This window comes from Thalia democratica, chromosome 9 (assembly GCF_965202585.1).
Source record: "Thalia democratica chromosome 9, ktThaDemo2.hap1.1, whole genome shotgun sequence".
Classification (NCBI taxonomy): domain Eukaryota; kingdom Metazoa; phylum Chordata; class Thaliacea; order Salpida; family Salpidae; genus Thalia; species Thalia democratica.
The window spans coordinates 16,568,990-16,641,078 of record NC_139173.1 but is presented as its reverse complement, the minus strand read 5'-3'; the positions used below and the strand labels follow the sequence as shown (position 1 = coordinate 16,641,078).

The 72,089-nt window shown below is 25.0% G+C and overlaps 4 protein-coding genes across 13 annotated transcripts in view; 1 reads left to right on the top strand and 3 right to left on the bottom strand.

Annotated features, from left to right (window-relative positions):
- LOC145843968 (NADPH oxidase 2-like) overlaps positions 1 to 12,821 on the bottom strand; it is a 20,389-nt gene extending 7,568 nt beyond the window's left edge. For 2 of the 4 annotated variants that reach the window (XM_082951263.1, XM_082951264.1), the window contains exons 1-9: positions 12,733 to 12,821; positions 11,877 to 12,086; positions 10,533 to 10,617; positions 10,215 to 10,333; positions 6,423 to 6,622; positions 5,836 to 5,947; positions 5,012 to 5,104; positions 2,354 to 2,488; positions 1,462 to 1,545 (exon numbers count right to left, since the gene is read on the bottom strand). In XM_082951263.1, coding sequence (XP_082807389.1) covers positions 1,462 to 1,545; positions 2,354 to 2,488; positions 5,012 to 5,104; positions 5,836 to 5,947; positions 6,423 to 6,622; positions 10,215 to 10,333; positions 10,533 to 10,617; positions 11,877 to 12,086; positions 12,733 to 12,789 — 1,095 coding nt within the window. In that variant the 5' untranslated portion in view covers positions 12,790 to 12,821. The remainder of the gene's footprint in view (positions 1 to 1,461; positions 1,546 to 2,353; positions 2,489 to 5,011; positions 5,105 to 5,835; positions 5,948 to 6,422; positions 6,623 to 10,214; positions 10,334 to 10,532; positions 10,618 to 11,876; positions 12,087 to 12,732) is intronic. The other 2 variants (XM_082951265.1, XM_082951266.1) reach the window with 1 other exon arrangement.
- A 30,075-nt stretch (positions 12,822 to 42,896) lies between these two features.
- On the top strand, positions 42,897 to 53,137 carry LOC145844022 (cyclin-A2-like). 7 transcript variants are annotated; one of them, XM_082951336.1, is made up of 10 exons: positions 42,897 to 43,118; positions 44,017 to 44,076; positions 44,629 to 44,685; positions 46,490 to 46,580; positions 47,255 to 47,397; positions 47,460 to 47,594; positions 47,652 to 47,683; positions 47,858 to 48,074; positions 51,365 to 51,475; positions 51,942 to 53,137. In XM_082951336.1, the coding sequence occupies exons 1-10, from the start codon at positions 42,930 to 42,932 to the stop codon at positions 52,149 to 52,151; spliced, it is 1,245 nt and encodes a 414-aa protein (XP_082807462.1). In that variant the 5' UTR covers positions 42,897 to 42,929; the 3' UTR covers positions 52,152 to 53,137. The 7 variants fall into 7 exon arrangements, with proteins under 7 accessions (XP_082807462.1, XP_082807460.1, XP_082807459.1 ...); XM_082951334.1 differs by having other exon boundaries at positions 47,258 to 47,397; positions 47,460 to 47,683; XM_082951333.1 differs by having other exon boundaries at positions 47,460 to 47,683.
- A 5,643-nt stretch (positions 53,138 to 58,780) lies between these two features.
- Positions 58,781 to 61,495, bottom strand: LOC145844482 (tubulin polymerization-promoting protein family member 2-like). The gene is made up of 5 exons (XM_082951883.1): positions 61,388 to 61,495; positions 60,569 to 60,642; positions 60,342 to 60,474; positions 59,221 to 59,317; positions 58,781 to 58,976 (listed from the first exon to the last, which is right to left on the bottom strand). The coding sequence occupies exons 1-5, from the start codon at positions 61,484 to 61,486 to the stop codon at positions 58,894 to 58,896; spliced, it is 486 nt and encodes a 161-aa protein (XP_082808009.1). The 5' UTR covers positions 61,487 to 61,495; the 3' UTR covers positions 58,781 to 58,893.
- Positions 61,496 to 71,872: 10,377 nt separating this feature from the next.
- The window catches only part of LOC145844852 (ferroportin-like), a 1,557-nt gene continuing 1,340 nt past the window's right edge, over positions 71,873 to 72,089 (bottom strand). The window contains exon 1 of the mRNA XM_082952273.1: positions 71,873 to 72,089. This exon is cut by the window's right edge and continues 1,340 nt beyond it. Coding sequence (XP_082808399.1) covers positions 71,873 to 72,089 — 217 coding nt within the window.

Sequence of the window (72,089 nt, the reverse complement as noted above, 5' to 3'; positions counted from 1 at the left end):
ATTAAGTAGAACAGCTAGCCACAAGGTTTACAAACTTAGGTGTTATTTACAATTAAAAATCTAAAATGAAGTTCTTGAACAAAATACACTAGAAAATTACCAAATATTGAAAACTGGATCAGCTCAAACTCATTCAAAATTTAAAAGAAAACTAGCCTGAGTTTTTATAAACAACTAAACTAGCCTGAGGCAGTACAAGATTTTCTAAAATTCCCAAAAATTTTCAAACTAGCAGGGTTGCCACTGTTTAAGTCAATAAAACTAGCTAGAGTGAGTATAAACAAGCCTTAGTCAGAATGAGGTTTTTAAAAACTGAAAAATTACTTTAATCTAATAATCAGTAGAACAGCTAGCAATGGTTGACAATTTGGTAGTAAAGTTGTGGACTGATTGTAGTACACTTAACTTATTAGTACTACCCATCATATTTAAATCCTACCTTATTTAATGAATATCTAACAAATACTGAATTCTAACTGAGACTACTTTCTATAATCAGACACGACAGTTTTGAGTGATGAATCTTTTATATAAAACACAACAAGAAATACTAGCATATACAAAATTATTAATTACTTTGGTAACACTTTAAAAACTAGAAGCTATTTAAATCTATATCAAAAGACTTAAAACAATAAACTAAAAATTAAATAAAACTTTTAGTAAACAAGAAACTGTAATATTTATAATAAACCATTAAACTATAAACCTGGCTTAAATATTTAAATAATCAAACACCAGTTGAAATATTCACTTTTAAAACAAAACACTACTTACAATAAACATTCACAAAAAAGTTCAAGATACTTTCTTGCTTTTAAGCTGCTCACCAAACTAACTAACTGCTTACATATAAACTGCCTGTCATGTTCTGATGTTTTGTTGCATCAGTATTTAGTTTGAAACATTTCGTCATATGATTCTCATTGGCTCGTACATTCAACCGTATCAACACTAAATATTCTCTGAGCTCAACTTTAAACAATAAATAATGCAAGTATTCATTCCAAAGTTTTCAATTTTACAACATATGTAAAGAGTTGCATTTCTGAAATGTTTATTTCATAGTTTAAATGTAAACAAATGTAAATTAGTCACGTGTACAAAATGAGAGAATCACGGTAGGTGTTTTATTTTAACTGACGAAAATAAATCTTATTAATTTACACAGGGTTTGTTTTTAACAAAAAGAACTTTTCAGTATGCTCTTTTTTACTAACTAGATCCGGGTCCGGCCGGATCTCTGTTAGGATCCGGCCGGACCCGGACCCGGACTTTTTATTCAAATTAGAATCCGGCCGGAACCGGATCCGGACTTTTTTTTCAAATCAGAATCCGGCCGGAACCGGATCCGGACTTTTTTTTCAAATTAGAGTCCGGCCGGATCCGGATATCAGACAAAAATGGTAATATCCGGCCGGACCCGGACCCGGATAGTGAGTCCGGTACATCACTACTCACGTCAGAGGTTACAAGTTTGCTCAAAGCAGTTGTCCAATCACCAACTACCCTACAGTGCACACTGAAGTAATCTTCTTCGGGTGCCTGAGTTATAGGACACTTAAACTTTAATATTAATCAAATGAGTTTGTATTTGCTGTTAGATATGTATATATACTAGATAAACTTGTAGCATAAAAAATAAATGTGCTTTTTTTAATCACTGAATCTTTAATAAGTGTATCTATGAAACCGAAAAAGGAGAGGTACAACTTTTTTTTTTTACTAAACATAGTTTAAAAAGTAAAAACATACAAATGTAAAAGCTAACAAGCTAGAATCTTCTACACATCTACACGAACATTATGTTGTAGAATTATTATATAAGTATTAGACACTTTATCGAAACATAATAAAGATTACAAACTTGTATGTTTTGTTTAAACATTATGTTAATGAAATTTCACTTATTTAAAATAAAAATAGCGCTTTATTGTTATCTTTTGATAAACTTTATAAAACTAAACTAAATTTGAACCTAAGAAGCAAAATTTTAAAATAACTATGTATACATTAATCAACTTTTTTAAAAGATGTGAAAATAAAACTTTAAAAGTTATTCAAATCTACCTAAAAACCTGAGTGTAACCTTTTTTTCGCATAAATAGACCAAAATAAAAATAGTAATTAATAAATGTTACAACAGTATACCAGTAACTAAACCTATAATTTTTAGTGATTAAATCTGAATATATTTTATCTTATATTAGTTGTCTAAGTACGGATTAATAATATAAAAACCACAAAATTATCTTAGTAGTTTTCAAAAATATAAATAAACTTGTAGGTTAAGTGAAACAACAAATAAGCTCTTTTTTATAAAGTAATATTAATAGATAACTTAAAAAGTTACCGATGTCAGAGTAAATGGATGCCATTCTAGAAAGGAAATTTGCTGGCACTTGATAAAAACATACTGACCGACTTCAGCGAAGAAGCCTTTTTTTCGCATTTGCAGTTCAATGACACGAGATGGATGCTTGATCACCTATTTGTTTGTAATATAAACAGCTGGCGATTTTTTTAAGTTACAGGAATGCCATAGGATTTTTCTTTTTTTTTTTAGGTTTTCTGAATTTCTTTCAGGTTTCAAAAAGTTGTTTTCCATTTTTATTATAAAACTCAATTTAAGGTTATAAACGTTTTTTCATCGTATAAAAAAACTTAAAAACTACTGTAATGCTACTTTATCATTTAAAATGTTTACTACTTTAGTTCACCTTAAAAATTATTATTAAATTTTCCTAAAATTTATTATAAAAATAGGTTTAGTTTGACTATCTGAAACAAACTAAAGCTAATAAACAAATAAATTTAATCCCTTAAACGACCTTAAGGACTCATTCTAATGTAGAACATTTGTATTGTAATAAATTAAGTTACTATAAAGTTGAAAAAATATTGATTACATTATAATACATAATAAAACTTTGAAGTTTTACAAATGAGGTACAAATAAAGTTAAAAACACTTTTTTATACATATCAAATGTTAGTTTTTCAAAATACCAAACTAAGTCAGTCAAAACATTTAGTACTTATTTAGTTTAACATCTATAAATGTTTTTTAAACCTGTTTTTGGAGAAAAATGTGTTGAGTTTCTTTAAAACCGTATGAAAATATCAAACTAATTTGATATTTGTAAATATCTGCAAGCTTTATAAATATAAACTAGTTTAAGAAAGAACTAGTTTCTTTCATATAGGTGTGCTTTTAAAGGTAATTTTTTATATGTACATATTGCCTCGTTTATACTGATTTTAATTTTTTAAAGTTTTTGTAACTTTAATGGTTTATATAATTAAAGTAAAATAATCCAATTATTGATTAAAAAATAACAAAACGCTTTTAGCGTATTTAACAGAAGTACATTTTAAAAGTTAAACCAACAATACTTCTTGTTTTTAAGTAAGAAAAACTGCCAGAAACCAATACTTTTTAAGTGCAACAAAGTTATAAAATCTAAACCCAAGAATATAAGAGACTTTAAAGTGTCGAGTGTGTAAGTAAGCATTTATAATAAAACTACTGTTGTAAAGCATGTGTTTAAGTTTATTGTAAATGATATCCGAATTTTGTTTGAGATGTTCTCTAACTTTAGATAATGAGTTGTAGCAGTTTGCAAAGTTTTTAGTTAAATAAACAAAACAGTGATTTAGCACTAAAAACATTAATAAAATTATAAATATTTTGCAATTAACTGTTTAAAAGGTGTTAAGTTATAAACTCTTCTTAAAATAAGTTTCAACTAGCTAAAATAAATAATTCATATTCTGGTTCATCAATCTTAAACAATGTGAACTTAATTAATGCAATCAAATGCTCACAAAAGTTTTGCAGAGGAAGGTTCTAACAAAAGCTGTTTTTAGATCTCTTTTTCCGCTAATAATAATGTATGTCTTACTTTTTATTTAAAAGTTATAAAAAAAACTATAATTTATAAACTTTTTTTTTACTTTTTTGTAAATAATTTTTTTGTACACATTACTAGTATATATATATAGTCTTACTTGTAAAAAATAATATATATACTGACTTAATTTAATTGAAAAGTATTTATTTATATGAATTTTATCTAAAAAGTGTTTAGTAATTAAAGTTAAGTGGTAATAAATAATATAGATGCTAATAACTGTTTTTTATTAAATTTGCATGTACTGTATAGCATGTTTTCATTTCTTGAATGTAACCATAATTTGCATAAAACGTAAATACTTTAAAAGTTGCAACTTTAAGAAAATTGAAAGAGTATATACATACTATATAGTGAATTTATTCTTTCAAGAATTTATTTTATAAACTAAGTTTCGGTCAAAGACCTTGTCAGCGCTTAAATAAATCTTATTCAATATATTTGAATTAGTTGAGATCTCTTTATTTGTTTTCTTAAAATCAAAACATATAATATACTATATAGTTTTAAACTAAAAAAATAGCATTATACTCTATTTCTTTAAAGTCGAAACAAAAGCTTCAAAATTTAGTTTTTTTATGTATAAAAAACCTGGATAGGATAAACAATATTGAAAACAATGAAAAAATATTTCAATTTGTTAAAGTTTAGAATATATACAGGGTTGTCAAAAACTCAATGTTTTTTGAAAGTACAAGTTTTTAGTCAATTTTTTGTATTAAATTAGAAGGTAAAAAAAAGTCTAAAATAGTATAAAACTATCAAATAGAAACTGTAATTAAATGTGTTTTACAATAAATAAAACTCGATTGGATACAAAAAAAATTATTGTATATAATATACTTTTTGTATCTAATCAAAATTTCATTATCTTACATATAAGTATTGTTATAAACTCCAGATATCTTTTTTTTCAAAACTTCAGATTTTTCGAGGTTTTATTCTAAATTTCTTAAATTCAAGTATTTTTGTCTAGTTTGTCGAATTCCTGGTTTTCCTGGCTTGTTGGTTAACTATTTTTAAGTAAAACCATGTTTTTAATTAACTTATATTCAAACTGTTTCTAAAATATTAAAACTAAAAATGTTCATAAAAAACCTTTAAAATTTCAACATTTTGAGTATTCCTAGCAATTCTGACACATCTTTCGAAAAAATATAAACATAAAGGAGCAACGACCCATTTCCAAGTCTGAAAGTTATAATATATAAACAATTATTCTTTTACTACAAAAAGTTTTCAAGTAATTAAGATTAAACTGAACTATAATAGGATTTATAAAAATAAATATTTTATTAATCTTAGTGTAACACACAATTATTTTTATTTTACTAATTATTTTTTTTGAATGAATATTTTTTTAAGGATTTTACCGGTTGTTTACTCAAACAGTAAAAATTACTTACAATTTAAATTTAATATAAAACTTAGAGCACCAAATCAGAAACGTATGTAAAACCAGTGTTTGATTTTACCTATAAATTTTACTCTGCTTTTTTATTGAGTATGAAACCTTTTTAATAAGTTTAAACGAAACAACATGCTGCCTAGTTGGTTATTTTATACTTAACTGATTTTTTTTTACTTTTTTATAGATCATGTATAATTCGTTAAAGAAAACTGGAGACACTGAAAATATATCACAACAAACTTTTTTGATTTTATGTTAATAAAAATGCATATTTTTGTTTTTTAGATTTAATGAAAATCATTATAGACAATATAAATATAAAAGTATAAAAATTTAATTTGTAAAAATGATAAGTTATCGAATATGCTAATAAAGTTTACTTAAATTACTACTAAGTAAATACTTAATTGCTATGCTTGGTATCGTAGAATAATTTACAACAATATATGATTAGGGCAAAACTATGAACAATTCGCAAAAACCAAACAAAATAAAAGCTTTTTTAAATTACCCCTGGTGAAGCTGAAAAAGTAGGGTATGTACCACATTCACCCACCCATTTTCTGTTGTGGCATTTTTCAGGATCATGCTTATCTAAATTGTCTTGAACTTTCACTTGACCTCTTTTGGAAAATTATGAATAAGTTGTTAGTTTAAATGTTAGTAATAAAACTTAAAAGACTTTCAAAATCTATCACAGTGAAAAACAAGTAAAAACTAATAAAAACAATGTTGCCACTCTTTGAGTTAAAAAATTATTCTGAGTTATCCTGGGTTTTTAATCTTTAGTGAACTAGCTAGCCGCAAGGCTAAAACGATTTAAAATAAAGTGAGCACTTTAAAATCAATAAAAAATAAGTTCGTTAACAAAATTGGTTATATAAAATGATAATATACTGAAATAGGATCAACTAAATTTGTCATGAGATTTCTTTTAAATCTTAAAACTATCCTGATTTTTTATACAAAAAAACTATCCTGAGTCAACCTAAGTTTAAAAAACAAATTCATAATTTCCTGACTTATCTGGAGTGTCCTGAGTATTCTGACTGTGCAACAACCGTGTAGAAATCAAAAGATATTTAACGTAAGACTCACGAAAATCCATGAAAGACTAGAAAACCAAAAAAGACGACGAAAAGGTGATGAGTGAACCAGAAAACTTCGAAATAGCTTCTGCGCACAAACTCAACAGATGAGGTTACCATCAGCAGGAGTGCAACAGTTATGCACACTCCAGTCCAACCTCCTGTCAGCTGAAACACTGACCCAACAGTCCACGCTCTTCCTATCGATTTCTGTATGTTAGTTGTTTTTTCCCATTAAAAACTAAACGTTTCCACTTATTTTTAGAACTACACTTGTAGTTTGATAGTGATTTAGAGTATAATAAGATATGATAGAGTATTGATAGAGTATAAACTATAATTTTTTTTAATTTTGTTTTAAATTAGATTTGTAAACAAGACTGATTATAAAAACAAGTTTGTTTGAATACCTTAAAACAGTGCTTCTGAAATGGGGTTCCGCGACGCCTCTCAGGGGTTCCGCAAAGCCTTTCGAAATTTAAAAAAGAAATTTGAAAGAAAAAAAATATAAATCATAAAACTTCAAAAAAAATGGAACACATAAAATGGAAAACATATATAATTATAGCATCCATTGATCTGCTTAGTGTGTATTTAGGGGTAGGACTTTTAATGGGTATTCAATGGGTATTTAATGGGTAATTAATGGATAAAATTTGGCAACAAAACATCTTCCTTCTTGTTTACAAGAAGTTCTCTCAGCGTCGATTAAAACTGTTAATTTTATAAAGAATATAGACACAAAGGCCAGATGTTTTAAAGACCTATGTAAAAGTTTAGATGCTGACCATCTGCGACTTCTCTAAATGAAGTTCGCTGGCTGTCGAAGGGACGGACACTAGTTCGTCTCGATGAATTAAAGAAGCAGGTGTTCACCTTTCTTAAAGATAAAGGCTCAGAATTAGTGAAGTTCTTTGAAGATGATGTTTTTTAGGCCAGGCTAGCTTATCTCACTGATATTTTTGAAGAATTAAACGCTTTGAACTTAAGCATGCAAGGGAAGCAAAATTCCATTTTTGTCATGACAGACAAGATTGAGGCGTTTAAAAATAGAATTACATTTTGGAAGAAAAAGGTTAGCAATGATAATTTTGCGATGTTTCACCGGTTTTATGAGGCCCATGAAAAATGCATAGAATTCAAATTCTCTGACGAATTATACAACCACCTTGATCTTTTGTCTATAAAGTTTCAACATTATTTTCCTGAAGATGTTCGCATTGGAAGTTTATGGATTTTGAATCCTTTTATGTGTGATATTGCTTTAGAAGAAGTGAATCTTCCTACAGATACAGAAAACGAATTGCTGCAACTATCTGAAGATAGTAATTTAAAATTGATTTTCAAAGGTAAGGAGATTTTAGATTTTTGGATATGTGCAATTTCAGAGTATCCCGTCTTAGCAAAGCGTGCAGTAAAGTTTCTTTTACTATTCACCACCACTTATCTTTGCGAGTCCGGCTTTTCGCATGTAACAAACATTAAAACGAAGCAAAGGAACTGTATGCTGACTCCAACCTTATCTGCCTGTCTCCGTCTCAGTCTATCCAAAATCAAACCGCGCATTGACATGCATGTTGCTAAGAGACAAGTTCAAGTTTCGTACTAAATGTTTTTTTTTATTTTTCGTTAGGTATTTTACCCGTTTATTACAGTAATCTGTGAATTCGATTAGGTTCATGTTCATCTCCTTATTGTTTGTAGCTCTCATTTTATTTTTATTATGCAAGGAAAGATTTTTATGACATTGCGATTGATCATGTTTGTTTTCGTTTATTTATTACAGAATCATAAAATACCTATTGCCTCTGGCGCACTTTGAGTTTGACTCGACTTAATACTATTACAATTGGTATGATTTCTAACAATGATATAGTTTTGCTAAAAAAAATTTTTTTATTGAAATTCTTTTGTTTTTTGCAGGAAATATTATATTAAACATTTTATGTAAAATTAAACTAGGGGTTCCGCGGAAAAGTTGAACTTTTGAAAAGGGTTCCGCCACTAGAAAAAGGTTCAGAAGCACTGCCTTAAAAGATACTTAAAATATTTTTTTGATCGAAAGTTTACTAGCTTATGGTTTTCATAAATTTCTTAAAATAGTAATTAGTCAGTGGATAAAGCTCAGCATCTACAATTTATAAAATAATAACTATAAGTATATAATATAAAGTCACTTAATAAAAGGCATAAACTTTATGCAAACCATCAAGCATTAAAAATCCCCCGTCTTAATTACTTTTAAAATGTTAATTGACCTACATTGTAAAAACTTATGTTGTGAAAAGAGCTTTTAATAAAAATTCAAAGGTAAAATTTTAAGTTGCATCTCATGTGAATTTTTTAAAAGTTAGATCAATGAAAGAATGTTGATTGATTTAAAGTCATTTTATATTTTTATGACACAATAAAACAAATATAATTAAGTACCACTTGCATATAAACATCAATATATTTTTTATTTTCAAAATAACTTTTTAAACTTAAGATTTTCGAATCTTATCTTTCAAAATTCTTTTTCAAAAGTTAAATGAATTTTTAAACAGTTTTGAACATTTTTATTAAAAAAATTCAACTAATAATATTGTAGTTGTACAAAATAATATAAAACAACATGCTAGTAAAACAAAAATTAATAACAATAATTGAGTTAGTATGTTGTTAGAAGGGCTATCTTCTTAATATATTCACACAGTTAACTTCTTTATACATTAACATTATATTAACTCAATTATCGTAAAATTTTTGTTTTACTAGCATGTTTTTTTTTAATAACTTTGTACATGATTCTTATACAATTACGTCATAATAATTTTTTTAATTATATCAATTTTAAAAACTGTTTAATACTTCATTTGACTTTTGAAAAAGAATCAGATATAAGACTCGAAAAGCTTTCAGTTTTAAAAGACTCTTGAAAATTAAAAATATATTTATGTTAAGTTGCAAGTGGTACTTAAATACAACAAAATTTCTTCCGACATTAAAATAAAACAAATATAGTTTTTGCACATTAAATTTTAATAGAAATGTTTTATTCTTAATCAATCAATTTAACTTTGTATACTTGTTCAATGTTTATACTACTGGGCAGCAGTCTTTTATACTTAAGTAACTTAATAGAAAAAAACATTGCAGGATACCCTAAAATGCATACAAAAAAAATTATCAAAAGCAAAACTTCAATACAATAAATATTATTTAAGCAGAACTATTTGCTTTACATCAAATTAAAAGCACATAGAAAAGTAAAAAATCTTAATTTCGAATATTTTTAAAAGTTTTTTAACAAAAAAATACTGTGTGGACCACAGAATTCTACTTGGTGGGCTGTAGTTTGCCAACCACTGTTTTATAAAAAAGTTAATAGAATCGAAAACAAAAAAGCTAAAAACTATTTACATAAATATTAGTTGAAACACGTTAATAGGTAACAACATAAATATAATTAGAGTGTAGTTAAGCACTAACTACTTTATAAAGTTTAAATTATCCAAAACTGGCCAGATTTTAGTTTCAAAAAACAAAATATATTAGTCGTTATAACTTAATAAAAAAAACGCTTCATATGTTTACCTTCAAAAAGCTGTATACAACTATGTTTAAAGTTACTTTTACTTTTTTTTTAAACAAAATTTTAACTTAAAAAAAATAATTGATTACTCCAAAACACAATAAAGCAAATAAATACAAATAGTATTTTTCAACTAAAGCTACATTATCTAACTTCTTTGCAAACTTTTACGGTCCCTAATTGTAACTTTTCTGCAGATAACTAGGACATAAACGCAAAAAGACCTACTCTGTACAATGGATTTAAATCTTGTTGATTCAGCAAATTGATTATGTTAGAGCTGTTACCAGTATCTCGAAAAGCAGCGTACAATTCCACATTGAATGTATGCGCAAAATAATGAATCACTGAAAAAGTTTTAGTGCTTTCTTGTATAACAGTAATAGTAAAAACTAAAAATGTTCAAACTGTTCAATTTTAAAACTTTAATAAATAAGTTAATTAAAACAACGCGTTTTTTTTTAATCTTAAATATATATATATATAAACATCATTACCAAAAATAAGAAAATTCATGTTTAGTATATAATTATAAATAAAACTTACAAGTATTAAGAACAATCATGTAAGCACATATCCGGTGAAATTTAATATTTTTGTCTAATATTCTTCGAATTCTTCTCGGCATACACTATAAATGTATAACAAAATATAACATCAATCAAAGAAGCTTTAAACTTAGATTTTTATACAAACTTAAGTTTTTTATTAACTAGTTATTTAAGACAAACAAAAACTTTTTATATTACTAAAAAAAACTGTATTTCAACAAATTGTTACAACTTCAAGATAAATATACTTAAAATTTTCTTTATTGGAAGTTACTAAATATAGTTAGCACAAATAACTTTGTTGTAAATACAGTGCTAAAAATTCTATGATTTTTTAAACTTAAATCATCATGCATCGAGTTTTGACAAGTTGGTTTCAAAAATATTTAAGCTAGTAACTGCTAAGTTAAAAAAAAATTGTTTATAACAACTATGAACAAAAAATAAGTCCATATTTGGCCGTAGAACTGCTAAGAGATATTAACTATGTTACAAAGCTTGCAAATAAGTTTATGAAGAAAACTTTAAAATAAACTTAGTTTTTTAAATAAGAAAATATTTTTATACTGTTATTGTACTCAACTATAAGCTTCTTGAATTCTAAGTTTAAATCATACAAACTGATGTTTTTTATTCAAACGAGTTGCCAGTCTTTGAAGCAAAAAAGTCAGTGTAATTGCCTAAAAACTAGCCTTAGTCAGCCTGAATTTATGATATATTTGAAAAGCAGTATGAACCAAGATATTAAAAAACTACTGTTAATCAAGCTCAAGTATCTAAAAGCATCAAAATATTTACAAAAGGACTCGTGAAAAAACAATTTTTAGGAAAAAAGAAGAGTTAGAGTCATAGAGAATAGTCTAAAATTTAGGAAAATTCTTAAAATTATCCGGAGTCAGTCAGAAATTATTTTAGATTGCAAACTAGCCTAAGTTATCCTGAGTAGCCTTTGAGTGTAGCAACCCTGCTTGAATCATATAACTACTTGATTACTCTTAATCTTCCGAATAAAAATTATTTATTAATATATTATTTTTAATTGTAGGATATGAATGAATTTATTAATTTAAAAAATTTAATATCTAAACAACATCCTTTAAGTTTTCAAATCATTTACAAAAATAGGTTAAAACTAATTTGGTAAATTCCTTAAAATTAAAAACCACAAGTTTACTTGTATCGTGAAAACTGAACAAATAGAATTTTAAGAAAATTTTACAAATACATTGAAACAAAGAAAATTATCAATATTTTTTTTCGGATATACAAGTTAATTTGTATATAACTTCTAGTAATTAAGATTTCTTGAGTGTATAAAAATCAAAACAGAAGAACTAACATTACAAGCTTTTCGAAAATATGATAGAAGATTTCTACAGACAGGTAGTAAAATAAGCATACAGTTAAGGTTTAGCAATGCAGCAGGAGCTCTTGCCCAAGCTAATCCTTTTCCAATGACAAATTCACGAATGTAAAAGTATTTTGGATGAGTTTCATACGTTATATACCAAGATACAAAAAGATATACATTTAGACCCAAATAAAGCATCTGTAAAAATTCTAAACTTAGTTTTTTTTTTTAAGCAACTTGTTGACTACGGGAATATGATGTATGTAAAAAACTTCATTCAAAAGAAAAATAAAATGGTTAGATTTATTAGATGAACATATACAGAAAAGTATAAGTTTTTTTTATTTTAATTATATGTTGTTTTGTTATCATGGCTGTACATTATTATTAAGTTTAGTTTTTTAGTAAAAAATTATTCTAAAAAATATGTGCGTTTTAGTAACAGTTTTTGAAATTTAATTTAATAATAATTCATCAGTTAAAATGTTTTAATAAACTTTTAATTGAAAATTAATTACCTCTTTTTAAGTGTAATACTTAACAAATGAAAAAAAAAATTCAAAAGGCCAAATTTATTTTTCTTTATTGTAATGGATTTAGATAATGTATAATTAACAGTGTACTAAAATTAAACTTACCTATATTTTATTTTAATTTATATAAACAACATGTTAATGGTAAGTCATACTTTAAATTTATTTTTATTTTTATCTGTATTTTGATTTATAATTCGCTCTGTATTTTTGTATTTCAGCTTTTTTTTTTCGTCTGATGAAATTCTCTGCAGGGAAACGGCGTAATGCTTTAAAATTTGAATAATAAATTAGTATTAAAAAAAACTTACTAAAACTATGTACTTGGGTAGATCATTTGTTAACAGTCCAGCAATACTTCCAAACATTTTGTTTTACTTTAAAAAAAAACTTGATTCCTGTTTTATTTTTTATTTTTATTAGGAATAGTTGTTTATAAAAATATATCTATAAAGTGGAAACATTAAAAATAAACACATCTTTGTTCTAGTTCAATATTCGTTAAAACAGTAAAAAAAATAGTATTTTACTAAACAAAAGAAAACAATTCAAATAAGAATACATCTTAAAATAAGTTTTATTACTGTTTAGCAGGTTAGATGGATTTTTTTTTGTTAAACATAATTAATTACAAACTTTATTACTATTAAACATATCTTTTTTTTTCAAATTTAAAATAGTCCTTTGTTTCTAAGACACACCTTACTATAATATTTTTAAATGACAAAATTCAAAATGATAAATACTGAACTTCACCACACGAACATCATCAACAGTATCCGAGACAACCTACGACCGGTTTTGTCCTGATTAGGACTCATCAGGTAGGCATAGTCGGAGACAACGCTGGTAAGACCAAAACCAAGCGGTCTTAACTGCATATGCACTGAAGCTACCGTTTATGGGTAAAATCCGAAAAATTGACGCAGCCAAATTGTTCACAGCCCAACGTCCCAGACATTGTGAGCATATTGTGAGATTTTAGTCTACTTTCGTTTGATCTATTTTAAACGGTATTTATTATGGCCATCATCAGCAAAGTTGAGATATCGTAGCATCGATTTTTAGGACTTTAGCCACAAACGGTCGCTTCAGTGCATATTGACTTAACCCCGGTTGGTTTATACATTAACAGCATCTTCTCGTGACTATGCCTACCTGATGAGTCCTAATTAGAACGAAACCGGTCATAGGTTGTCTTGGATACTGTTGTTGACGGTCGTGTGGTAAGTTCATTATTGATGGCGCGTAGCATCTCAACTTTGTTGATGATGGCCGTAACAAATACTGATTAAAACATTTAAAAATGGAATTATGCATTGACATTTTTTTAGCGCTAAATTTTTACTAACAATGTATCACATAACTAAAGAACTTTAATAAATTGTATAAAAATATAGTTTAAAAAGTTTGATAATGAAGTCTATATTGCACGTATAAAATGATCTTGAAAATTTAGCTCAAGAAAATCTAAAATTAATGCTGTAATCAAAAACCATAAAAATCTAAAAAAATAAGAATTAAATAGTGTAAGCACTTAAGCTATAGTCAATAGATATCTTATAGCAATGGCTGGTATTTTTGTTAAAGAGTGATAAAAATTTACAAGTAGTTAAAATAAAACCTTAATTTAGAATCGTTGAAAACTAATTTACTACGATAAAAATATTACAATTAGAACAAAATGTTTGTAAACAAAAGCTTATTTTTTCAATAGTAACTTTTAAGGTAAGATTTTAATAACTTTTTTTAATTTTCTATGTGGAGCGTTGCTCAAATAAGAAAGCAAACTATTTTTAGGCTTTGTTTTTGACTACTTAGAACATTTTGAAATAACAACAAACTAGTTTTGTAATAAACAAAGTGAATTTTAAACTTTTAGCTTTTTTTTGATTAGTTGTTTCTGAATGGTGAAAAAGTTTATAGAAAAATAGAATTAATAAATTTCTAATCATGTTATAATATATTTTTGAAAAGTCTAAACAGGTTAAAAACTAATCTTATAATTATACTTGAAATTATGTAAACTTTACTGAAATACATAATTGTTAATCAACAAATAGTCAAACTACTTGGGCTGAGCTAAATTTTATTAGAAACAAAATATTATTAATTTTTTCATATGTACATCAATTTAATTTTTTGGCTGCTAGAATTAGTTATCTTGTATTTAAAACTCTTCTATTAAATTTTAAAGTGATGTGTTCTTGAAAATATTTTTTATGATTGTGAACTTAATTATTTTTGTTTGTTTATTTATTTTTTTAAATATTAGTTTATTGAACGACAAAAAATAGCTTAAAACATTTGGTCTTAGGACATAGTGCACGAAGAACCTTTCGGTTATCGATTCGTATACCACGGATACCTTTTAACGTCTTGTCCAGAACAAAATTTCACACTTTTGACAAAAAAAAAATTTAAGCATAATAAAATGCAATTCTGATTATATAAACTATTAGTCAAAAGATTATTTATTAATAAAAATTGACAAAACAACCCTTTAATCACGTAAACAAACTTTTAGATTCGTTATATTAATAATCTAATGGTAAATCCTTTAATTTTACAAAAGCTTTAAAAATCTCAAAAAAAAAATGGACAGTGTCCGGACCAGTTTAGAAAAAATATTTTAGAAAATTCTATTTCAATTTAAGAATAACAATCATAAAAAATTTTATATTTGAATAAAAAGGTATGTCTAAAAACCTTTTTAAAGTATGTTTTTGTAGCAGTGGTCAAACTAAAAATGTTTGTTAATAGTTTATACTTATTAAGTTTAAATATTCATAAGGAAATCTTTTACTTTTTTTTTAGTTACATTTTAGTTAGATGATTCAGGTAATTAAAAATCAAAATAGTTTTTATTATAAACATCAACTTTTTTTTTAATGAAAAAAACAATGCAGTTAAGTTCAGAAAAATTTATTAATCTAAGAAAAAAAGAATAAAATTAATTCCGAGTAAATACAGAAAGTGTTGTAAACATTAAACTTTCCCACAGAGAAACTTAACATTTAAAAACTGATAAAATTAATATTTTATAAAACTATTTTTTTTTATAAAAGAAATAGTTCATATATTGTATGTTTGGCTGTTTTCGCGCTTATTAACTGTTACTTTAAAAAAAATAAACAGATAAATGACCACTGATAACTATAAAAACGAAAAAAAGTATACTTTTGCTCTCAGAAATAGATTTGCAACGATATATATTAAAATAACCATTCAACTTGTTTTAGTATTTCAAGCTTTCCTATAACAACAAAAAACATTATTTTCATGACTATTTGACCATGACTGCTATCAAATTGCTTTGCTCAATTACACTAAACTCTTTTTACCTTTTTTCTCTCGTTATCTTTTTTTTTTTAGTTTCTCACTTTTGTTGATTTTAACTAAAAATTGACATGATAAATGAATGTTGAAAAGATAAATGAAGTCATCCAAAACGAAACTGGAGTAAACTTATATTAATGATAACAAGTTAGGCAAGACAATCGCTAAATTCTTAGAAAAGTAAATTTTGCAAAATGTACAAAAAAATATATAATTCTCCTAAAAATTTTTTTATTTAATTTTTACTACAGATTTTTAGTATTAACTAAAACTACAAATAAAAACTAAATCTTATAAGGCGTTTAACAAAATAAATTGAATTTTGAGATCAGCAGCGGCTCTAGACTAGTTTCCGAGACAGAGAGTATTTGGTACCACTTGAAAAAAAAAGAATAAAAAAAGGAAAGTTTATGTTGTTCATAGAGTTCGTAACTAAATAAGAAACTTAACAAATGTTGGTAGATTTGTTTGTTCTACTTTTTTTAAGTTCTGATTTTAAATCTTTGAGGAATTAAAAAGGAAACCCTTGTTTGCATAAAATTTTCAAGCGCTAATTTTATTTTTTTATTTAATTTGTGCTCAAATATGCAAAGCCTGTTTAGATTAGGTTGTGGGCAACACACTGTCTGCGGGTCGAATCTAGCTTAAGTCTTTAGTCCGTGATGTGTTTTTTAGCTTGAAAACAACTTGTGTTAAAGAAATGGAACTGAAATCTTTTATAAAAAATGCTCCTAATTTTATATTCAGTACATGTTAATCCATAATGATTTTACTATGTTAGTACTGAAGAGATTTTTTTAAGTTATGTAGCACGCGGAAAACTTTTTTAATTAATCTGGTCCGCCTACGAAAAAAAATTGTGTCATTTGAAGAAATTCGCTAACTTAATTTCACATTATATTGTTCTCATTTAATTATATGAGTGTAGTTGTCAAAACATTAGTTAAATAAAAACCAAAAAAAAAAACTTTTTTAGTTATAATTTAAAATTTGGTTTGAAATTTATAAAAAAATTTTTTAAAGGCACCACAATTTTTTAGATCCCAAACAAATTTGCTTTAGATTATATTTACTAGTAGTATTTATAATATAAAAACCTTTAACTTAATGAATAAAGAAAGAAACAATAGTGAATAAAAAAAAACAGTTTTTAGCAGTAAGAGGGTGACGCGTTGGGCTAAGAAATGGTTCAGTCGCTTCCTCTAGATAAAAAAAAGAACAATGATTACAAAAAGATTAAGCTTTGTTAATTAAAACTTTGTTTCTATGCATTTTTTATTTTAAGAATCTTAGGGATTCTACATTCAAAATTTTCAATTTTACGAGGGCCTAGCTAGAATAGAAGACGCTGTAAATGATCAGAATATAAGCTTTATTGAAGTTATTTTGTTGAACATCGGACAAAACAATGTGTGTTTTGTGAATAAACGCTTCAAAAATTTCTTTAGAATTAAACAAACTTAAAGTTAATATTTTCAATTTAAAATGAACGATAAAATTTAAAAGGATTAGCTTTAGTGAATTATAAGTTTGAACTCAGTTTAAAAGCTAAATTATTTGAACAGTCTTTTGTAGCTAACATTAAACAATAATTACTTTTTTGCTTTTTTATCCATAGTTAGGCTGCTACCTACAGACCTATGATGATTTAAAATATTTTTAAACATTTTATATACAAAATATATTATCATTTTTGTTTTTTTAACAATAGTTTTTTTCAGGGTAAAGCAAGTAATTACATTATGTGTAATTTTACCTGCCTTTTAAAGTATCAATTTTTAATTAACAATAACAAATGTATCAAAAGAAAAAAGTCCAGGTTACAAGATTATTAGTCAAAATATTTAGCTCTTACCTATAAAAAAAACTGAATGAGTTATATACTCAAGTTTTAAACTAACGAAACTACATTGACTTACAGTAAGTCATAAACCTGTAGTGTAGCAACACTAAGAAAATGACCAACTGTACTTAATTTTTCAATAAATTGTTTAACATAAGTATCTTAAATTGTTAGTAAATAAACTATATCTTTTAACTACTGTAAATTGAACAATATAAATTCACTAATAATTATGCTTTAATGAAAATAAGTATATGCTAGAGAATTGATAAAGTTCTTTTTCGTCAAAAAAAAACGCAACACTCAGATCTTAACAATACAAATGTCAAACTTAGACTTAATTATGATTTATAATGGAAGCATTAAAAACTGTCCTGTATTTTAGTTGTAGTAGTTATAAAAATTGATATATTGTTTATGAAAGCTTTTTTATTTAAAAGCTGTTATAAACCAAGAAACAAAAAGAAATTAGTCTTTACAATTTACTTTTTTTTCGAAATCTATAATACAGTTCTTTTATAAACTAACTTATTAAAGTTAAAGTATTGAAAACTGATTCTTAATACTTTGATACTCTGATATAAACCTATCTGTGTAATTGTTTTTATATTTATGTTATTATACCTTTTGAATTTCGTTTATTACTTTTTAGTATTTTTACTAATTTTTTTTTTATTCTTTTATTTGAGATTGCCCGGTTTCGCATATTAAATTGTGAACACTTTACTGTTTAACATGCGAAACCGGGCAATCTCAAATAAAAGAATTTTTTTTAAATCAGTTTTACGTTTTGATTGTTTTCACAAGTAGATTGAAAAAAGTAAAAGTCTGTCTTTTTTTCATGCCCTTAACAAGTATTAAAAGACTTATTACTTTTAAAAAATTTACAGCTCCGTATTTTTTTAATCATCACTATGCATCATGCATTAAAATTTTTTACTAAAATATCTTTAAAAAAAATTAAATATTCTCCTCTTGATATACGTAAAACTAAGTAATGATAAAATTAGGGTTCTTTTTAGGCTCATATATTTAAAATATTCTTGTTTTATAGTTTTAAACAGTAATAATAGTTTTTAATCATTTTTTAGTAGTTAGTTTTGTTATGATTTATATAATTATTTTTCTTTAATATAAAAAATACTATGTATGTACTAATAATATATATAAGTTGTGTATATTAGCTAACAGTTTTTGTGAAGCCTACGTCTGTATTATGTCCGAACGAGCATATTTAGATATCGAAATTTTAAAAAAGAGTTTTGTTCATAAGAAATGAAAGTAAATCAATGCATAAGTACTTAAACTTTTGATGTGTCTCTTTTTTAAGGCCTCAGAAAACTTAGAAATGCCAGTTTTGAAATGAATTATAAAAATCGATTTGTAAATTGTAAGTTAATTTACACTACTAATTTCTTTTTTAATTATAATAAATTTGTTTTAATATTTTGAGTAATTAATCTGAATGTTAGATGAATGGTAGATATTTTGATTGTCGTTTATATTTAGGCTAACAAAAGATTTTTAGATTTAAACTTTGTCAATTTAAAAACCCAATTTATTTTGCATATATAACGTTTTTGATTAAATTTGGACATCGATTAAGTACAAAGATAAAACGAATGAAAAATGGACGAAAACATAATCTTAAAATCCTATATAAGCACTTTTTAAATCAATGACTCTGAAAAAACTAGGACTGACCATATTTGTGCTGACAATAATTTATTAATAGCTAATATTTGATGTGATTAGGTACAATTTTTCTTAGATCTGTAAAGCACGCATTTTATGAAAGGTGCAAACTTGTGCTTGGGTTCAAAGAGCATACCTTATCAAAAATCTTACTGTTAACCGTTGTATTTTTAACTTAAGTATTTTAAATAGATTTAAGATGCAATTTTGTTTATTTATTTTTAATGTAAGATTGCTAGCTAGGTATCTTAAAATTATATTTTAATCTTATAAGCAAGTTTAATGATTACTGTGAAAGCTAGTTTTTTAACTCCAGCGACGGTAACTAAAAAAATCTATAAGTAACAAATATTTTTAAACAAATATATCATATTCTTTTATCATTAAGTAGGTCTCAATATCTTATACTTTGTTTACAGTTTACTTTTAAACAAATATTAAATGAAATCTACTTTACTTTAAATAAGTGAAGTTAGAACATGGCAACAGGCTTATGGTAATTATATGTCAATTAATCACATGTGGACATTACTTTTTCCTAATTTATTTCGTTTCTTGATAAGCTTTAAAAAAATTTGCTAACCCTCTATTATTGACATTTACGGTTAGAGAGATTTTTAGCCGTGCTTGACATAGAGTAGAAGGTGAACTAAATATCATTAAAAAAGCGATAGGAGGATTAAGATTTTCTGAGTAAGCTTGTTTTATCAAAAAGTTTTCGATTTAGAATTTAAATAAGTTTTTCAGAACACACCTGGGACAATGTCGGAATATTAGAGTCAATTTAAACAATTTATAAGTTTTAAAACTAAGTCTAAACTTTGTTAACTAAGTTCGTATAAATTAAAAATGTTTACTCAAGTTTTTTATGTTTGACATTGTTTTTTTTTTTAATACTTATTTTTATTAAATTTAGTATTTAAAAGAATACTCAGCAAAATTAAATAGACTGATGAAAGATACAAACTAGTATACATTAAATTGCGAATTAAAACTTATTTATATTTAAACGTGCTTGTCCTGGACAAGAAGTTAAAAAGTATCCAAGTGGTGTGCGACTCTATAACGAAAGGTGGTCCGTGCAACTAGTTAGACCTAGGACCAAATGTTTTAAGCGTTGTTTTTGTCGTTCAATAGACTAATAATATATTTTACAGATAGCAATAGTACTAGGTTGTAAAAGTCCTTTTATTATAGTTATTATTCAGTTAAAATCTTATTTTTAATATTTTAAGCATCAGACTTTGTTTTCGTTATCTTTACTAAATAAATAACTAACTCAATTTTTTTTTCTAATACATTTAATCAATTTTTGTCAGAGAAAATACAACTGAAACGATGTAATAAAACATTAAACATAATTATTACTTATACAAATTGATTAATAAACCAAACACAAATGTAATCAACAAAATTAAGTTTTAAAATAACACAAAATAGTTTTACTTAGATAAGGCTATATTGTAATCAAACTCTTTATTTTAACAGGTACATAAAAGACAGAAAGAGCGCAGCGGTCAAAATGCAATGACAAATTGGCCATAGCTGAACACTTTGTAAACTGATCCAGTTGAGGTAATAATTTTGAAGTTTCTGATTTTTATATTATGAGACGATTTTCAAGTATTTTAGAATTGAACACACTCGAAGCCATCTTAAAAAATTTAAATAAACCTAAATTATGTAATATAAAAAAATGATTACACTATTAGCCTTATTTATTTAAACTATATTGTGATAATTTGAAATTTACTTTTGTTGACAAAACATGAATTTAATTAATTGATTAATTTGTATAATTTTTGTAATGTACATGTTTTGTGTTTTATCGTATTGTTTCAAATTTGCTTTCCCTGACGAAAATTGATGAAGTATATTGGAAAACAAAATTTATTTACTTATTTATTCAGTAAATATAAAGTTTATTTCTCAAGACAATCTAATAATAATTGTTCCTTAAATATTTTTTATACACTTTTACTACTATAGTGTCTAATGACTTAATAAAATTTTAAATTGTTTTGCTATATATATATATTTGACAAAACGTGTAAGCTGTCAAAAAAACATACTTAAAACTATTGTAAAAAAACATCAATAAACTTGAAAGTAAAAAACAAAATGTTTTTCTTGTTTTTTTTTAAATTATTTAAAGACACTTGCTAAGCATTGCTTAAACAAATTTATGTATTAGAAATTTCATGGATATTTATTTTTAGATACTCAAATGAAAATTTATTACACTTTATAATCAAAATAACCTTTTTAAACTTTTTCGAAAGAGTTGCACAACATTTTGTTACAACTTTAGAAGCCTATAAAGTAGCTTTAATAAAGTTGTAAGGAACAACAACAAAATACTATTATTGTAATTGAAAACTTATACCGGGTTTTAATAAAATAACTTTAAAAAAAAAAATTGTACACTTTTTTCAAAACCTAGTGAGTTATCTTATCTTCTGAAAATCTAGCTTCCCTGTTTTTCGTGCTATTTTATCATTGGTAAAAAAATATTTTTTTAAGCTTTTGTTTTTAATATCTGCTTATTTACCTTTGAAAATATTTGCAAAATAATAAACTATCTAGCAATAACATATACGTTTTCTTTGTAACTATCCTAATTTATTTTTAACGATGTGCTGTAAAAAAATAGTGAATTTTGTGGTAAGAAAAACTTAACTTAAGTATTTATCCTTTCAAACTCCAGAAGTTTTTTGAAGTTTTATTTATACATCATATCAAGATAAATTAAACTTATATACTAAATAAAAAATAATTAATTTTAATTTAGGTAAAAACAAACTTAACTTATTAAAGTTTTGTATAATTAAGAAAAAAGTATTTTTTTTTTTTTGAAGTTTAGAAGAATTATTCAACTACATCTTTGTTTAGTAAACTTTAAAAAACAGCACAAAACTGTGACAAAAACTGAAATACACAACGTTATAAACAACTTAGATTTAAACTAAGCCAGTGGTAAGGATGGTATTTCAGCCAAAATCCTTGAAAATAAACAGCATAGTATCTCCTAAAATAAAAGGTATAGTTAGCCAGGATTTTCATGAAGCTAAACATCAAAACAGCTTGAACTAGCAAAAGTAATATTAGTAATTAAGACAGGATAAAAAACATTAACAGGAGACTGTAGGCTACTTTCAATTTTATCTAATCAAAAACTTATTGACAAATTCATTTATAAGTTATAACCGATTAATTATCAAGTATAACATATTAAACAAATAGCCAATTTTGATTAAGTAAGTCTTGGACATAACATTAAAAGATATCCGTGGTGTACGACTCGATAACCGAAAGGTTTTTTTTGTGCACCAGGTCCATAGACTGAACATTTAGAGCGTCTTTTTTGTTCAATAAACTCTAGAGAAGAGCTATCTATAACTTTAAATTTTTCTAAATTCATTAAATGAGTTCTGTCTACATCTGATAAACGTGAAGCACTATGTGCAGTTTTAATAGGTCTACGTAGAGCTTTTAATAGTATATTTTGATGATTTAGCTAAATAATTATCTAAAACTTATTATTTTGCTTTTTTCAATTTTTCTTTTTAAATATGAAGTATAAAGAGCAAAATAAAGTTTGATTTTCATAAAAGTTTTAAAGTTTTCAAAATTTAAGATTGCAAAAACAATGTTTCAAGATTAATAGTAGAAACCTCTTTTAAATTTTTAGATAGTTAAAAATATAAGTTATTAGATTATATCATATTACTTAAAAACTAATAATAAAATACATAAAATTGATTTTTTTGTGAAACCTGTTATATCGGTTTAAATTTCTAATAAAGAAAAAACTTAAACCATTTATAGAAATTTAGAGGTGCAAAAAAAAACCATGAATAAAGTCAATGGACACCAAGCTGATTTTACTGTAAAAACAAAAAGTGTATACCTTGTATTTAATAACCTTCTGGAAAAATAGTTGATTTAAGGAAATAAAGAACTTCGATTGAGTTTTTATGAGCTTCTGCTATTAATTATACTTAGCTTAACTACATTTATTTTTTGAATGTTTTTTATCATGAATATTTCGAGTCTTCTTACCAAAGTAGATTTAAAAAAAATATTTGTCAGCTAAAGTACTAATTTAAGTCGTAATTAAAACATTTCGGAAATTATATAAACTTAAGTAAATGTTTTAAAGAAGATTAACTAATCGAGATTTAATTACCCTCGGACTTTTTATACAAATAAAAAAGTCTTTTTAAGTTTTAGTGACTTTTTTTTGCTCTGGGACTAAGTAGGATTTTATTAATTATTTATCAAATTCAAGACGGTTAATCGACATAACATACTTTTGCGGTTTGTTACATGACATAACTGTTTTATTGGTTTACTATGATTTCTAACTCGCTACCATTTCTAACCTGATCATTTCTAACCCGATCACTTCTAACCCGATCATTTCTAACCCGATCACTTCTAACTCGATCACTTCTAACCCGATCACTTCTAACCCGATCACTTCTAACCCGATCATTTCTAACCCGATCACTTCTAACCCGATCATTTTTAACCTGATCATTTCTAACCCGATCATTTCTAATCTGATCATTTCTAACCCGATCACTTCTAACCCGATTATTTCTAACCCGATCACTTCTAACTCAATCACTTCTAACACGATCGTTTCTAACCCCATCAATTCTAACCCGATCACTTCTAACCCGATAATTTCTAACCCGATCACTTCTAACCCGATCATATCTAACCCGATCATTTCTAACCCAATCGTTTCTAACCCGGTCATATCTAACCCGATATTTATTTAGCCGATCTGTATTAATATATTAATTTATTATTCATTTAAGATAAGGATTTGTTTTATATACAAATTTATCTCAACAAAATTGTTTTATTTAGATGTTTAGTTTATTTTGTTTAAAATAAAACCTAATGTTCAGATAGCTTTTGTTAAAATTTAATTGTTGATATTAATCGGTTCGTTTATTGTTTCGACACTAAGGCTTAAAATTGGATTATTGATTAAGTGTAGTTAATTAGTTTAAAAAGAATTAGGAAAAGTATAAGTATTTTGTATTCTAAAGATTAAGTATTAAGTTTTGATAGTCGTCAATGTAAGGAATATATTGAGTATCGCAGCTGTTAAAGTCTATTCTGTACTTTCTTTTGAAATGATTCTATATGGTCAATATATATTTTTAAGTGTAGAAACCAGATTGTCAATTTGCCTCCAAATTCATGGATAGGAAGTTTCGTCGATATTTAACATTGCGATATTTGGATATACAAAGAAATATTATATAACTTTACGGAATTGAAAAGGTAATTTCTAGTCCATTTGGAATCCTGAAACTTTACAGGATTCCTCCTTAGAGGTTCTATTTTTGTGATTTGATTTTACTTTAAAACTTTGTCGAAACTTTTTATAAATAATTATAATCTAAATCTACATACTTGAACGCAATATTAACGCTAGATAGCCTAGTAAAATCTATTATATGAAGCTTTACGGAATTGAAAAGGTAACTTCTAGTCCATTTGGAATCCTGAAACCTTACAGGATTCCTCTTAAGAGGTCCTATTTTTGTGATTTATTTTTATTTTAAATTTTTATCGAAAACTTTTTTATATAATTTAAATTTAAATCTTCTTACTTGAACTCAATATTAACGCTAGCTAGCCTAGTAAAAACTATTTTATGAAGCTTTACGGAATTGAAAAGGTAACTTCTAGTCCATTTGGAATCCTGAAACTTTACAGGATTTCTCTTCAGAGGTTTTCTTTTTGTGATTTATTTTTATTCTAAGATTTTGTCGAATTTTTTTTTATATTATTATAATCTAAATCTACATACTTGAACGCAATATTAATGCTAGCTAGCCTAGTAAAAACTATTTTATGAAGCTTTACGGAATTGAACAGGTAATTTCTAGTCCATTTGTAATCCTGAAACTTTACAGAATTCCTCTTCAGAGGTTCTACTTTTTTGATTTATTTTTATTTTAATATTTTGATGAAAACTTTTTTATAAAATTATAATTTAAATCTTCTTACTTGAACGCAATATTAACGCTAGCTAGCCTAGTAAAAACTGTTTTTTGAAGCTTTACGGAATTGAAAAGGTAACTTCTAGTCCATTTGGAATCCTGAAACTTTACAGGATTCCTCTTCAGAGGTTTTATTTTTGTGATTTGATTTTATTTTAAAACTTTGTCGAGTTTTTTTTATATAATTATAATTTAAATCTACATACTTGAACGCAATATTAACGCTAGCTAGCCTAGTAAAAACTATTTTATGAAGCTTTACGGAATTGAACAGGTAATTTCTAGTCCATTTGTAATCCTGAAACTTTACAGAATTCCTCTTCGGAGGTTCTACTTTTTTGATTTATTTTTATTTTAATACTTTGATGAAAACTTTTTTATAAAATTATAATTTAAATCTTCTTACTTGAACGCAATATTAACGCTAGCTAGCCTAGTAAAAACTGTTTTTTGAAGCTTTACGGAATTGAAAAGGTAACTTCTAGTCCATTTGGAATCCTGAAACTTTACAGGATTCCTCTTCAGAGGTTTTATTTTTGTGATTTTATTTTATTTTAAAATTTTGTCGAATTTTTTTTTAAATATTTATAATTTAAATCTACATACTTGAACGCAATATTAACGCTAGCTAGCCTAATGAAAACTATTTTATGAAGCTTTACGGAATTGAAAAGGTAACTTCTAGTCCATTTGGAATCCTAAAACTTTACAGGATTCTGAAAATTGATGATTATTTAGATAAGTAAGTAAAACCAAAATAAGTTAAACAGAGACAAAGAAAAATATTTTACAGACTTACTTTGACTTAGTATTACAGTCAAAACCCTTTTAAAACTCAAAAAAGTAATAAAAAAAAATTTATTTTACTACCCTTACATATTAAGGTGCTGGCGAGTGTTTGTTTCAAAAAAAAAAGGTGAAGTTATTATTCATTTGTGCAGTGCGCACATAATGAAATCAATAACCAACAAGCTGTCAAAATTAACTACGGACGATGGTTTAAAAAACTTTTGTTCGTACGTTTTTGCCACCCTGATGAATTCAACTGATATGAGAGAAGTTGGATTAACATTTTCACATTTGTGTGATTTATTGTTGCATGAAAAATTCGGTAAGCATCAAGAGGTATTGTTTAATTTTAATATAAGTAATTAATTTTATAAAAGTATAATTGAATAATTTTTGTTTTATTTAGTATTTTTTATTAGTAAATATTTATTTTTAATTTTAGTACTTGATCAATTTATTTTAAAACTATCTTTAAAAATATTGATAAAAATTTTTACGTTTTTAGACTGCCTTAGCTTATCTTGAAAAACAAACTTGTGGTAAGAAAAGCAATGATGAGGACGACGATGTAGAAAAAACCGAGTCATTTTTACATTTCGATGAAAGGGAGGCATAGGCATGTGAAACTATGGCACAAAGGTCTTTTTTTGGAAGAAAGTTTACAGAACTTAATACGGAAAGTTTAATAAAGCGTAAACCAGACGATGACGACAAACTGAACCGTTACTATTTGGCTGAGTTTATCAGTGATCTTCTGACGTTTTACATGCCTCTTGCTCCGTTATGGACAGGAGTTGCTATTTATAACAAAGACAGTCGTAAAACTAGGTAAACTTTGTTTTATTTACTTAAAAATTTAGTATTTTAAACTTAACATCATTCCAGAGATACCAATGCTTACGCAGAAAACTGGTTCAGAACTGTAAAGTATCAAATTTTGAACAAAAAGTTAAGATTGAAGCCGAGCGATTTTTTGCAAATAATGTATCGAAACATGAAAACAAAGTAAATAAATATTATATTTTTAACTAAATATTAAAATAAAAACTTTATTAAATAACTTATTTTAACTTAGGTACAGGTTGCATGCAATAAAAAACAAATTGCCTGGAATCAGTCTAGAAAAGTGCATAGTGACAGATCCCACACTTTACTTAGAAGAAGTATGGAAGCCCAAACAAGATTCGACCGCAAAACAAGACATGAAAAAAAGTTCCAAGTATTCAACTGTGGCCGATATGCAGAAAATTACTCCAAAAGTAAATTCATTTTTTATTTATGAATTGTGTTGCTAGTTTTATACTTTTTTTTAAATCTCACAGGTAATGAAAAACAAAACAAAAGCAAAACTTCAGAAAAACAACCAATAAAAGGTGATGAAGATAATGATCAACATTCAACAATGACGGTAATAACTTATAAAAACCTATAATAAAAACTTTAAACACGTAAGAAATATTATTTTTTACAGATAAGTGAAAAACTATCCGTAAAAACATTAAAAAGAGGTTGCAAAGAACCCGAATATGAACGAAATTTTGTTAAAGATCCTGAAGGACAAGTTGTTTATTGTTTTTGGTAGTTATAATTAAAGTAAACAAAATTTTTTGAATTTAAATACTTTATAGGTTACATTTTTATGGGATAGAGAGCCAAGTATAGATAGTTACGTTTATACTATTATAACATAAGCACTAAGCAATCAAACTGGATATTGTAGAGATGTTAATCACGACGATTTATGCTCATTAAACAAAAATTGTATAGCACACAGAGGAGAACTTCTAACCAATGTTTGTGAATTGTTATTTCAACGGATTTTTATTTTTAACATACCGAGAAAATAACATAGGTATAATGTACGAAGGTGATCGATGCATTTTTCATTAATGTTTTAAACGTAATGAAAACAAATGAAGTGTATTTCCATCCATGTGACCGATTTAATACTGAAAAATTGTATAGAGGAGAAACTGTTGAGCCGAGTTTCTTAGAAAAAGTAAGTTATGTTCTAATTTTTTTTACTGTATAATGTACTCTAGTTTTGATAGGTATATATTTATTCAGATTGTTGACAGTGAAGCTTTTTTTATCTTTTGTTGTCTTGAATATAGCGTTCGACGTTATCACTACGTTGGAATTGTTAGCAATGTTTCATTTAAATTTAAAAAAATTTTTAAAGTAGTTCTATAAACTATTTTGAAGATATAATTTGTTATCTGAAATGTTACATCTGCTTTTACAAAAAGATAAAGAGTCTTATATTGCCTAAAGTAGCTTTACATTATCTTTAGATGTCATAAGATTAATGATAAAAAAGTTATAGAAAGTATTGTTTATGAAAAACTTAAAGATAGTTGATTAATATAAGATTCAAACAACTTTTTATACACATTTTCTTTTGAACAGTCATTTGGAAGATACATTATGTTTTAAGCTGTTTAAAAAGATAATAGTCAGAAAAACTAGCAAGAAAAACATAATTTAAGTCCTTCGACCAATCGTTTTAAGAATTTTTTGTTGATATGATGAAATATCAATCAGCTATTTCAATATATAAGTTAATATCAAGCTAGCATTTTTTGTGTCCAAGTTGTTAGTTTTGTTTTAATTTACTTTAAAAAAGTTTAGATATAAATTTTGTAAATAGAAACTTAAAGTTTTATCAATACATTTTTTGTCAATGTAGAAAACAACTAGAAAAAGGAAGTTTGTTAGATAAATTCAGTACATTTGAAGCAGTTGGAATAAATCACAATTCGCAGGAAGACGGAATAAGCTGTGGGATTCATGTCATTGAAGTATGAAGATAATCTGTTTGTTAATAACTTAAAAACATTTTAAAAATATGTTATTTACAACTAACTTTTAAAATATTTATTTATAATTTAGGCTGCAGAACGAATTGTACTTACATACCCGTTGCTTCCGACTAGAATTCATCTATCTACCGGAGCATCCCGAAATTGTAGCAAAAGAAGGGAAGTGGCAACTATGCTGATAAAGGAAGGAGGTAAAAAATCATTACAACGAATAACTACTAACTATATTTACTGAGTTTTATTATTATAACAAAAATTTTAGACCGTTCAATTAATATACTAATTGATGTTTACTTATAGTCATAAACGCCAACCAGTGCTACAGATGTCTTCGGTGTTACCCTAGGAAATAAAAGCAACTTAATGATGAAATTAAATGGGTTAGTATATAAGTTTTCAGTGTTTTGTAAAAATATTGTGTAACATTTGATTGACAAATATATAGTACAACTAGAGCAGCATTTCTTAAACTAAGGTAAATTTACCCATGGGGGTAAATTCCTTTCTTTTAGTGGGAAAATAATTTTTATCAGATGTTATGTAATTATTTTTTTATTATCTGTATTTGTAGTTTATTACTTAGTGTTAACAGTTATTTTTTTTAAATGAATAAATTTTATATTTGTTTTGATTTTTTATATTTAATAAGCTTTTAAAATTCAAAAAATCTATTTTTTTTACTAAAAATTAAAAGTTGTTTTATAAGACGTAAATTTGGTAATAATCTTTTAAAAAGAGGTAAAAAAAAAATAAAAAATAAGAACCGCTTATTTTGAGTATCTGTTTTAGATTCAATGTGAGAACTGCTTCAAATGGTTTCATGCCGTAAATTGTTTGAATCTATCGGAAGAGGAGTACAAGTTTTATAAACAAAAAGATAATTGTTATTATTGCACGTGCTGTGAATACATTTAACAAATTAAACATGAGTTCAAGTACTAAAAAACTTTTAATTATACCTTTGTTTTTTTTTTATTAATGTTACGTTAAACAGTCGGTTGAATTTTTTCTTGTATAAAAAACCAAAAGTTAAGATGTTAAAACAATTGTTGAGTAGTATTAATCTTGAATTATTGTTTTTGTTACATTTTTTTTTTGACAAATTTACTAGACTTTATGCTACATTACAACAGTAATATTTTGTGTACACTTAATTTTCTACTTATTATAACTGTGATCATCTTGCATCAGTAAACTATATGACTTTGAGAGCCTTCTCTTAAACGCTTTAATGAACAATGATGCAAACTCAAAACATTCCATCAAATTTAATAAGTAATCAAGTTTTGAACTTTTTTTTGTATAATTTAAAAATATAAGATTAAAATAAAAATAAGTTATAATTTTTAATTTATAAAAATAATTTGTAAGACAGTTTTTACTACGCTAGCTAGCGTTAATATTGCGTTCAAGTATGAAGATTTAAATAATAATTATAAAAATAAATTTCAATAAAATTTTAAAATAAATAAATCACATAAATAAAACATCTGAAGAGGAATCCTGTAAAGTTTCAGGATTCCAAATGGACTAGAAGTTACCTTATCAATTCCGTAAAGCTTCATAAAATAGTTTTTATTAGGCTAGCTAGCGTAATATTGCGTTCAAGTAAGAAGATTTAAATTATAATTATATAAAAAAGTTTTCAACAAAATTTTAAAATAAATCACAAAAATAGAACGTCTGAAGAGGAATCCTGTAAAGTTTCAGGATTCCAAATTAACTAGAAGTTACCTTTTCAATTCCCTAAAGCTTCATAAAATAGTTTTTACTAGGCTAGCTAGCGTTAATATTGCGTTCAAGTATGTAGATTTAAATTATAATTATTCAATAAAATCTTAAAATAAAAATAAATCACATAAATAGGACCTCTGAAGAGGAATCCTGTAAAGTTTCAGGATTCCAAATGGACTAGAAGTTACCTTTTCAATTCCGTAAAGCTTCGTAAAACAGTTTTTACTAGGCTAGCTAGCGTTAATATTGCGTTCAAGTATGTAGATTTAAATTATAATTATTCAAAAAAATTTCGATTAAATCTTAAAATAAAAATAAATCATAAAAATAAAACCTCTGAAGAGAAATCCTGTAAAGTTTCAGGATTACAAAAGGACTAGAAGTTACCTTTTCAATTCCGTAAAGCTTCATAAATTATTTTTTTACTAGGCTAGCTAGCGTTAATATTGAGTTCAAGTATGTAGATTTAAATTATAATTTTATAAAAAAGTTTTCATCAAAGTATTAAAATTTAAATAAATCTAAAAAGTAGAACCTCTGAAGAGGAATTCTGTAAAGTTTCAGGATTACAAATGGACTAGAAATTACCTGTTCAATTCCGTAAAGCTTCATAAAATAGTTTTTACTAGGCTAGCTAGCATTAATATTGCGTTCAAGTATGTAGATTTAGATTATAATAATATATAAAAAAATTCGACAAAATCTTAGAATAAAAATAAATCACAAAAAGAAAACCTCTGAAGAGGAATCCTGTAAAGTTTCAGGGTTCCAAATGGACTAGAAGTTACCTTTTCAATTCCGTAAAGCTTCATAAAACAATTTTTACTAGGCTAGCTAGCGTTAATATTGAGTTCAAGTAAGAAGATTTAAATTAAAATTATATAAAAAAGTTTTCAACAAAATTTTAAAATAAAAATAAATCACAAAAATAGGACCTCTTAAGAGGAATTCTGTCAAGTTTCAGGATTCCAAATGGACTAGAAATTACCTTTTCAATTCCGTAAAGCTTCATAAAATAGTTTTTACTAGGCTAGCTAGCATTAATATTGCGTTCAAGTATGTAGATTTAAATTATAATTATATAAAAAAGTGTTTGACAAAATTGTAAAATAAAATAAAATCACAAAAATAGAACCTCTGAAGAGGAATCCTGTAAAGCTTCAGGATTCCAAATGGACTAGAAATTACCTTTTCAATTCCGTAATGTTATATAACATTTCTTTGTATATCCAAATATCGCAATGTTAAATATCGACGAAACTTCCTATCCATTCCAAATTCAGGGAGAATTTATATGAAATACAACTTTTTTTAAATATTAATATCAGCGTTTATGAAACTTTAAATAATGCAGTTAATAAAATTTAGTAATTGTAATGGTGGTTTCATTTTAAATTAATATCATTAAATTCTAAGTTTTTTAAACGAAAGTGTATACTGTTTAATACAAAGCCAAAAGTAGAGGTAGAAGGTTTTTTAAATATTTGGATCATGTCATTAACTCGAACTTTAATTTAATTTTAATTCTTAAATCAACTGGTAAATTGTATATAAAAATTAACTGTAATTAAGTTTAATTAATTATAATAAACTTAACTATGAAAGTTTAGTGTCGAAAACTTATTATTACGCATTTTTTCGTTTTCTTTTGAAATAAAACTTATGTAGGGCAAAATAAATTTACATTTTTCATAAAAAGTTAAAATTGCAAAAACACGATTATTCTCACGATTAATAATAGATATTTTTAAAATAACTTTCTTGATATCTTTTGAAAGTTATTGTTTTACAGTTTTTCAAAAACACAAAAACTTTAGATTACATAGCGATCATTAAATATGAAATGTAAATATTAATTATTAGATAAACTATATAACTTAAAAACTTATGACAAAATAATAAAACCAGTTTGTATTGTGAAACCTATTATATAGGTTTAAACTTTTAATAAAGAAAAAACTCTTCATATTTATATAAATTTAGAGGTGCAAAAAACCACCGAGAATAAAGTTAACAGACTGCAAGCTGGCTTTACTGTAATGAATAAAAAATTAATATGTTTGTGTAATAATCGTCTGGAAAAATATTTGATTAAAAGAAACAAAGAAATTAACGGAGTTTTTATAAATTTCTGCTCCTAATTATACTTAATTTAACTATAACTAATTTATTGTTTTATTTAAAAATGTTTTATTTTTAATACTTATTTTGTTTTTACTTACGTTATTTCAACTGCTCATAATAAAGTAATTTTAAAGAAATGTTTGTCAATTAAAGTACTAATTTAAGTCGCAATTAAAACATAGGCGAGATTTAATTACCCTCGAACTTGTTATACAAATAAATTTGTCTGTTTAACTATTAGTATTAAACATTTTTTGTGTTCTAAAACTAAGTAGGAATTTATTAATGATGTGAAATCAAGACGGTCAATCGACATAACAACTTTTGCAGTTTAATTATATAAAATAAGTGTTTTAATAGCTAGTTTCTATTAAAAACCATGCTTTTCCACTTAATATAACAAAAGTTTTTAACTTCTCCTAATGTTTTTTTGAATTCCATTATCTTAATAGGCCTATGCAAGTTGCATAACAATTTGTATAAGTTATTAAAATGAAACTTAAAACTACCCTACTATAAAAGGTTAATACATTAGTAAGCAATAATAAAAAATTTACGTCAGACTTTCAATGTAGTTTTTAAACCGTAACATAAAAGTTTTTGTATCTGGATATTACAATTGTAAAATTTACTTTTAAAATTTGCTTATGTTAAAATTATTGTAGTCACGTTAATTAAAATAAGATCCAACTAAAATATAATTATCACTGCTTTTTTTTAATTCCTACAAAGAAGAGTTCAAAAAAGTAAACAATTTAGTAAATTGTATATGATTAACGAAAAACGTCTCTTAAAGTGTATTGAAAAAACAAAAAAATAATAATAATAGAAAAAAACTAAAATTATGTATAGGATAAAAAATCAAAAAATGAGGTAATAAAAATATATTAAGATTATGTTAAGTTAATACTAAAATTGAAATTTATATTTAAAATAATTTTATGTAACACATTAAAATCATTATGTTTTAAAGTAACTTAAAGTTTAATTTTTTATCATTATTTTAATAACTTCATTAAGACTAGTTTGTTTTTGCATAAAATCCAGATTAAAAAATAAAAACGTAACATAAATAAAATGGGTTAGAAACGATCGGGTTAGAAATGATCGGGTTTAATTGGGTTAGAAGTAATTGGGTTAGAAATGATCTTGTAAGAAATGATCGGGTTAGAAGTGTTCGGGTTAGAAATGATCAGATTAGAAATGATCGAGTTAGAAGTGATCGGGTTAGAAATGATCGGGTTAGAAGTGATCGGGTTAGAAGTGATCGGGTTAGAAATGATCGGGTTAGAAGAGATCGGGTTAGAAGTGATCGGGTTTGAAGTGATCGGGTTAGAAGTGATTGGGTTAGAAATGATCGGGTTAGAAGTGATCGGGTTAGAACTTAATCGGGTTAGAAGTGATCGGGTTAGAAGTGATCGGGTTAGAAGTGATCTGGTTAGAAATGATAGCGGGTTAGAAATTATCGGCTCCCGTTTTATTAGCTAGGTTATATCTAAAGATTATGCTTTTCTACTTTGTTTAACAAAACTATTTAATTTTTCCTATTGTTTGTTTAAATTACATTATCATAATAGGCCTATGGAAGTTAAAAAACAATTTATATAAGTTTTTAAGATGTAACCAAAAACTAACCGACTAACAGTTAAAAGTTAGTCAACATTAATACAACGTTTACGCCAGACTTACAATGTAGTTTATAGACCGTAATATAAAAATATTAAATCTCAATATTACATTTGTAAACTTTTATTCTTTAAAATTTACTTTTATTAAAATTGTTAAAGCTATATAAGTTACAAAATGATTCAAATTTAAATGAATTATAACTGCTTAGTGCTTACTTAATAATCCTACAAAAAAGAGTTCAAAATATTGTCAAACGTAAATTGTATGTAGTAGAGGAAAAATGTCTATTAAAATAGATTGAAAGTACACAAAAATATAAAATAATAAGAATTAATTAAAATTATTTTAAGTAAATAATTGTTAGTGCTAAAATAATATTTTAGGTAACACAGTTAAATCATTATGTTTTAAGGTATAAAATAAAAAAATACTTAGTTGTATTAACAACATTATAAGACTGGATTGTTTTCGAATTAAATCGAGATAAAAAAAAGTAAACAAATTTTTACTGATTAGGTTAGAAACGATTGGGTTAGATATGATCGGGTTAGAAGTGATCGAGTAAGAAATGATTAAGTTAATTCGGGTTAGAAATGATACGGTTAGAAATGATCGGGGTAGAAATGATCGGGTTATAAATAATAGAGTTATAAATGATCGGGTTATAAATGATAGAGTTAGAAGTGATTGGGTTAGAAATGATCTTGTTAGAAATGATCGAGTTAAAATGATCGGGTTATATATGATCAGGTTAGAAATGATCGGGTTATAAATGGTCGGAGTAGAAATGATAGGGTAAAAAATGATAGAGTTAGAAGTGATCGGGTTAGAAATTATCTGGTTAGAAATGATCGGGTTAGAAATGATCGGGTTAGAAAAGATCGGGTTAGAAATAATCGGGTTAGAAATGATCGAGCTAGAAATGATAGCGAGTTAGAAATGATCGGCTACCCTGCTAAACAGTTCAAACTTTAATTTTGAGCGTTAAATGATTTTAACTGGTTTATTGCGAACTGACTTAAATTAAATGTTAATAAAATTAAGTGCACACTCTTTCGTCAGTAGAAAGAAAAAAAAAAAACTAAAATAATGGATGAAAAACTAAATAGTTATAAACATTTGGATGTTAAACTAGATCAGGGTTTCAAAAAATTTTTTCATTAGGCACCCCTTTGCAAATAATTATAAAAAAATTGTCCCTTTCAATAAAATATTTCAAAGAACTTATCTTAAACACCCTATCAATTTCAGAATATCTAGTGTAAGTTTCTGATTTTATGGCCTTACGGCCCTTCTTTGACCCCTTTACTAATCACACCCCCCCTTTGCAGCTTATGACCCTCTAAATTTCTGAAATAGATCCCAAGGGGGCCATATGGCACATTGTATAACCACTCGGTTTGCAACTTTTTGAATAAAAAAAAAAGCTAAATATTTCATTCAAATTATTTTACTTGTCTTAGCGTATCTACGAGTTTTTTTATATTCTATAGAACGTTCCTTGCCTTGACTTTAACAATAATTTCCATTGTATTAGATTTGATGAAAATGCCATGCTTTTTAAATTTCTATAAATTTAACAATATTATTAAATGTTTTAAACTTTATTTCTGTATATATCTTTTGTTTTTGGTAAAGTCTTAAAAGTAAAACATTTTTATCTACTAAAAGCAATAAATTTTGCAAATAATTTTTGAATTGTAAAAAATGTAGTTCTACAGTCCACACCCCTTATAATTTCTTATGTGTTGCCTTGTTCTGTAATATCATAAAAACTTTCATTCAAAATAAGTATAAGAAAATCACAATTTAACTCAAAAATAATCTTACATAAATCAAACTTATTTTTGATTTAAATTGTTATTTTCATATACTTATTTTGAATGAAAGTTTTTATGAGTTTTCAGTAGTGGCAACATACAATCATACGGGATGTAGGGCAACATAAATTTCCTTGTATACAGTTAATACTCATGCTTCAACATTATTTTTGAAGTTTTAACATAACTGCATATTTTAACATCAAATACAATAACATTAGAAGATGTTTAAATTACTCTACTCCGCTATGACGTCATAAGGCATCATACTTAATGCTTTAATTTTTTGCAGATTCGTAACTTTTTCGAACTAACTACATCCCTGCCCCCTGGTATGTAGTGAACAAACAAATTCATTTTTATTAGATACACTTACTACAAATATACAGCATATACTTTCTTTCGATTTCTTTTGATGTACGTTATTATCTTTACACAGCACAGACTCCGTAGAGCTTTCCATTTTTTAGAGATAGCAAATTTTTTTATTTAAACAAATTATTTACTTAAGAAAGGAAATCTTTAAAAAAGTATTGAAATACATTTGTACTCTTGTGTTAATTGTATTTAAACCTCACTACGTTTTTTATTGTTTAGTTACTATTAAAACTTTGGAGACAAAAAACTTTCTTCATTTTTTTTTAACAACACGATAGCCCTTGCAAAATACTTTAAAAATAAAACTATATTGTAAAATGTTTTTTCAAATGAGCTGCTTCGTTTTTATTAAAATTTTCTGAATTTTGGTATATAAGCATTGAGCATAGTAGGTATACTATCAAAATCCACCCGATTTTTTTATATTTTGTTTATTTGTTAATTTATTTTATAATTTTTTTGATACTTTTTTAACTTATTTTTTATTTATTTTTCACTATCACTGTTACCCCTAACCCTTACCCTCGATCGGTAAGCGGTTCTCGAATTTGACTGGATGGATTTTAATCGGGTGGAGTTTGAACGCGGGTGGGTTTTGAACATGTCCCAGCAAAGTAATACCAAAGATATTGTCAATATGATAACCTTATTAGACCATTTTATACAAATTGGTAAACAAGAGATTGATGACAAAATGGCGCAAATTTTATATTTAAATATTAGTAAGCTTTTGGCTATCATTCAGTCAACTACCTTCATGGCAGAAGGAAGATAAAGCAGATTTCCTGTAAATAATTCTATATGTGGGGTAAGCTGTTGTTTTTTAAACCAAGAAAATTAAGCTTTTGTTAATGTTATAAAGTTAAATTAAACATGAATATATCTATTTATATGCCTATAATTAATTCTATCAAAAATATTATCACTTATATGTCTTTGTAAATAAATATATAGTATCTATATTAAGAATATGGTTGTAGAGGAAGAGTAAGTCTGATGTATTTCTACCATTGAAAAAAAAAATTAAGTAATGGTAATCTAATTTATAAAATTAGCTGTCTTGATTTTATCTCAACAAATTTTTAGTATTAAAAAAAAATAAATAATGAGAACGCATATAGTCTAGGGTTTGTGCGTATCAGGCTAAGTCAAGCTAAATCAGTTTTTTTATTTAAAAACTGGAGAATCTCCGTTTTTCTCAGTTTAAATGCTTGAAAATTTTTGATAAAAAAATTGAGAAATTTTTTCAAAATAAAATTAAAATGTCATTTTATTTTTAAATGAAGATTTAGTAATTAAATTCAAAATCAGTCGGTATTTGTAAAAATAAATGCTTAAAACCTTTTGTTGAATCTCTGAAAATTTTTTTTATTAACATTCAATATTTTGTTTTGAGTAGATTATATACATCATAATTATAAAATTTCATAAAATAACTAAGTTTAAATATTACAGTTTAGTTCAAAAACTTTGCTGTTTTTTTGAATTTGTTTACATCGGCTATGTTTTTCAGAGCTTTGTTAGTTCAACTGTCTTAATTTTTAGTTTAAAGGCTTTATACCAAAAACTTTTTAGATTGAAACTCTTAACAGTTTATTCATATATTTTACTATTTGTTTAAAGTTATTAGAGATTCACAACTCTGAAAATTAGTTTTAAGATATAAGTACTAAGTTTTGTGGGAGAATAAATTTTAGGTACTTTTTATTTTTCTATTTAAAAATATAATTTTAAGGTTTATTTTTTAATTTAAGTGTAAGCTTTATAAATATGATATAATCTTCAACAATCACTGTATTTATTTAGAGTTTAGGATTAATAATTATGTATCAATTTTAAGTACTAGCCAAAATATTATAATAAATATTTTTTTACTCATTTTAATACTCTTGTAAGCATTTCATTTTAAATTTTAATAAAACACGACAATGCATTTTGTTTTATTATAAATCTTCTGTTTATAAAGTTTTTATCAGGGTTGCCACTTTACCTGGAATCTTGGAAAAACCTGGAATTTGACAATTTAGGCAAAAAAAAAAAACTGGAAAAACCTGGAATTTAAGAAATCTTGAAAAATCCTATAAAAACCTGGAATTTTGAACAAAAAACCTAAAAAAAACCTGGAATTTTCAAGAATTTAACATGTTCAGTAGTAAAATTTCGGTTTGACTAATAAAATTTTTCATATAGATAAAATATTGTTGTCATCACCAAAAAATTTTTTAATACACATTTTAAGTAGCTTTACAGTATTTTTTCAATTTTTTTAAATATTTAACACAGTTTCTTACCTTAAATTTAACTTTAAACTAAAAATAGACCAAAAATGTGTACTTTTGAAAACCTGGAACAAATTTGAAAAATCAGGAAAAGTTTTGAAAAAACGAGTAGCAACCCTGTTTTACTTAATGCTTTAATTAAATTGAACAATTGTATTTTGTAATATATATTAAATTTTATATTAGTAATAGATTAGATTTAACACGTATTTTAAAACTTATCACTGAATTTGTTATGTTAATGGCATAGGGGAGGGGGGGCAATCACTTTTTTCACAATTTAGTCTTATTTTATTTAGTTGTAACTAAGCTATGAGTTGCTTTTTGCAGATTTTTAAAGCTCAAAATATTTTTAAGATAATGCTGCTTGAAGTCTGAGACTACAATAGTACTAATCAAGACCCCCAACACCTAAAATAATTTCTGAAGGGGATTTTCCTTACTTTGAAAAAATATCTGGCTAAATCGGTCTCAGTCAGGCTAAATGAAAAAAAAATTGTGCAGGAACCCTGTATAATTGAAAAAAATTAAAATTGTCAATTCAATTCATTTAAATACCCCCAATACCTAAAATAATTTCTGAAGGGGATTTTCCTTACTTTGAAAAAATATCTGGCTAAACTGGTTTCAGTCAGGCTAAATGAAAAACATTTTGTGCACGAACCTTGTATAATTGAAAAATAATTAAAATTGTCAATTCAATTCATTTAAAAACTGGTCAGAAATTTTTCAAAAAATTTGGGCTTATTTAACAAAACTAATGTCAAATTTGGAAATTTAAAGTTTAAAACAATATTTATTTTAGTTAATCCAAATAATACCTGTATCAACCTTAAATTTTCCAATTAATCAGAGTTGGTATAAATAAAAGTACTGACAAAAGATTAAAGGACTTAAATTCCAAAATACTTATTTTTATTACATTAAAATTATTTAGTCTAAGAACTGGGTAAAAAAAAAAGTTTAAGCAGAGTTCTAACCAGCTTGAGTTTTAACCTTAGTTCTAACCAACCTGAGTTTTAACCTTAGTTCTAACCAACCTGAGTTTTAACCTTAGTTCTAACCAACCTGAGTTTTAACCTTAAATATAACCAACTATTATCTCATATCTCAAAGATTTTTTTTTTTAATTTTAAGTTTTGTATGGAAGCTTAAGTTACGTTCAAAGTTTTTTTTTTACTGCAGTCAAATACCTAATTAGTTCATATTTTACAATATATTAAAAATCAGTCTCACTCTTCCTTTTAAAAACACATTTTAAAATAAATTATAAGATAAAACTATTTTTATAAAGATCTTCTGATACAAATGTTTAAACTAAAGTTTTTTCTTTGTCAATTTTTTTAAAAGTTTATAAATATATAAAATTTATCAATCTAAATTTTCTTTTCAGCCAGGGACTTTAAATTTTGTGAAACAGATCTAAAAATATTTAAAGTGTTAAAACTAAAAAAAAGATTATTTCATAATAAAGTGATTTTGAAAAAATATTTTTTTTGATTAGTAGTTTTTTGTGTTATATAAATTTTTTCATTTTATACACTTGATATTTAACTGTCCAATTTTTATCTTGTATCTAAAAAGTCTGAAAATTTTTAAGTGCAGAGTTGTCAAAAAACCTGGAAACCTAGTGTTTTGACAATAAAAACTAAACAAAAGCAGGAATTTAAACTAATTTTACATGTCAACAGGATTGCTAAAAAAACCTGCAATCCTGGAAAAACCTGGAACTGGACATTTTAAACTAATTAAACCTAAAAACCTGGAATTTGAGAATTTTTGAAAATAATTTGAATTTTTGAAAATAATTTGAATTTTTGAAAATAATTTGAATTTTTGAAAATAATTTGAATTTTGAACAACGTTTACATATTAAGCAGCAAAATTTTTATTTGATGCAAAAAATCTATCATATAGATATAAACTTGCAAACATCAAATTTTCTTTAAACATATTTTAAGAAGCTGTAACATATCTTTTCAATGTTGTTACACCATAAACACAGTTTTATACTTTTAACTTAGATTTAAACTAGAAATAGACCCTAAATGTCTATTTTTTAAAACCCAGAAGAAATTTTGAAAACCTAAAAAAAAATTGTTAACAACATTAAGCAACTCTGATCTTAAGTAATAAAATTTTAATTCAATACAAAAGTACTATCATATAGATTAAATATCTTTTGTGTTATAAATTAATAGTAATTTTACAATATCTTATTAATATTTTTAATACTTGAAGTCAGTATTTTTAAATTTAATTTACTTTAAAAAAAAGATCAAACTTAATCTTAAAAAAATCTGTAAGAAAATTAAAGTCCTGGAAATTTTTTCAAAAAACCTTTAGCAATCCTGAAGTGTATAAAACTGCTGGAGTGCAAACATCTGATAAACCTAAGAATATGATTGGTTTCTTAAAAGGTAGGTTGACTCCCTGTTGCCTTATAAACTGTTAAATTTGATATAGCATACTTATATTGAAAACAAAGGTAAGTAAAATTTTATTTTTACATTCATTTAAAAAGAAATATAGGTTACACATAGTTCATACTAAAATATCAGCTACACAGTAGCATAAATGAGTAATATTGAAAAAAAAATGTAATGTATATCATAAAAAAACAACTATTTGAGTTGAAAAAAAAAGTAAATGAGTTCTTATAAATCTTATAATGTTTTCCTGTGCACGTTTTGAGAAGTTCAAGTTCTAAAAAACGCTTATTTAAATTTAAATTTTCCAAATAGTCATCTCCTTTCTACAATTTTAAATTGTAATATTTTTAGTGTGTCAACTTCCCTGCATTTTCCTGTTTTTCAGATGAGTGCAACCTGATAAAAAAGACAATTTCCTAATTTTTATTTTAATAAGTATTTGCTTAACCAATATTTAGTTACAAACACAGTTTTTTATGATGATTTTATATAAATCATTTTGTAATTGAAAAAAAAAAAGTCTTTTCCATTTCAAAAAATACAAACTTTGTCAAAAAAAGCAAGTCCAAACTTTTATTGAAAAAATTTGCTTGTAGGTCTAAAAAAAAAACAATCCATTTTTTTATCCAAAATTTTAATTATTTTTTGGTTAATTTTGATTATCTCAAAAATAATTGAAAATAAAAGAAAATAAAACATAGCTTGTAGATTTTATTAATACCTATACAAATATAGGTATTAATAAAATCTACAAGCTATGTTTTATTTTCTTTTATTTTCAATTATTTTTGAGATAATCAAAATTAACCAAAAAATAATTAAAATTTTGGATAAAAAAATACATAACTTTTTTAGTTGTGGCCCTTGAATTTTTTCAAAGATATTGAGCTGTCTGAACTTAAATATTCTTGTAATCAATAAATTTTTATGTTGACAGTATCATAAATATTCTATCAAAAGGTCCTAATAATAGCACTAACAATTAAAAGTTGCTTTCAAAATCATGTTCTAAAATGGATGTCTTCAAAAAGAGTACACTAAAAAATAAATATTATCTAAAATAAATAATTTTAAATTAAATTTATTTCATAAAAAAACTGTTTAAAAATAGTAAAAAAAAAAAAACTTAAGTGGTTTTCATTTTGCTTATAAATAACAAGCTTAAACTAATTAAAAAGCAGATAATAAAATATCAAAGTTATTAGTTAATAAACAAGTATAATAAAGTTGATTTCTAAAAATATAACCACAAAATTTTTTTCATTTGGAGAATCTAAATAAGCAAATTTTAAATCAAGGTTAAAATACATTAATAATTATTTTGAACTAAACTACGCGTCTAGTTTATAAATAATGACAAATATTTCCTACACATAGAAAAAGAAACATAATGTTTATGAGTAAAGTTCACTTGACCTTAATATAAGGTTTAAAAAAAAAAAAAATAAAAGCAAATCAAAATGAAAATAAAAAATTTATAAGATAAAAATTAAATAAACAGAAAAATAATAAGTAAAAAGGCATTTTTATGGACTAAAATAATTAAATTAATTTCCAGTTAATGTATTAGTTTTATTAGTTTTGTTTAATTTATCATGGAGCCCCTTATCACACAAAATGTAAACAATGCTGACCCTGGTATCCAAAAAAAACCAACACTTCGCCAATTTGGTGACAATGCTGCTAATGTTCATAGGATGCAAAGTAGTAAAGTAGGTGATAAAAAACCTTTCCAGCCAATTGCCACCCAGCCTAAGAAAATAGATGATCAATCTAGTAATCAGGTATGCTAACTATCTGCTATAAAAAAAAGTATTTTTTTGTTGATACACATGCTTTTTGTACAAAACTTAAACTTGATTAATTATCTAATTCTGTAATAGTTGATATAGTATTAACTAAAGTTTTTTGTAAGCATGAATAGATAATTTAATTAATGAGTTAAGGAATTAGTTCTTAATAACTTATTAATATGTATCACCGAATAGTTATAATTATTTGGTTCAACTTTTATAATTAAATAAAATATACAACAAGATAAACATTATGTTTACTATGTTAACATTTCCAAAGATTTAAAAACCTATTTGGTTGAAAATTGATATCTAAACAATTTTTTTGTAGTTCATAAACTTATCTAAATTTTTAATTAACATTTCCTTTGATTTGTCAAATAAAAAATAATATAATAAGTGACTGAACTACACAACATTTGTTGAGTTATCAATGTTCAACCAAACCGGTTTTTTTTTAATAAAAATTTGAAAGGAACCGTATTTCAAAATTTAAATAATAATTGAAAAAATTAAAACTTGAGCAAAATGTCCAGTTATTAAAAAATAGTAAGATAAACTCACAATAAGTAGAACTGTCAGAACTAAAATTGTGTGCAGCCAAGCAGTACATAGTTAAATTATTATTGAAAGTCTCTTAGTTATTTAAGAATCTAGTTTTGATCTGCTGAATCAATTTTAACCATGCTAAAATAAGCAACAATAGTTCTATTAATGTATATTTAAATCTTATCTTTCAGCATTGAAATCTAATGGTAACTGTATCAAAATATTAAAAAATTGTCAAACAAAAGATCATACATAAGTTGTTCATTTTGCCTTTCTGCTAAAATTTTAAAAGTTATTTACTGTCATCTTACACTATATACATTTGAATAAATTTTTTCAGACGCAAATGGGTTACACAGTTCAGCAAAAATTTGAATCTAAGAGAGAACAGGTGTTTCAAGTGCGTACTACTTACTTTTTGATTAATACATATATCTAAAGCTATCTCAGCTTTTTTTTTAGTTTATTAACTCTTGAATCTAGTTGGTTTAATATTTATTTGTACAATAATTGCACTCTCAGTTAAAACTGAACCAATTTTGTTATTATTGATAGTTGATACTTACTTGAAACTTTTTATATAAAAACTGATAATTTTCGTAAATACAATTGCACATATATTTTAAGTGTCAGCAAATCAATAATCAGCTTTTAATAAAGTTGAATGGTATATCAGACTGAATTTTAGCGACATTTTGTTATAGCAAAAACTAACAAATACTGATTTTATAAAAACAGTTAATATTTATTAACTTACACACTGTTGCTGTGTCTACAAAATGTTTAAAAATAGAAAGTATACATTTTATCAACAAGCTTGACTATATACTTCACTATATACAGTTATGGCAAATTTGTTAAGCGTTATTAAAAAAAGTAAACAGGATATGATTGATTTTAAAATCAGATAAATAGTAGATTAGTAGACACCAGTTTTTATTTTGATTTGCAGATTTTCTCAGTAAATCAAGGACCTTCTGTAATCAACCGATTTGATGAGTTCAATCAGGTTATACACATTTGCGTTCTAACTTAACATCACTCTTAAATATTATAATTGGGCTATCTTAAGCTAAGCTAAGTTTAGGTAAGTTAGTATTAGTACAAAAAAGGTCTTGCAAAAAGGTATAAGAAAAGTTTTTTGTTGATTATTATACTAGTTTTAACACGAATAGTTATGGTTTTTAATCAAAAGAGTTGAAGATTTAAATTTGAGTTAAATGGATTGTTCAGGATACAAACATATTCAGTAGCATAAATAGATCAATTCTAAAAAAAAAGTAATTCAAAGCTTATAAATGTTTATCAAAATTTATTTCTCTTTATACCTAACTTTAAACTTAAACATAAAAGGAAAAAAGGACAACTAAATTTGAGAATTATTAGAATGTGTAAAAAATCTTTCACCTGCAGCATTAAAACACATAAAATAGCATCATTTTACTTTCCAGATTAAAAAAGAAATTCATCATAAAAAATTGGATTTTGTCTTTTTTCTGCTATTGAAACAATATTTACTGATTATGTGTTGCAGTGTTTTATACATTATGTTAGCTTTCTGAAAAAGTGTTTTGGTAAAATACAAAATTTTCAAAAAGTTCTTAAATCTAAAAATAATTAAGATGAACAGTCACAATTTAAAAAAATAAATCTCTATTTCAACTCACATGATCTTTTTAGAAGCTGGAAATGCCTAAACCAGTTCTGATTTTTTATTAAACATCCAAAAGCTTCTTTTCTTAAATGTATAAACAACTATCTCTGACCAAAACTAAGGATTTGATGACAAATATAACTAATTGAATTCACTGAAAAGTTGGCTTAAGATGATTGTATTTGGTAGAACTATTTTATAATCATATGTGAAAATTAAATAAATCAATATTACAGCACAAAACTTGTAATATGTTCCTATTAAGTAGTCAAATAAATAGAATAAATGTTTAATACATCAAATAAACATCTAAGAGTTATGCTTTTAAAATCTATTTGGCTTCCATTAACTAAACTAAAGCAATAAGGTAATTAGAAGTAATTAAAAAGATGTGATAACTAATTATTAAAAAATGTCATATCCATTAGTGAACTAGACTTCAAGTTTTTAAAAGCTGTTGTGGCTATAGTGTGCACCTTTTCATCCTAATTTGAAACTTAAACAATTAAAACCACTACAAGACGTTAAAATTTAAAAACTTCAAATAGTAAATTAAATTTGACACTTAAATTAAAGTTAATGTATTTTAATCACTTGAATCAAATTTTAAAAATGTATTTATTTAATTAAAAGTTATAAATTTTAGCTAAGGTTTTCTAAAACAAAATGAAAATGAGCATAAATTACAAATTTTAAGTCAAGTAAAGTATTTGTAAAAAACATTCAATTAGTGGCTAAAATAAATTAAGCTGAGCAGTTTAATGTTTAAAAATTCGTAATAATTTTTTTAAAGCTTACATAATTTAATAAACTTTGTATATTAGAAGTTTCATAAAATGTTAAATAGTTAAGTTGCTTAAGTTTCAATTAAAATTAAAAAAAAAGGCTTACCTAAGCTTAATTTCGGTTTAAGTTTAATTTTCTAAGCTTAAGCTGACTAAATTAAAATAGTAAATTTTTTTTTGTTGAAATACAAACTAGAATATAATATATTCTAAGAAGTAATACTTTTAAGTTTGATGTAAAACTTCCCTTGAGTAAGATTTATATGAATTTAATATAGATCAAACAGAGGTTTTGAGACAATTAAAAAATAACCATGTAAATATTAAAAAAAAAGTTTGGTTTTATTGATTTAAAACAAAAAAATAAACCCTAGGTATATCAAGATAGTCCTAACCAATCCGTTCAAAACAGTCTCTACAGTTGTGACCAAGAACATCCAGATGTTTCAATGGAAACTGATAACGGTAAAATAGCTGTGTAAAATATTTTAACAACATGCTATGTAGGACTTTTAAGGGCATAGGGGGGGTAAACACCCTTTTTTGGTTTTTGATCTTATTATATATAGTTTTTACTAAGCTACAAGATGCTTTTTACAGATTTGAAAGATTCAAACTATTTTTTGAGATATAGCCAGTCAAAGTTGGAGGCAACAATAAGAACCTTATGGGAGGCGCAAACTAAAACGGCAAATAACTAGAAATAACTAAAAATCTATCTCCTCCTACGTTTTTTGAGATAACTACCTCAAATTTTCAGTAAATGTTCCTTGCAATATTAAGAAAATTCTGTCGGAAGGAATTTTGAAAAAAAAAAAAAAAAAAAAATTTTTAACAAAAAAACAAAAAAAAACTGTTTTCTTTGTATATTTTTTATATAAAATTTTTATTTTATATTTTTTAAGATCTTTCAGATTTTTGATAAGAAAATAAGATCAAAAACCAAAAAAGGGTGTTTACCCCCCTATGCCCTTAATTAAAGCTAAACACCAAAACGAAGTTCACGTTGAAAAGTTTGTACTCAATTTTAAAAACTTAAATAAAATTTGTGTCAACTATTAAATAGCTCCCTAACTATCCAACATTAAAAAAATGTATATAGTAAATTTTTTTTGTAATTATATTGTAATTATCTTTAGCAGATGATGTTGAGATGATAGTTGAAGATGATCAGCACTCAAGCACTGTTGCTGACCCTACATTAAACCACGACGAAATACCTGACTACTGTACTTCAACTCAGTATGGAGATGAGATTGTAACTAACATACTACAACAAGAAGTAAGTAAAAAAAAAGTACAAGGTCTCTTGTTTAGATTCTAAATTTAACTAATAAATAATAGGCGGCATACCTAGCAAATCCAAACTACATGAAAAGGCAGGAAGATCTTACTGATAACATGCGGGTGATTTTAGTTGATTGGTTGGCCGAAGTGAGTGGGGAATACAACATAACTGAACAAACTCATCATCTAGCAGTAAATTACACCGATAGATTTTTAAGTAAAATTAGAGTTAAAAGAGCAAAGTTGCAGTTGGTCGGGGTCACTGCTCTTTATATTGCCGCGTTAGTTATTGAAAAGTATATAGGATTTTAGATAAATTAATATGTATGTTAAAACACTTAAGTTTGTTAACTAATGTCAGAAGAAGGTAAAAGAATTTCCCTACAGTAAATGCACACTAGAATATAATAATTAACAAATGTGATAATGTGTATTAAACTGAGCATTTAAAACAGTAAGCTCGAGGAGATCTACCCTCCAGATTTGAATGAGTTCGTATATGTTACTGATGATACGTACACAAAATCACAAATGCTCAAAATGGAGCAGTTGATGATGAAAACACTTGACTTCAGGTTGCAGCCTCCCACTTCTATCGAATTTCTTCATATATTCTACTATGAGCTGAACAAATTTAACAAGAAATATCCCAAGTTCTTAAACATGTGTATGGTAAATATTTAAGTTTATAATTTGTTATTGGGATTAAAATAACTTATAGTAATAAATTAACTTAAAGCTTAAAAACAATAAACGAAGTTCGATCAAATAAGAACTACTTTTTTCAAGTCCAAGAATAATACAAGCTAAATTCTAAAATAATTGTAGGTTTAGTAGTGGTAGTTAATTTGTTGTTAGTAAGTGATTGACTTAAAAACCTAAACTTTATTGAAATAACAAAAGTAAAGGCTTAAGATAATTGAAGATTTGTATAGTTCCTTTTCAACACTGAGGTGCTGAACGTATTTTCCCACCCAGTAGAAGTTAACAGCTTAACTAAGTTGGTGATTTGCAATTTAGGTAATATTTATTAGTTTAACTTGTAGTATACATTATCTGTTACAACTTCCGTGCTTAATATATATTTTACACAATTTCTAATCCAAGTAAAAAAAAAAACATTAACTTTAGAATGTATAACAAAAAATATTTTAACAATAATTAACAAATAAGGAATTTTTCATAACTTTAGTAATACACTTCTTTAACACTTAAAAGCATTAAAATCTTAAAAAGTAGAGTGTTAAGATTAATAAGTTGAGGTCATAATCATTTTTTTCAACACAAATAAAAAATTGTAAGCTTAAATACTATTAGATACTTTTTTTAGAGAAACATATTAACTTTCAAGATAAAAAGTTATGTAAAAAAATCCTACCAACTGTCAGAATCAAAAATTTTCAAGGCCTACTTTCTCTGAATGTTGAAAAATCACTGAAAATCTATCTCCTCTTTCATTTTTAATACAATTTACTTCTAACTTTCAGGAAATGTTGTTTTTAATATTCAAAAAACTTGTAAAAAGCAGGTTTAAAAAAAAAAGATAATTGTTACTAAAATTAAAAGCAATTTTTTTACTTCTATTAAACAAAAAAAAAAAAAAACTGTTTACTTATAGTTGCCTAAAGTTTATTAAAGATTACTTTGAAGAATTCTAAAACATAAGCTCAATAAATGAAGGAGATACATTTTAAGTGAAATAATCATTTTTTTCTTTTTAGTTTGCGCCTCCCACAAAGAACCTGTTGCTTTTTCTACGTTTGATTACTTGTATATCCGAAGTTACTTTGAACTTTTTTAAACGGTATAAAACAACTGGTAGCAATATTAATTGTATAAAAAAAAAACTAATTTAAAAAATGTGTAACCCCCTATGTTCTCAAAATATAAAAATATACAAGTATTTAGAATCTATGGTAATAAAATCTATGCAACGATCTCAATTTAAATATTTTACAGCCAAGTATTTATTTACTAGTCTTTTATATTAAATATATAATTTTTTCAACTAAACTGAACGCATTCGGCTAAAAAAATATTTTATTTGAAATAAGGCAAGAACAAACTGCTAAAAATATTGTTTTCATAATCTTTTACATGATAGAAAATAAGTATTTCTAAGTTGCCACTAAGTTGGAAAATCAGAAAAGTTACGAAAATAAAATAAAGATAGGCAACAGTCAGTAAAAGATAAGGGTTTTCCAAAAAATAGTTGATAAATTTGATATAAACGTGCCATTAAGAAGAAAGTTTATCATCAAGTTATTGAGGTTTAATGATGGAATCCACTTAGAGAACTGCTGTCTTAACCTGTATAAAAAAAGAGATTAAAACTTAACAAAATTTAAAGTCTTAACAGGGTTGCCACTTTACCTTGAAAAACCTTGAATTTGAGGAAATTTGAAGAAAACTTGGAAAAACCTGGAATTTTTAATAATTTTTACATTTTCAGTTGTAAAGTTTTGACTTGACACAAAAAATCTATCATATAATTAAAAATGTTTGTCATCATCAAAAAATTTTTTTATTAAAAAACACATTTAAAGTAACTTAACAGTATTCTTTTTAAAATTGAAAAAAATCAAATAATAAGTAGAACAGCTAGCCACAAGGTTTACAAATTTAGGTGTTATTTACAATTAAAAATCTGAAATCAAGTTCTTGAACAAAATACACTAGAAAATTTCAAAATATTGAAAACTGGATCAGCTCAAACTCATTCAAAATCTAAAAGAAAACTAGTCTGAGTTTTTATAAAAAAACAAACTAGCCTGAGGCAGTCCAAGATTTTCTAAAATTCCCAAAAATTTTCAAACTAGCAGGGTTGCCACTGTTTAAGTCAATAAAACTAGCTAGAGTGAGTATAAACAAGCCTTAGTCAGAATGAGGTTTTTAAAAACTTGAAAAATTACTTTAATCTAATAATCAGTAGAACAGCTAGCAAAGGTTGACAATTTGGTAGTAAAGTTGTGGACTGACTTTGTGGTACACTTAACTTATTAGTACTACCCATCATAATTGAATCCTACCTTATTTAATTAATATCTAACAAATACTAAATTCTAACTGAGACTACTTTCTATAATCAGACACGACAGTTTTGAGTGATGAATCTTTTATATTAAACACAACAAGAAATACTAGCATATACAAAATTATTGATTACTTTGGTAACACTTTAAAAACTGGAAGCTATTTTTATCTATATTAAAAGACTTAAAACAACAAACTTAAAATTTAACAAAACTTTTAGTAAACAAGAAACTAAATTTTTTTATAAACTATTAAACTATAAACCTAGCTTAAATATTTAAATAATTAAACACCAGATGAAATATTCACTTTTAAAACAAAACACTACTTACAATAAGCATTCACAAAAAGTTCAAGATATTTTGTTGCTTCAAGCTGCACACCAAACTAACTGCTTACATATAAATTGCCTGTCATGTTCTGATGTTTTGTTGCATAAGTATTTAGTTTGAAACATTTCGTCATATGATTCTCATTGGCTCGTACATTCAACCGTATTAACTCTAAATATTCTCTGAGCTCTACTTTAAACAATAAATAATGCAAGTATTCATTCAAAAGTTTTCAATTTTATAACATATGTAAAGAGTTGCATTTCTGAAATGTTTATTTCATAGTTAAATGTAAACAAATGTAATTTAGTCACGTGTAAAAAACGAGCCAATCACGGTAGGTGTTTAATTTTAACTGACGAAAATGACTCTTATTAATTTACACAAGGTTTGTTTTTGAAAAAATACTTTTCAGTATGCTCTTTTTTAATAACTAGATCCGGGTCCGGCCAGATCTCTGTTAGAATCCGGCCGGATCCGGACTTTTTTTCAAATTAGAATCCGGCCGGATCCGGGTATTAGACAAAAATGGCAATATCCGGCCGGACCCGGGTAGTGAGTCCGGTACATCACTAGATCTAACTAACTTTTAAACAGTTTCTGTGCGAACTGATGACCTGCCATAGCAAGATGATTGGTCAGCTGAACTCAAGGAAGGCCGTCGCAGCAATGCATTATTCGCTACTGACTCTACGTGATGAAATAGAAGTTAGTTGTTTTATTTGAAACATAATTTTTAATACTCAGAAAATTAAAAACAACTAAAGTAGCTTAAGAAAAAATAGAATGTAATATAATTTTTTTTTTTAATTTGAATCTTGGAAAAAGTCCTGGTTTTAAAAATAAGAAAAAATTGATTTCCTAAAATTAATTTGATTCTTTATTTCGGCAAAACTGACTTTTTTAGGTGACTAAATCACTTAAAAATGCTGCTTTAAGTACGTTCATAAACTAACATTTACAATGACCAATTAAGTCCCAAAGTTTTAAACCTATTAAAAAACCATAACTGCACAATATTTGAGTGAACGAAAGTCTACTTTTTTGCATTGTGGCGTCTACGATACTACTACTTGTGTATATAAACTTCGATTAATAAAAGATTGTTAACACGTTAAATATATGAAAAATAACGTAGAAGAAAGCTATTTTAAAGCAAACTATCTGTTTTCAGGATATCAGTCGCTGGAGAGATCTGATAGTACAAGTTTCTAGAATTGCATTCGATGACAGCATGCAAACGCTACTGCAACAATTAACTGCTTGTCACCAGGACATGAGTTCAAGTGAACAAAAAACTATTATGGATAAATACACCAACGAATCCAAGTATGACTACGTCGGAGAAAACGATCCTGTTACAGATTATAAGTTTGCTCAATGATAAGAAAATTGCTTTGTAAGACTGGTCTGTGCGACCCAAGTTATATTGAGCGTTGTTGGCAATTTATGCTTCAATGTTGTTTATATTTCTTCTACATTTTACGTCAAATAGGTACGGTCAAACAATGGGTGAACTAGTCAATTTTTTTAAATTTGTTTTCACCACCTTTAATTGGAACTGGTTTTATTCATTTTATTTATAAGTAAGGCGCAAGTTTTTTTCCAAAAATGTATTAATTGAATTTAGTATACTTAATACATGAAATAAATATTAAAAAAAAAATCATTTGAAAGTTAATTAATTTAAGGAAATCCATGTAAGTTAAAGAAAAAATAAGTGGTTAAAATAAAGGAAGGTATTTATGAAAGAAGGTTAAATGCAATGTTGCTGTTATTTTTACGATATGCATATTAAACTAAAATTAGAAGACATTTTTTAGATCTATTCTTCCTACTTTTTATAATAATTCAATGCAAACTGGATCACCCAACTTTATTTATCTACTAGAACAATTTATAATATTTGTTATACACATTAGTTAAATTCTTCCAGTGTAATGCTAGCTTCTTAAATGTTTTGTTATTTACTACTAAAATGTTAGATCTGTAATAGCTTAAATTTTATGCTATATACTTTTAGTTAAAGTTTTTGAATCATGGAAATGATTGGTTATAATTTGAGACTTTGTGGTGTTTTCAAGTAATTTTATATATAGTTTATGAAGAAAAGTTATAATTCTTTTTATCATGAATCTTTGCCGTATTTTGCTATTAGTATATGCTTCTCATAGTTTGCAGACACGTTAAACAGCTTCGTTGCTTAAATTGGAAAAACTAAGTATTGTATAAAGTATTAAATAGCTACTATTTAGATCTTCAAAATAAAGGCAACGAAGCTGCTGTTAATTGTTAAAGAATTTGTTTAATTTAATTTTTATGTAGTTTTAATGTTAAATTTTTATAGTTCATTGACTTGATTTTATAAGTTTTGTGCAGTTGAATTTTATGTACGTTATAAATAAAAAAAATTAAAACTTGAAAAGTAGTGATCTTTAACTTAAGTGATTAATTCAAATTATTTTAATTAAGATACCTTAAAAATTAACAATCTCGAATTATCTGCTAAAAACTAGCAAAATTAATAATAAAATTACTTAAATAAATAAGTAAATTTTTTTTCTTAAGGACTCCTTGAAAGTAATAAAAGAAGCTATGACCCTCTCCGACAAGATTTTTTAGAAAACTTCCCTTAAATACACATAAATAAATTTTTGCTGTTCACCAGTGGCGTTGCGTGGTCTTTTTGTAAGGGGGTGATGCAGATTGACATTGTCAAGTTGGAAATTCCCTAGTTTCAGATAAAAATACAAAAATAACATAAAGAATTTGGTTAACTTATAGGCAAAAAAACTTAGACATATTAATTTTAATATATCTTATATCGATTATATAAGTATAATTAAATAAACGTATATAATATCATTACACTCTCTTAACAACTATAGCTACTTTTTAAAAATTCAAGACCCACTATATTTTCTGTGTTCGTACAGTTTATTAAACACTAAATAACGTTTTTAAATAACAAAAAGCTTATAAAAGGGGGTAAACACTTTTTTAGTTTAATATAATTTTTTTAGAGTTATTAAAGGCTACAAGTTGCTTTTATCAATTTAAACTGAATCAAAATTTTAAGCTGTGGCTGATTAAATTAGTAAAGTACATCAGGTTCCTTATGGAAGATGTTGTACAGCCAGTGCTGCCAAACGTTTTATAAAAATTCCTCCATTTTTTCAAAAACAGAAGTTTTTATGTTCAATTTTAAAACAAGTTAAGTTAAAGGTCAAAAACTGTTTAATAGTATAGCAACATTGGAAAGCTATTTTAAATGTGTCTAATTTGTTATCATCAGATTTAATTTTTTAAATGTTATCTTTATGATAATTTTTATATCAAATATTTATATATATATAAATTTCATTACTTAACATGTAAAACTTTTTTAGAATTCCAGGCTTACTAATTTAAATTTTAAATTCCAGTTTTTTTGTTTAAAATTTATCAAATACCTGGTTTTTGAGTTGTCAAACTCTAAGTTTTTAGGAACATTGACAGCAAAAAACTATTTCACTAAAATCCTATATTTTCCTTTAGTTTTAATCAAATGCATACAAAGTTGTTTATAAAAACGTATATAATTTTCAAGATTTTGTAGGAACACATTTAAATTATGGAGTATTTTATTTCAAAAATAAAAAAAACTTTATTTATGACTTACGCCGTAGTATTTTCTTCATGTTTTCAAATTATGTCAAGTAAAATTGTATTAAATCTTGTTAGGGACGCTTCCTGAAATTTTTAGGTCATTAGCTCAAATAATAAAAGAAGATATAAGTATTAGTGACTTTAATAATTAAGTGTTTTATTTTCAATCCAACAAGAGACCTATGGTAGTTTTTTAGTTTGACTGGCCTTTTCTAAAAGGTTAATTTGAACAATCAAAATCAGTGAAATGAATTGGTAGCTTAAATTAAGATTTACAAAATAACTTAAAAATCACCCTTTAGACCATAATTATTAAAATGTTATGGATTTCACCTAAATTTAAATTATTACTCTCATCTAATTTTATTGCACAAAATTTAACCTACTAAGTGAATGCCAAACTTGTTTATAACGAGTATTTTCCTTTAAAAAAGAGTTTATTACACAATTCGTACTATCAATAGGGCAAATACATTAAAACTTTAGTGTAATTTATTAGCTACATATTTCCCATTTAGATAATAAAAATATTAAAAACGAAACTTTCAACTTTTAGAAACAGTCCAAATGTGACATGAAGGGTATCCTGTAATGAATATAATGATACGTAAAAACTATGTTTTTTTATGAACAATTATTAAAAGAATTATTATCAATAAAAATCACAAAACTATCTGCACACAAAATTAAATTAAGTTTATTTATTCTTAATAGTAATGTCTTTTAAGAACTTGTTATAATTTTTGGTTTTGATAACTTTTATTTGTAAGTGTGTTGATTATTTGGTTTTAGTCTTCCAATTTCAGCTCGGAGAGTTAACTTTAAATTCAGTATATTCAGTTTGTTTACATTCAGTACATTTTTTAATGTATAATGTTCAAAAACTATCATTTTGATTACACAGTGCTGCAGTTCATTGCAGCTCCAACATTTAGCTTTTCAACAATTTTTTCTATGGAAAACTTGTATATGTTCAAAATGCAGCTGTCACAGATTAAGCTTGCAGCCCTAGTTTACCGAATATTTAAAGATCAAATGGAAAACTGAAAAAACAAAAAAAAATCATTGAATTCAACGAAAAAAAATGAAATTAATAAAATATGTCTTTTTACTTCTTTTTTTTGACTATGTTGAACAACAGCTCCAGTGTGCTACCCCACGCGACGCCCCTGCTTTTCACCATCAACTCCAGAACATCTAGTGTAAGTTTCAATTTATTGCCCCCCTGTGGTACATTTTCTGCCTTAAGAAAACTCTGGACTAGGATTGTACTGAAATGAAAAATAATCTTCCGAAAAAAAAAATAAAACAAATATGTTTATAACTTAAGATCCAGAAGTGTCCATAAAATTAATGCGCAGAAGTCTCGGTTTCACTACAGAGCTTTACTGCTTTATAAACATGAACTGTAGTGATAACCTGCGTCTAGCTCATAACAATAAAAATAAAGTTTGCAATATTTTAGTGCAGCTTTTTATCTATTAGTTATGGTATTGCAAAAGTTAAATATATTAAAAATGACTGTTCGTAAAAATTCAGTTTCGACTTTGCTAAAAATAAACTTTTTAAACATGGTTCTAATTAAGCATTGTTGGTCAGCCTATTAAGGGCATAGCAAGACATCCACCTTGTTTTTTACAAGTTGATATTTTTTGGTAGAGTTTTCTATAAGCTATTAAAAACTTTTTATTACTTAAAAAATTCAAAGTAACTTATGAGATATAAACAGTTAAAATCCATGAGCGCAATAGGTTCCTAATGGAAGGTTCAAATTAAAAATGCGAAAAAAAAACTTACTCACTATAATTCTTCTTATTTTTATTAACCTTCTCAAATCATCACTGCACCGTCTATCATTATATTTAAATAAATTCAGTGTAGGATTTTCATTTAACTTTAAAAATAAAAGTTGTAAAAAAAGACATCTGTATTTTTTTCAATGTTTAGCTTCTGTAATTCAAACATATTAAGTCTTTCTAAGGTATAAAATAAATTCTTCTGAAAACTTGAGGTATCTAGCTTAGAAAATGAAGGAGATAGATTTTATGTATTCCACAGAGTTGACGTTAAAAAAATGCGGTCCACACGTTGGCACTAGAAACTTTTAACAAAAGTTACAATATAAAAAAATAAAATAAAGTTCTCAGATTTGATAAAAATTGGCACGTAGTTTAAACTTTTAGCTTTAAATATAATAACCAATGTTAAATTTATTAAAAAATATTGGTAATAATAAATGTTGGCTATCCTATACCTTTAGATAAAGTAAATAACACACACTATAGAAGTTTGAGAATGGTAAATTTAGTCCAGAATAACTTAAAATAACGATTTTGTGCACGGAAATATATTTTACAAAATATAAACTAATACCAAAGAGACTGACCAACATTTACCTTAACACTAATTGGAAATTTATTTTAACATATAAATTAACAAAAACCTTTAGTTTAATAAATAAAACAAAAAGTTCAACTGTTGTGTGATAATTCTGTTGACCATCAAATCGAGATAAGATTTAAATCATGATATTATGTTGTTGTAGATGTTTTTTCAACGATTAAATTTATTCGTCACTCACTAACAAATTTGTTTCTACTTATTATTAAACATAATGTTAGGGTTAATTTTTTTATTTATTTATCCAACACCAAATAAGAGCATTTGTTGTACAAGCTTCAACAAAGCTCTGTTGCAAACTATCCAATATTACAGCTAAATACTAATAAAGGTCTACTTTTGAAATCTGTGGTAATTCCCTATCTAAACCCTAAACCTTGAAGTACAATATTTTTTGGTATTTAAGGAGTTTTTTACTCTTTACTTACTACACTAAACTTACGCAATAGCTTGCTTTTAAGAACACTTGTGTGTCATAAAAAATAAAAACTTAGATAATTCCAATACCGTTGTGTGTAAAATGTTTATTAGAAATTTAATTTTAATTGTTAGCTAGTGACAAATAGCACTTAGCATCTTAAGTTAACCTTGCATTTATTGCATCTTTTAAATATATGTGTCAAAATTTCCAAAACTTAAAAGGTGAAGTTAACAATGCAAATAAATGTCGATTACAAACAAATAGGCTCCCTATCAGTAGCGATGCGTAATACTTTTTATTAATATACGTGATTAAGGAGCAGAAACTTGACAAATATTTAAGAAACACCATAGTTTGATAATTAAAAACTATTTTAGTAACTTAATTTTTTTTTTCAATGTTTTTTTTAATCTTAAGTTGTTAAATATAACTCTATTTTATTTTTTCTTCTTGTGTGTCCTGACTAAATAACTCAGGTTTTATGCCTGAGTCCCACATTTCACAATAAACAGTATAACAATAATAAAGATACTACAACAAATCGTTTGTAAATTGTAAAATATTAAAATAATTTATTTACTCTTTTTAGGTTGAGCATCTGTTCCAATGCGACGCCCCTGCTCTATATAAGTTGTTTGATATTAAATATAACGTGATCTTTTTTACACACATGATTTATTCTCCAAGTCTGAACCGTAGTTAAATTTAATTTGGAAATAACGTGTGTACACTGTAGAACATATCAGAATTGTTACACAATCAGACTAACTCAGGTTAGTTTAAACTTTTTCAAAAAACTCTAGTTAAGTTAGGCTTGTTTGATTTTTTTTTTGAAAACCTAAGGCTAATATAGATAATTTTAGTAGATCTCCTGGGAATAATTTTTTCTATTTCAAAATATTTATCTTAAAAATATATTTTTTTCTTCCAGATATAAAAGACATTTAGAAACTAGTATTATAACAATTCTATTTTTTAAAGCTTGATTTCTTCAGTTTTAGGCTTGTTAGTACTTTTTAAAACTTTCTAATAACTAGACTGGTTATAAGTACTCAGGCTGGAAAGTGGGCTCCTTGATATAAATAGCGGAAGAAATTAATTTATGTTTTGTATGTTAAACTTTTTAAGCGCTATCTATATTGCTTTTTAACATTTTTAATCAGACTTTTAAATCAAATGCATTTAAGTATGCTATATGTATTTATAAAACTTACAAGTTTATAAAAAGTCTTTTACTACTTACAGACAAAGTATGTTTTTAACAAATTCAGTTAGTTTTTTGCTGTTTTGAATTAGTTTACGTAACTGTATATTTTTATCGGAAATATTAGGTTTTGAATTAGTTTACGTAACTGCATATTTTTGTCGGAACTATTACGAGTTTCTAAAAATTGTACATGTAAAAGATAATTTAGATTTTCGTTACAAAATTTAATTAAATAAGAGAGTATAAAATATTTGAAACTCCTTAAACAAAAATAAGATAAACAAAAAATGCTTAAATTTTAGTTTAAATTCCTGTGAATATTAATAATAAATTTTGAAATAACAAAAGTTTATTTTTCTGTTTTTAACTATATGTTTTCTACTTAAAATTAAACTAAATTACAATAAATACATATTTAGACTGATTTAATTGAAAGTTTGATAAGTCTTCTTATTTTTTTTCATATGTTCCTTCTCCTTTGTAGTTGCCAACATACCCAGAATTTTCACTCCTGTTAACTCTTCCTTCAATACCTGTTGAATTTTCATCGAAAATGTAAATAAGGAATATTTATAGTGTTTCTAGTAACGGTTAATATTTATTACTATAAAAGAAATACAAACCAACGTTTAAAAGAGTATAAAACTATAATGTGCTTATGTAAACATGCTTAATTAAAAAAATATATATAGAATTTAATTTATTTCCAAAATTTTTGAATATATTGAAATATGTTAATTTAAGTTTATGTATACATTAGAAAAAAGTTACAAATACCTTTTCCCTTTCCTTTTTGGTCAAATCTTTCTTTGTGGCTACCAGTGTACTTTGAAGTGTCTGTCATTTTTGCAACGTTTCCCGTTTTTGATATTTTCTGTTAAAGTATAACATTTAATATTTAACTTTTTAGTACTACATATATTGCTTTAATAAAGATGTTTTTGAATGAATATTGTCTTAGATTTTTGTACAATATAAAATTAAAAAAATTAAATACTTGTAACTAAGATGTATAAAACAAGTTTGATTTTTTTTTTGTATTATTAAAAATTTTTGAAGTAGTTTGAAATACTAAATGGTTAAAAATTTAAAGTTTGTTAACTATTATAACAACTCTAGTATATAAATCAAAATCAATGCTACCAGACTACTTAAACATAAAATCTATTTAAAATAATAAAGTTTTTGACATTAAAATATTATTAAAACTAAAAGCTTATATGATTTGCTCGTATTAAAAAATGAAACTAATAATAAAACAACAATTGTATTGCTTAAAAAACATTCATTTAAAATTCTTCTTAGTGACAGAACTAAAACAAAAAGTGTAGTTTCAGCTTACTTTAAATTTGCTTTTATAACAATAGTTAAATCATTAATTTCAATAAGAACTAACAGTAATTTAACTCAACCTATTTTTTTGCTTGTAATAATAATAAAAAAATGTAATAAATAATACTAAAAAATATTATATATAAAAACTTTGTTTAATTTTAAATCGAACTCTTTTTTTTTATTGGAATAATATTGTGCTATGAATATTCTTTTAGAGCTTTCTTTTTAAGTTAATTTAAGTTTTAGCTAAACATTATTTAACTTAGAAGTCCAAAAATTTTTAATCCATAGCATTATAATATGCATTTAAAAACAATTATTAAACTCTACTACACTTTAAATAAAAGCCAAAATATACTTTTAATATTATTAATAAATAAAAATTAAACTTGCTCTTGAATTGAAAAAAATTGCATAGTTTAAGTTAAAAAAAAAAATAAAAACAATAAATTATTGGATAACATTATTAATAAGCCTATTTAATTTTACTATTCTATCTACAAATACTAAAAATTCAAGAAGAAAGTTTTTAGGTAAATCATTTAGCTAGAAAAAAAACATACGGTTCCAGCTGTAGTTGGTTCTTTATTTAGAAGTTTATCGTATAAGACATCTGGTTCAGATTGCTTTTTGGCAGCTAATGCTGTTATAACTTGCTGAAACTCGTTAAAACTCATCTTACTTCCTTTCTTTATTCTTAAAAATTTATCATTTTTTAGGAAAGAAAACCATGTTAGGTTTTAAATAATAGCTAGACTTAGTTTAGTAGTTAACAAAGTAAACAACTTACTTTTTTGCAAACTCCATGTCGATGTCTGTTTGAGTAATTTTTTTCCAGCCTAAAATTTTGCAGTCTTTGCATAGCTAAAAACGTATTTAAGTTTCATTGTTGTAAAAATTTTACATTAATTCCAGTCTATATAGAAAACAATATTGTGTAAATTGGTTAATAACGATATTTAAGAAATGCTTCCAAAAAATTATATATAAAACGCTTTCAAAGTATTCAAAAATTAAAATGAACTTTAAAGAGTTCGACACGTTTAATCCTAAGATTCACTTAAAGCATATATATAAACTTAATTTATATAAAACTTGCTTATTCGAACAAAACGGTTATTTTATAATAATCAAAAATTTTGACTTAATTTTTTATAAAAAAAAAAAAATCAAACTATACCACCAAATAAAAGATATTCTTTAAAAAAAATCAAAGCTTTGTTTTAAATATATTTTCTACATGTACTAAATTGTAATTACAGTGGCATTATTAGTAGTTATTTTGTTGTAAAGGTAGACAAACTGAAATTGTATACATTGAATAAAACATTTTTTTTCATTTGTCTAAAATGGTAAATATCTATTTTTGTAATGGTAGATGTTCAAAGTATGATAATTACTTTGTGCGAATAGATAATTAAGAACAAGTAATACTGCAAAAGAACTTAAACTCCATATGCGATTTAAAATTTAAAGCTTGGTAAAGTTGCTATTTGTGCAGTTTATTTTATAAAAGTTTGTATAAATAATTTGTAAACATTTTCAATCGTATGAAAATAGTTTTGACTTTTAGTTACAGTATTTTCAACTATGTAAAAAATGAATTAACCTTTGAAAAGTTTTTTCCAGTCATTGCCGAAGCTTTAGAATCTCCATACTTCATAAACTTTGTAAACGTTATTTTAACTTCTTCTAAGTTTGAAACCATTTTTTCAAATTTAAGTCTGTAAAAAGTTTTGTTGAGTAAAAACCATAGCAAAAGTTTAATTATCTAAAATAATACTTTTATAAATTTTTTTGATACTATTTTAGTCGAAAATAATTTCAAATTTTTTTTTGAGTATTTATACATTAGTTCAACTTTACTTTTATTTAATGTTAAATTAGCTGTTATTGTATGTCAATATTTTAGATAAAGTAAAGCAGTATTTGAAAGCATCGGGGTAAAAGTACGCATTACTTATAGATCAGAAAAAGTAGGGAAATATTTCTCTTTAAAAGATTCAATAAGTAGCTTGTATCAAAGTTGTCTCGTCTATAAATTTACGTGTCCAGGTGATCTGAACAACCAGTACATTGGTGAGACAGAAAGACAACTTTTCGTCAGAATTAAAGAACATGTGACTCCAACCAACAGTGCGGTGTTTAAACATATCGAAAATTGTGTATTTTGTACTAATTGTAAAAATATTTATAATTGTTTCAAAGTTATTAAAACGTGCACTTCGTATAATGAATTATTATCTTCAGAAGCTTTACTAATTAAAAAATTGCAGCCAAATTTGAATAATCAGCTTGGTCCTGATAAAGGATCAAGAGTAACTATTAATGTTTTTAAATAATCCATTTTGTCTTAATTGTTTATAAAAATCCATTTTTGTTAACTACTTGTCGTTTTAATTAGTTGTGTTTTTTACAAAAAATATTTTTGTTTTCTACAAATTCAAGTATTTTTAGTTAACAATTTAAGTATGTTGTTTAAAAAAGTTTCAAGTTATGGTAATTCAAATAAAATAAAAATAAAAATTCAAGAACACAATGATGAAACTAACTAAAAAGCTTTTATATACATTTTATTATAATAGAAGCCATTATGAAATGCTTAAAATTATAAAAAATTAAAATGAATTCCGTTGATATCTTAGTAATTCATTAAAACTAGATAACAGTTTAATATGAGCTAAAAGTTAACTCAAATAGATCTAAATTTATATCTATACTTTAACTTGTACTAAAACAAATAAATGCTTACTAAAAAAAAATATTACTCGTTAAGAATTTACCAAACATTTTTTTAAAACCATTTTTATTTTATTTTACTACTTTCAAATTATAAAAATGTACATGTTAAACGACTGCAGTAAGTTTCCAGTGTATACTTACTTAGCAACACAAATGTTTGATTAAAAGAGAAAATGATAAATACGGTTTAAATACGACAAGACATAAAAGTTGTTTACCAAGCACTTGACTTTTACTTTGTGTTCACTAGACAAAACATTGTTTCCATAGTTTTAATGTAAACACACTTGTAAATAAGAGACAGAAACTTCCTTTAAATAAGTAGCTGATTGTAGTTTACTTTAAGATAGTTAACTATAAAGTTTAACAAAACCATTAAATTACTTACAAAGTTTAGCTTTTCGTAAAACTATAAATTTTAAAGACTACTACTAAATCTTTACTATGTACATAAAACTTTTATCTGTCATTTCTAACAAAAAGAAGAAGTTAAGTTCGTTGTAACTTACAAAAACTCATACAAATTAAAAAAATACTTTTTATAGTTAATTTTACATATATTAATCTCATTTTAAGTTAATTCTTTTGTACTAAATCAGTCACCTGCCGCCTACATAGCTGAATTAATAAAAGTAAGTTTAACACTTTGTTTTTTCTTAAAATTGTCAATTAAATTTTAATTTAAGTTATAAATTTTACTTTTAGTCTTTTAAAATGATTAAAGTTGCTTACTTTTAAGTATTAAAAGTATATTTACAGAAATAGTTTTCATGTTAGGTCGAGATAACCTCTATTTTCTTCTATACTATATGTAGCTAAAAAGTACAAATTAAAAAAACTGAATATTACTTACTATTTTTTTGAAAATAAAATTAAGTTTGACTTGAACATGTCAAATATAGTTGTTTCTTTTCTTATCCTTTCTCTTTCTATCTTATTTTTTAAAATATTTGGTTGTAGAAATTTATAGGTTGATTTAACCTTTTTGTAAATATTTATACAGAAAAAATATTTTTCATGAATAAAAAACTGTTTATTTTACATTATAAAGTTAAATTTATGTATGAATCAATCACAACTAAGCCTAATTTACAGTACTTTAAATCCTAAATTTAAAGCTACTTATGAGCACTTTCATTTGCTGTATAACTATTTATTTTGAACCGAGTTCAACATGCGTAACTTCGAGGTACGTGGGTGTAGTAAAATTAAATTTATGCGTATGGAAATTACAACTCCTCTGCTAAAAGTAATCTCTAAAGCATGTATACAAATATTATGAAAATAGTAACAATAATAGTAATAGTAACCTGATAATTAAAAAATAAAAACCGAAAAAAGGGAATATTTATCATTTAAATTTCATTCTGTAGAGTTATGTTGTTCGTTGTATCGTATTTTATTTCCAGCTAGTTTTTTACAGATCGATCAATATCTAATCAAAAACAAAGAGAACAACGAGTTATTTTTAACTTTGAAATTCAAAATATATTTACTGCTCAGCAAGCTAAACATTATTGAAATTTAATTAGCAATGATGATTAGTACAGTAGTTTTTAGTCGGTAACTGATTTAAAAAATAAATAGTTGGTTTAGGTAAGAGTTAACAGAATTTATTAAAACGAAAATTAAATTCAGATACAAAATGATATGAAAATTATATCTTATTTTATAGTAATTTTTTTAAATATTAACAAACACTTAAAAAAAAGTCTAAGTGTTAAACGTAAGATTTTGTCTCTTATAATGACCATAATGCATTAGTATAACTTTGCATATACTTTTTTAGACTTAGTATTGATACCACTATTGTAGTAGTTTTCCACACGTAAAATAACAATATTCTAATTTTTTTTAGATATTAAGATTTAATATACTTTTAAATATATACATATTAATCAAAAAAAATTTTATGCTAATTTTCCGTTAATAACGAAAAGAAGTTCTTGATTTGCATTTTCATAAGTATAGATTTTATAAGTTAGTTTCAAGCAAAAACTTCTACTATTAGTTGAAAAGTTTCAGTAAATAAAATAAACAAATAATACAATACGTTTAATTCCAAGTGTAACTTTTTCTTATGATAACATTTGTTTTAATTGCCATACACAAAGTTAAAAAAAAATGTAACAACTCAACTTATCCTGCAACTTAAAGATGATTTAAAATTCAATAAAAACATGATTAAAACTTTTTTTTTTGTTATTCCGATTTCCATTAATTTTTCAATACTGACTTTATAGAAATATAATTTTTTTTTATTTAGACAATAGCAACGACGTTTCACGCCTAAGGAATCTTCAGGCCTGCAAAATAAAAATAAGACGATGGATAACTAGATAAAATAGTGCAAAACAGTATAAGCACATTAAAATTATAAATCATTATTTCAATATAACATTACTACTAAAAAATTAAAAAAAAAAAACAATAATAAATAATAAAAATTAAATTAAAAATTAAGAGTAAAAATTTTAAATAGTAGTTTTCATACTTACAAATATTGATATGTTTACTCCTTACGAATACTCCTTGCATATATTTTATAGAAATAGAAAAAAAAAGCTTGGTTGTTTTTTGTATAGAAAACACAAAGAAATTTAAACTATTTTTTGATAAGTAACAAGTTTCGGTAATTTTTCAAAAGTCATGTTTCAAAATTTTAAAGTTTAAATTTGAGTAAAATTCAATATAGTTTAATAATTTTGTTAGGTTAAGAAAGCAAATTGTTTTAGGCACGTATATATTTTTTATTTTATAAGCTTTTTTTGTTTATAAGCATTAGGAAAACAAATAAATTTTCTGTTTTAATTTGAATCTTTTTATATACTGTTGTACGTTTGGTTGTTTGAAGAAGTAATCAGATATCTATACTTTTAAAAGGATAACAAATATACTGTTTTTTTTTTAATGATTCTGTGTTTTTTATATACTACAACAGTTCTTAAGTATCTTAAAATTCTGTAGAGAAAAAAAAATGTTCAAAAATTTTGTATAAAATTGTGTATAGTTTAATGCTGAACTTTAATAAAAAAACATAATACTTTTCATGTTTTATAAAAAAAAGTTCTTAAACAGTTTCGACCTTTCCTATTTAACCTTTTTGAACTAACCTACATTTGGTAAAGTAGATACTTCAATAGCTTATCGTTAGAAAGTTTCTAAAACAAGTTTAATATTTCTAACTAAGAATTTTTTGTTTTTATAAATACAATGTTGAAGCAGTAATGAATAAAAATAAACTAAAAAAAAAATACGTTATTTAAAGTCGGGTTTTTTGAATTTTAATTTGTTAAAGATACTGATTTTTAGAAACACTTATGAAAAAAGGGAAGTAACTTTATAATACAATTACAGTACTTATTCTGTATACTTTTTGAATTAGAAAAATCATAAGCATACTAATGCAAATCAATACGTTAAAACGATCTACTTCTTCAATTATACTAGGAGAACCGATAGCTAGTTGTTTACAATCATGTTTAAAAGTGTCTTTTAGTAAAGTTGATTGCATTTCACTGATTTTAATTAGAAGTAACTTTGAAAAAGAAATACTTTGAAATTTTTAAAGTTTAGTTATTACATTTTAAAACTTTAATGTTGTAACATATAAAACTAACACAAAAATATATTATAACTCTTTTTACTATCAAATGTTAAGTTTGAAAATTTGAGATGTCATCAACATTTAAAATTTTGCGCATAGTTTAAAATTTTATCAAATGTACTATACATATCACTTAAAAATGTTCTTAGTTTGAAAGTTGATTTTTATATTGTTTTTAGTTAGCTTAAAAAAGACTCTAGTGTTTATTAAAACAGTATCATATCAACTCTTAAGTATAAACCCATTTTAAACTTTTTTTTGCGTTTTTTTTAATCAGGTATTAAATAAACTAAGATAAAAAACATGTGCATTTAATCAAGCTTAAGAAATATTTTTTGGTTAGTTTACAAAAATTCATAATTTAAAAAGTAATATTATACATATCTTTTTTTAATTTTCAAATAAAGTATATTTAAGGAAAACGTCTAAAACACTGAAATATATAGTCTAATAAGATAAATACTAGGAAAAAGTTATTATTTTCTGTGAATATTTCTGTTAAAAGTATTATTTCTATAAGCTCTCTTTACGTTTTATTTATATCCATTATCCATGGTAAACACTTCATAAAAGTATAAAGATGCTCCTTAATGTTTCAAAGCAGCTAATGTGTCGACCAGTAGTACTATTTTATGTTTATTTCAAAGCACACATGACTTTAAAGCTTTATTAATTTTTATAAACATTGTGTAAAACTAAGAAATGATATTTTAAACCATAAATTTTTTTATGCTTAATTTTTCTTTAGTTTAGTTTTACTTATTTCAAAAACTTATAACACCTTTCATTTATTTATTTTTTTTTTAGAATCATTTTAACAACTAATGGTCTCTTGTAGTTTGATATAAGAGTGAAACATTGTTATGGTGTATAATCTGTGGGAACAAAATATAGTTCGTCTCCTTAAAGATATTAAAGTTGAGAACCTTAATATTGTTTAATATAAAGTAAATTACAATATCATAAAAATAGTGTCTAAGTTTTTGTATTTATTTTCGACTGTCGTTTAAGCTATACTACGAATTTTAAAGCTAAAATTTACAGAAAAACTTGAAAGGAAATATTTAGGTTTATTATGACTTATATTTCTGAATTCTTTATTCTGTTGATATATTATTTAAGTTGTATTTTAATTGAGAAAAGTATTTAAGCTACTTAATAAAACTTAAAATTAGCTATTGTTTATAAGCTTTAGTTATTTTGATTAAAATCGAAGACAACTTTTATAAATTTGAACAATACATATGCTTTTTTGAACTGCTAAGATAATCATAAAAGTTTTAATTAAAAAAAAATAAATACTTTATTTATTATATTTTATTTTATACTTCATTACAAGCTCCTAAAACATTTAGTATAACTGTTTTTTATATGAAACTAATTTTTGTTCAGGCAAAAATTTTCCAGCAATCACTAAAAAGTATGGATTATAATTTTATCTTTTAAATCTTAAATATGGTTAAAAAGAACTATTTTAAGTTTGTAATCAATAACATTATAGTTACATATATGCCCCTTTTAATTGTATATAAAATTATCCGAGTTTGAATTTTGCGTCTGTGAAAAAAAAGATGATAGCAAACAAAACATGCACTTAAAATTTTCGTGGAAATCCTCTCGATTTACACATTTACTTAACATAGAAGAAGTTGTATATATTATGTTAAATAACTTTTTTAATGTAAAGCAATTTAAAAAAATTATTAAAATGTAGCAAGTTTATATTAAATTAAAACAAAAAAATTAAAGATTGCAAAACAACGAGGTTTTAATAATAAATAATTTCACTTTTTATGAATAATAGTAAACTGTTATAAATTCTAGTAGTTAAAAAGAAATTATTATTAATTAAATTTTACACTAAAAGCTATATATTAGTCGTGTAAAATTTATTTAATACAAACATTTAGGTTTGATAATATAAAATATTTTACCGATAATTTACAACACCCTTTATATCAAAACTTAAGATTTAGTAATTAATTTGTAATAAATAATTTCCAAAAATATGGGTTGTTAAAATATTCAAAGCAGTAAAAAAAAGGTTTTTACTTAGTTTTAAATAAAATAAAAAGTATTTACAAAATAAAGATCTTGTTTATAAAAAAAAACAATTATTAGTCAAAATTAAACATTTGAAATGTTAGAGAAAAATAGTTTAAGAATTGTTGATTAAAATGATTTATAGCATATATGTTCAAACTTGATTCAAAACTTAAAAAAAATACAGGAAGTTAGTTTATATACATAATAATGTAACGTACATTATAAATATAGTTTACTTAGAAAAATAGAGCATTAAATATTTGTTATCAAATAAAAGCTAGATTTTATTATAGTAAAACAACTATTTATTTACGTTTAAAATATGTACAAACTTGTTAAAATAGATGTTTACTTTTTTAAAGCTAAGAGTAAATGTTTGACCATTTTTGAGTTTTGACTTCAATTACAAATAAAAGTTAAAAAATATTTAATTCAAATTGTTCTAGATACATAAAACTAACTTTTTTTACGTGACTGTTTATAATTTAAAGAATTTCATGACATATAATAATACTAATGAGAGTATTTAACATTATAAGTATAAAACCCATCTTTAAAATTATGAGAAATATAGTCGACGCTCAATATATGGTCAATTGACAATGGAAATGGTCTGAAAAATGACCTTTTGGTCATCGAGCTACACATCGCTCATTAACTCTAACTATTTTGAGCCAATCAATTATTGAAAGTATTAAAAAATTACCAATATTAAATTTATATAAATTCTAAAACTTGTCTTCTAAAGTTTTTTTACAACCTGAAACATTTAGATTTTAGTCTGATACTATAACTTTGGGTATTGTTTAGTTGATCTTAAAATCTATTTTTAATAATTTATTATTTTATTTCACTTCAAACTTTCATTGCATTTGACTAAAGTTTAGTACTAAAGTAATTATTAACAAAAACACTAAACGGTTCTACTAAATAGAGTTGATATAAACTATTAATTTTAAATATATTAGAATATGTAGTACAAATATTTTTTATTTTAATTTTTCTAGTGTATTTACCTTAATAAATTTAGGCTGCGTTACCTTCGTCTCCTTTGAAGAGGTATAAGCTATGGTTTGTAAAACTAAACTTTTTTATTAACACTAAATAACAAACATTAATTTATTACATATTATAAAATTCTTAAGAATATAAAAACTTTAAAAAAGGGGATACTTATATAAATTAAAAAAGTATTATAAAGGCTTTAACCGGTGACTTTTTTTTGTGCTGTTTAATTATGTTTAGCTAACATACTTCTAATTTAAACAAAAATTTGACCGTAAAGTGACTTAAAATATACTAGAATTTATTATAAAAAGATAGTTACAATATGATAATTCTATACAGTTTATAGTTATTATGCTTTATAAATGCTAATTATAAAGAATGGTCTAAATAGAACGTGGTATGATTGACCTTTAAAAAAAACTGGTGTAGTATCTTTTAATTTGGTTCATAAACTTAGTTATTCTGCTTCGAAACCAAAAACTTAAAAGCGAAATTATTTTTTAATGTTTTTTAGAGCCTTAAAAAAAGTATCTATAGTTCTAAACAGGGGCGACGCGTGGGGTGGACCGCTGGAGCTGTTGTTTCACATAGTCAATAAAAAGAGAATTTACGAAGTATTTTAGGTTTTTGCTTTGCTCATCAAATTTACTTAATAAATTTGTTTTATTCTCAAATTATTACATTCAACATTAAAGTTTTCGATAAGTCGGATCTGCAAGCTCAATCTACATACAATTTTTTTAGTAGCTTAGTGTTGGAGCTGCATGAAGTTCATCACCAGTGTAGTGACGAGTTGAACTCAAGAAGGGGCAATTCGAGCAGGGGCAACTCGAGCAGGACCAGTAGTTTTTATTTTATAAAAAAGTATTGATAACTATTAGGAAATTGTAATATTTAGCACTAAATATATAGTTTTATACTTAATTCGATTTTTTAGCAAACAAATATTTTGTTACATTAACGAACTAATTTAGTTGTAATAAAGAAAGGTTTTGAAGTTGTTCAAAACAAAAGTTTAAAGTGTGTGATTTTTTTATTTTTTTTTTGCATTCCCTAACAAGAATACAACGCGACGCAACGTCAATGGTTCTTAATGTAGCTTAATGAATATTAGGCCCTACAAAAACATATCTTATCCACGATTTATTTATTTTTTAAACTATTTAGAAGTTTAAACATAATTTTAAGTAAAAAAGTAATAATTCGTTTCCGCTCAATCTTAAAAATATTCTTCTGTAACTATTTGCAATGAAAGAGAATATTATATTTATTTTATACCACTAAACTAAAAAGTGCCATCAAACATCTTAGTTATATCTAGTTTCTAGAAATTAAAAATATTGACTTGTTTTAAAGTAAAACTGAATTTTTTGTTTTGCGCATAAAATTTAAACTAATAAAACTACGAGAATTATATTTAAATAAATTGAACATAATTTGGATAAAATTTTAATTTTATGATCAACTTAAACAAGTTAGATAGTTAAAAAAAAGCTATTGTATTTATACAGTTATACACAGTTTAAAAAAAGTGCGGCAAGAAAATTTTGTGTTTATGAATCACTTGTTTTTTTTAATCATAAATATCGTTGTTTTTATTCTGCTTAAAAAATTCGATTTAAAATGAATTTGTATAAATTAGTTTATATTGTAAGATGTTTTAAATATATCTGCGTTTTTTAAAACAAATATATTTTATATTTTCCAATACTTACTAATAAATACGTAAACTAGTTTGACGATGAATAAACAGCATATTAAAAATGTTTTTAACTGTGGTCACCTTAAATAGCACACATTACATAAGTCAATCTGTTCAAAAAATTGTTTAATAATTAGTACCCTTTTTAAATACAAATTGCTTTTAGTTGTATATATATATATATATACAGGAGTATATACATACTATAAAAACTTGTTTAACAACTTAATAAAGAAACAATAAAATAAACTTTTTTTAAATTTGTATTGAGTATAAAATATTTGATTATCGAAATATTGTTAAACATATCAAATATTTTTTTACATTAACAAAACAAATTGTTATTATAAGCCGTCATAAGGCTTAAACTATACAGACTTTTAATTGTTATACTCCGAAAAGTAGCACTACTTTTCTAAATAAAAAAAATAACTAAATTTCAGACTAAATTAATGCAAAAAAAACATGGTATAAAAGTTGCATTTATAGTAAACTAGTAAACTAAGAGTTCATATAGTTTACTAGTTTAAAATACTTATGCTTATACATATAAATGCTTATACTAGTACTAAATTCTAACAGCAGTATCTATACTTGAACAGTAGTATGTAGATAGTACTTCTAAAAAAATATATTTAAATAAACTTTCTTATTGATGTTATAAATTACAACTAACTAAAATCGAAAACGTTAATGAGAACAAAAAAAAAACTTTATAAGGTAAAAAGCTACAGGTTAATATTTAGTCGTTTTATGCTTTATTAAAACAGAAACAGTAGTTCTTTAATTTAAATTTTTTTAAAAGAGGTAAAACCAGTAAATAGTTTAAGTAAAAAAAGCGGTAAACTTTAATTCGAAAAATCAAAATTATGTACGAAAACTTGCTTTTTTAATAACAAAAAAAGCAATATATCATTAAAGTATTTAAATGATTTAATACTTTTTGAGTAAAACAAATGCAGCTACATATAAAAATTAACTAAAAAAAACTAATACATTACATGATTATCTGGCAATTTCGCATATAAGTTTCCAGTACAACAAATGTTATTAATTTCTCGGAAAGCGTATACTGTATACATCACATAACAACCTGATACCATGGCAGATGAAATAATAACCAAAATTCCAAACTGCTCAATGTGTGGAAATATCATCACGAGTAAAAAGATTAAAATATCGCACAGATTATTCAAAGAGTTTTGT

Excerpts from the sequence above, each read along its gene's own strand:
- LOC145844022 (XM_082951333.1), top strand. The coding sequence starts at position 42,930 with ATGGAGCCCCTTATCACACAAAATGTAAACAATGCTGACCCTGGTATC. Across the intron at positions 44,686-46,489 it reads GATTTGATGAGTTCAATCAG|GTATATCAAGATAGTCCTAA; the intron begins GTTATACACATT and ends AATAAACCCTAG. Across the intron at positions 51,476-51,941 it reads CTCTACGTGATGAAATAGAA|GATATCAGTCGCTGGAGAGA; the intron begins GTTAGTTGTTTT and ends ATCTGTTTTCAG.
- LOC145844482 (XM_082951883.1), bottom strand. The coding sequence starts at position 61,486 with ATGGTTTCAAACTTAGAAGAAGTTAAAATAACGTTTACAAAGTTTATG. Across the intron at positions 59,318-60,341 it reads AACCAACTACAGCTGGAACC|AAAATATCAAAAACGGGAAA; the intron begins GTATGTTTTTTT and ends ATACTTTAACAG. Across the intron at positions 58,977-59,220 it reads CCAAAAAGGAAAGGGAAAAG|GTATTGAAGGAAGAGTTAAC; the intron begins GTATTTGTAACT and ends AAAATTCAACAG.